The sequence below is a fragment of the Ambystoma mexicanum genome, chromosome 6p (genome assembly GCF_040938575.1).
Source record: "Ambystoma mexicanum isolate Mex_15411 chromosome 6p, UKY_AmexF1_1, whole genome shotgun sequence".
Taxonomy (NCBI): Eukaryota; Metazoa; Chordata; class Amphibia; order Caudata; family Ambystomatidae; genus Ambystoma; species Ambystoma mexicanum.
Window position 1 is genome coordinate 1,480,256,186 of NC_090935.1, and position 72,089 is coordinate 1,480,328,274.

Sequence of the window (72,089 nt, forward strand, 5' to 3'; positions counted from 1 at the left end):
GGTTTGCTTTTTTTCCCTCAAACAGTTTCTTATAGACCACAAAGGGGCCAGCATATTAGCCACAGGTTGCAGAGTGGTTTTAAGGTTAAGGGACATAGAGTCCGGCGAGTCTCATTGAGCAAAGACAGGCATATGCTCAAGAAGAGGCTCGATTTCTTTCTCGAGTCAGCTGTTTCAGATTTTGTGCCAAGAAGTAGTGGGAGCTTTTATGCTTGTTTTAGTTGGGAACAGCACTGTAAACGAGAAATGCACAAAGGCATGGTCTGCCCAGGGGCAAGGGGAGATCGAAATATCGTGACAAGATAGGTTGGGGATTGAGATTGAGATCCAATCCAATGTATAACCCATTGTATGGGTTGGAGCATGAATAATTTGATCCAGCCCCAGGTCTGCAAGCGACAGTTCTAGCTCAGTAGCTACATAGTCGTCGGAGTGGCCTAACCAATATTTAAAATCCCCAAGAATTATGAAGCATGAGTTTGGCTGTAAGCATGGGAGAAAATAGTTAGAGGGGGGTGATATGAAGTTTTCAGATAAGGAGGGTGGGTGATAGATTAACATAATATTAACAGTAGCTTCTGCATTAATGCCGACTTTGATATGCATAAAATCAATACCATCCATTAAGTGTCCTTTCATTTCCCATACAGACAAGGTGTCTGAGTATCATAGCGACTCCCCCGCCCGACCTGTGGTTCAATCTTGTCTCAACATAGTATAGCCTACTGGGATGGAGAGGTTAATAGCTGGACTGGCAGAACTAGAACCCCAAGTTTTCGTTAGGGCACACATGTCTAGATTGTGGTGTTCTATATAGTCTGCGACCTCATGTGCATGTTTTACCAGTGATCTGGTGTTAAGTAGCATGCAATGTAAGGTGTCTTCAGGTACAAATGGATGTGTCCCCAGCTCTGGTGTAACCGTTTCACTTGAAAGTTGTAAATCAGGATGGAGGCCCTCATCCTCAGAAGGTATATCGCTGGGAGCCATTAATACTGCTATGGGGTATGGGACCTCTAGGGCATCAATGGAACTCGCCTCCTGCTCCACTGCCGTTGCTGCACTGAATGCGGAGGAGGATGCTCTGCGCACTATGGTTCCCCAGAACAGGATTGCCCTGGACTACATCCTGACAACCCAGGGGGGGACTGTTAGGGAGAATTCTCCACAATGGCTAATTTCCCTTACCTACTCAGCAGCTTTGCTGGATTTCTAGGATTTATTTTTTTCACCTGGTAAGAGTGTGAGCCTTTTTTCCCATGCTTACATGTGTTTCGCTGTGTGTGTTTAATATTTTTGTGTTCATAGACTGTGGAGCTTCACCTATTCCACAGGCATCATCTTTTTACTGTGTGTTACACAGCACCTTTAGTGCAGTGACACAGGGTTGTCTTTTTTTAGACTTCCCAATTCAGACTCCATTTTCTGGGACTGACTACTGTCTCCCAGAGCATGTAAAGTTGCCATTGACTTTATTAGTCTTTTTAAATCCACAGACCCAATAAAAAACTATCTTACATAGAGTACTGGAAAGGGTTAATAGTTATCCATTTTTGTCTCTTTCTCATGGAACATTATTTCGTTCCCTTTTCATTAAGATTTGGCTGGTGGCAGTGGTAACTACCCTATCTTTTCTACCATAGTTATTTTAAATAGCCTTGGTATTGTTTTAGGCTATCTTAGTAGCCTCGAACTTAAACCCGATGGACCACATTTATTTTAATATGGTTCCAGCTGGGTTTATTTGCCATTTCTTTTAGTAAAAGTATTTCTCGTGTTTTATTCTGCGCGCCAAACCAGGTGTGGTTCCTTTGTTCGCTGTCCTTTGGCGGGCTTCTGCACAGAAGCCCTCCTTAGGCGCCTGAATGTCTGAGGGGTACAGGATGTGAGGGAGTGGTTTGAGACTCCCTGCACAGGGTCTCCTTGGAGACCCATGTCGCACTCTGGTATGATTGGCTGAGGTGACTATCCCACTGGGACAGCCACCCTGCTGTGTGATTGACAGCCAGGCTGTGTGAATGGGGGAAAACTGCATGAAAAGCAGGTCTCTGGACTGAGAAGGCAGAGTCGCCACTGGATCGAGAGAACTGAAGAGAAGCTGACAGAAGAGGACCTCTACCACGACTGAACCGCCCGGTAAAGCCCTGCTGCGGGTCCAAATCTTCAAACTTCGACGACAGGGAAGATCTGCAAGGAATCTTCTACCCCTGAGCTGGTGGGACCAACCAGTTCACCAAACTGCAAGCCAGGCCTTCCTCCTCTGGTCGAATTTGCTGTGCACAGCCACAGTGAACCGGATAGCCAGGAGGATCGGACCCTGCTTGGGTTTTAAGGAGCGCACCTTCTAATTGCTGCTTTGCTCTGCTGCTGGTTTCTTCCCTGGGCAGTGCAGGACCCTTCAGTCTTCCTACTTCGTGTCAGTCCGACAGTCGCTTCAGGAACCGTTAGCGTGCAGGACCTGCCAGGAACGCCCGCCTCAGCTACAGCCTTCTTCTCCATTTAAGGTACTGTTCAAATCCGGTCGCTCGTTCCGTCCAACCGCGGTAAAAATGCTTGAAAGCTTTTGCCAATCCGAGGGCTTGCCCTTCTCTATTCTTTAAAGTAACTTTTCATCCGACCAACTTCGTTCTGAACTCTTGGCAAGGGCCTAACCGCAAACTACTCTGAACTGTGTGATCCTCTGCATAGACTTTGGACCATTGACTTTGGCCCAGGCCTCTTGATTTGATTTCCTCACTGTAGTTACTTTTTCTAGATTGCCCTGCTTACTTACCTGTTGGTGCTGATCAACTTTTGTCTAACTTTATCTTTCCTCCCTTTTTAATTACTGGAGTGCCATTTTGCTCACACTTCATTTTGAGCTTAACTTGTCCAGAATCTATTGGGTGCTGTGTAGTGTATTAAGATTGTGATTTTTCAACTGCTTGATAATAGTGAAATGTTTTATAACTGATGTGTAAATAAATGTATATTCTTTTACTCACACACCTTGAGTTAGTGTTTGTTTGAACTATAGCAATTGCTGTCCTTTGTGTACCTATTGGCCCTGCTCACTTTTCTCTTGAGATTAGTCTTGCTGCTCAGCCATCGCTACCACTTTACTGTGTAGGACAGGCTTGTGCCAAAGGTGAATTTGTACTGTCACTTGTAGTCTTAATTGTGTGTGGTGTTCCCAAAGGGTACTGCATATGATTCTGCCTAACACTGGTGTACAGCGGTGAGGTTCAAGTATAGTGATTACACTTAGAGTGCTGCTATTACCTTGGATCAACTAACCACAAGGCTAAACATCACTAAAAAGCAATATTAATCATGTCTGATATGGAAAGCTACAGTCAGGAGACCCTCCTTAGTTACACTGTGGATTATTTAAATAAATCTGTGCAGAGAAAGGAATCTCTCTGTTAAAGGAAAAAAGTCAGAGTTGATTGAAAGGTTGTTAGAGAAACAAAGTCTGGAGGGTGGGTCTGAAATACCTAACCCCTCAGCAAATGTGAATAATGATGAGGATGATAATGTGTCTGTTATTGATGAGTCAGATGTGTCTCACAATGTAGGCCTCACTGCACCTTTACCTGCCCAGCAACCTCAACTTTTGTCCACTGGGACCCCTACAGGTCCTACACTAAGTCCTGAATTCATTGCTCTAGAAAAGATGAGGCTTGAATTGGAATTTAAACATTTAAATGCTCAAACTGAACAAAAGGATCAAGAACTTAAGCTCAGAGAAATGGAGATGAACCATTCCTTAGAAATGAAAAAGTTGTCTTTGGGAAATGCTTCTCTTCCAGAGTCTTCTAGGTCTTCCAGTCCTAAAGAGACCCTGTATGCCTAAATAAATTGTGGGTATGTATGAGGTTAAGCTTGATATTTTGGATTGGTTGGTAATGTTTGAATATAACCATGCTATTCAAGACATTACAGGGAATCAGTTGCTTCCTTGGCTCTTCTCTAGGCTACCCACTGAAGCATCTGAAGTTGGGATGGAGTTGGGGGAAGTGGGTAGGATGGATTATGAGTGTGTGAAGCTAGCTTTAATTGCCAGATTTGGGAAGGCCTCTTCCCAGTACCTTAAGAGGTTTAGGACCCTCAAAAAGCATGATGGTACCCCTTGGGCTACCTCGGTATGTGAATGTTTGAAAAACTTAGATGGTTGGTTTAAGGGTTACAGAGTGAACACTTATGAAGGTATGAGAAATCTTGTTATGTTGGAGTCAATTTATGATGCCTGCTCTGCTGATTCTAAGGAAATAGATCCAAAGAAGTTAGCTAAGGCTGCTGACTTGGGGGTTGCCAACAGGGCTACTCACAAGGATTCTGGGGCAACTCAGAAGAAGGATGAGGGAAAGCAGCCAAATAAAGATAACAAGGAGAATTCTAATACCTCCCATCCAAAAGAGGGCCACAAACAACAACAAAAGGGTAAACCACAAGGGAAACCGAATAAGACGAGTGCACCATCTGGACCGAAACCAGATGGAGGTCAGAACAAACCCCCATTCATCAAAACATTTGGGAAATGTTATGTTTGTGGGTCAACTGAACCATGTGAAAGGGGATCCCAGATGTAAGGGTAAACCTTCAGGGGTCCACACTGTCTCCTTAGCCTTCTCGCCAGAGGAAGAAGTATCTATGGCAAGTGGAAACTTTCACCTACTGGCTGATGAACCCATGAGAGTCTCAGCTAGTGTTTCTTTAGTGTCCCTGGGCTTGTGGGAACAACAGAATTTGGATGTCTATAATTCCATCCCAGATAATAGTAAAGAGTATTATAAAGATAGTGTTCTTGTGAATGGCCAGGAGACTCCTGCCATCAGAGACCCTGGAGCCAGTATAACTGTGGTTGATGAATCATTTTTCAAGGTGGAGGATGTTGCTAAGGCACCCAAATGCCTAGCCAAGTTAGCTGGAGGCCCTGTGCAAATACTTCCCCAGTTACCATCTCTCATCCAGTGTAAGGATATGACTGTCAAGATACCTCTTAGTGTGCAGAGTGAAGTGCCTGGGAGAGTCCTCTTGGGTAATGACCTGAAAACTCTTGGAGTTGTGTCTAATACACGCAGGCCTCCCAGTAAAAGGAAACAGGAGCTCACTAGGCCTGCAAGGGAGAGGACCTTGAGAGGCTCTCCAGGGGGAGAGATAGAGAAAGCTATGACCCCCACTCCGCATGAGTTGCTCACTGCCATTTCTGGAAAGAAAGAGGCAATGGGGGAAACCCAAGACCTCCAAGAAAAAGTCAGATGGCACCCCTGTGCTACCAACAAGGATATCTGCAAGATTGTCCAAAGTCACACCTGTGACTCTTCCACCTGCTGAGGCAGAGTGTGAGGTACAACCCTGTGTGGTTGATCCAGTCTCTGAAGAGTCAGATCTGGAAGAAGACATTGTTTTAGTTGGAGATCTGGACCCTGTTGACCATCCTGAGCTGCAGTCGTTACTGCCAGAAGGTGGACCCAACAGGGCAGACTTCAGCAGAGGACAAAGAGTGTCCTACTCTTGAGGGTCTTCGACAACAGGCTGCTTCTCACCTTGATGGGCAAGAAGTTGGAAGGCATAGGTTGAGCTGGGAAGATGGCCTCTTTTACAGTGAACCGACTGAGTCTATCCCTGGGGACTGCAAAAGGCTTGTAGTGCCACTAGAAAACAGACTCCAGTTCCTACAGTTGGCCCATGAGATACCTATGGCTGGTCATTTGAGTTTCAAAAAGATCAAGGAGAGGCTCTCCTTATACTTCCACTAGCCTAAAATGGGTTCAGAAGTTGACAAATTCTGTAGGAGCTGTCACGCTTGCCAAACCTCTGGCAAGAGTGGAGCCAATAATGTGGCACGCTTGGTGCCTCTCCCAGTGGTGGGAGTTCCTTTTGAGAAGGTGGGCATCGACATTGTTGGTCCCCTTGACCCTCCCACATCTTCAGGAAACAGGTTTATCCTGGTTGTAGTAGACCATGCTACTAGGTATCCTGAAGCTATACCTATGAGGACTGTTATGGCTCAGGCTGTGGCCGAGACACTACTTGGTATTTTTACCAGAGTAGGGTTTCCTAAGGAAGTGATATCCGACAGGGGATCCAATTGTATGTCCCACTACATGCAAGCCATGTGGGAAAACTGTGGTGTCACTTACAAGTTCTCTACAGCCTACCATCCACAGACAAATGGACTGGTACAGAAGTTTAATCGTACTATGAACAGCGTGATAGCAGCTTTAGAGAAACCCCAAAAGAAAGTGGGACCTTCTACTGCCATGTCTTCTCTTTGCTTATAGGGAAGTCCCTCAGGAGGGATTTGGTTACAGTCCCTTTGAACTTCTCTATGGCCATCTAGTCAGAGGTCCATTGGCCCTGATTAAGAAGGGGTTGGAGACTGCTCCTTGCCCCAAGCCAGTCAGAGTGACTGCTCATCCATCGCTACCACTTTACTGTGTAGTACAGGCTTGTACCAAAGGTGAATTTGTACTGTCACTTGTAGTCTTAATTGTGTGTGGTGTTCCCAAAGGGTACTGCGTATGATTCTGCCTAACAAGGACCTGGAAAATTCTAGGGCGTGAATCTTGCACATGGTTACCTGATAACTCCTCCCAGATCAGTGAGGTCATCATCCACTTGCAGGACATTGGTTCTGCCTTACATTCGGTAAATACAGATAGATCTTGGTATCTAGTTTCATGGATTAACACTGGGTTCTGGCTCCATTTGACTCTTCGATACTGCATGACATTATTATATTCATGGCTCCCATTGTGTCTCTCACCATACCTGGGTATGTAATTCGCTGCCTCCTAAGGAGTTGTGCTAAACAGGCATCTCCATTACCAGCAGACATCAAGCTGATGTCCCTTGATGAGGTTATTGAGCTGGAGCTAGAGCAGTTCCTACATACGCAACAGGACACGATTAATGGGCATTGAGCCACATGTGTACTATAACATCCGATGTCCTAATTAGAAGCACTGTCTTCTCTGCTTTCCACTTTTTCCTCTGCTTTGCTTCTCTGCTCTACAACCTGTCCAGGGTATGACCAAATGGGGGACTGAAGTGGCAGTATATTTATCCTACTTATCCATTTTACAGTAGGCCCATTCTGGCCCCCTATTTGCACACCACCCTAGCACAGACGGTTTGACTCATAATGTCACAATCACAAGTATCATTTACCAGCTGCTATGCCACTTATAGTTTAGGACATTTGTTAACTTGTTTCTACCGAATATATGCTGACAATATAACTGCATGTAACAAATTAGTGTCCAAAACCTTTAGACATTCCCGTCCCCTGCACACCACTAATACCGAATAACAGCCAATTGTTTAAACTGATGATTCACAGTTTAATAAAACATAAAATGAAATGAAACAAAGAATACAACTAAACATATCACAAAAGTATAATCTGCCTATACAATCTTATAGGTTCCTTATGCAGTGATGTAATTCATTCAAATGGAGTCCTTCCACGCGTTTCGGCGTATCAAACCCCTTCTTCAGGAGTGGACTTCTGTAAATGTACACAGAACAAACCAATTCAGGTCCAGATTGCATCTATAGTAACTCGTATAATCCACAATTTACAGAAAATTCTCATGCAATTCCAAAACACCTTCACCACAAATGTGCAATCCCGTCAAAGAGTTCACACCAAAGTGACTGTCATAAATAGCCACAATGCTACAGAGTCCAATAGGTTAAACCATATTCAGTGAGGAAGTGCTCAAATGAGATTTACAATCCACACCTTATCCTTTCTGGGTTAACAACCTGTCATTTAATTCATGCAACTGATGAAATATCCAGTAAGGTGATATGTTTACCATTCAATATAGGGGTATGTAAAGGTTCCTACCTTATCTAATAAATCTGGACAAGTATGAGGTGTACCTACATGTGAAAGCACACAGATAAGGCATTCATTCCTGTGATAGAGAAGGTAGCACTAGTGTATAGGTGTTTCCCAGTGATCAGATTAATACCTGAAAAGTCAGGGAATGACTCATGGGCTGGAACACCCTCGTCGTGCTTCCAGCACTTCAATGGCATCTAGAGTACAAGGCTCCTTACTGTGTCTAGGCGTCCAGTGTGCAGGAACATTTATTGACATCTCCTGTATGTGGAAATTACTTTAAACTCAAAGATGATGTCCGGCTAATTGGCCTGGATATAGAATATCCTTACTTCGCAATGTCCGTAGTGAGGTACAAAAGGGCTGCAACTATGTATTCTATTCAACGTTCCCGTTCAAGTGGATGGCTTCCGCTCGGCTGCGCATCGCTAGAAGAAACGAGGAAGACACAGTGAGCGTGATGTGTCACATGGTGTCACGTGAAAAGTGTGATCTCGCTTCATATAGCATAATGTGTAGATTCCGAAACAACAACTAGCACACTCCCGGCATGTGGGAACGGCAAAAGATACTGCTAACTCCATGTCCCTGCGTTTCTACTGGCAATCCCTGTAAGTGAAATCAAGAGTTGTCCCCATAATGTAAGGATGAGAATAACAATAAAAATAATACAAATAATAATAAAAATAACATAAAAATCATGCCATGTGCCTCATATAACTACATCAAAATAGAAAGAAACAATGGAGTTCTTCCCCTGAAGAAAGTTTGTGCAATTAGTGCAAGAAAGAACTGAAACATGTCCGGATTGTTGTTTATCTGAGTTAATATACTCAGTTTTTGGAAAAGTGTTAAAGCCATTTGTGTATTTTTGTACTGTTTTTTTACTATTGTATGTGGTTATATGTATGTGAATTGGGTGATTTGTATTGCTTTTACATCATGCTGTGTTGTGTTGGGTCATACTCATACAGAACATTTTTATGAGCTTTTTATTATTGTGTAAAACGTTATTAAAACACATTTTTTTGATACAGTGCATAAGTAACACGTACTTGGTCTATTTTTTCAAGACTAGAGGTACTGGGAGGTTTGTTGTTGATCAGACAATCTGCATAAGATCAGTACATTTTATAATGTGTATAACAAACTCTTCATTCATGCCACTAGGTCTAATGGTATCAAAAAGGTGGATCGAAAACATTTCCTTTTGTGCTAAGAGGGTGTTGTAAACACCACCTCTGGTGAGACGTCAAACTGCTTCCAAAATCGTAAATTGAATTTGAGCAATAGAGTGTCTGAAATCTTTAAAATGTCTGGCCACTGGTGATTTCTCATTCATGCAGTGTATGTTGGACTTATGTTCTGTCCATCGCTCACAGGCTGTCCTGGACGTTTGTCCAATGTAAAGAAGGCCACAAGGACACTTTATACTGCATTTCACTCCTGATGATCTGCAGGTGGAAAAGTCTCTTAGGGGTATCGTTCTACCTGTGTGAGGCTGAGTAATGAAATTCCCTTTGGATATATTATTCTTTTTGGTTTTGTAAGTCGATTGATCTTCCCTAGGCAGTCTTTCTGCCCTGACCAACTTAACACGTAGATTCGTTCCACGTTTATAGGCCATGATGGGGGGTTTTGGAAACAATTTCAAAAGAATAGGGTCATGACATAGAACTGTCCAATTTTGTCTGATAATGTTGCCAATCTGTAAACTTTGTCTAGAATATCTGGAGATCTATAGCAGCGATGGAGATGTTCCTTTCTCCTTAGGTTACAACAATTGTTCTTTCGGGATCAGGGTAGCTCTTACTTTAGCCTCTCCAAATACATCCTCAGGATAGCCTCTGTTGGAAAGTCTACTGACTAGTTCCGAACATTCGGTCGAATATATTACCAAATCAGAAATGATTCTTTTGAGCCTTAACATCTGACTATATGGCAAACTTTTAGTCATGGCCTTCGGATGGAAACTGGCAAGGTGTAGCAAGTTATCACGCTTACTGTATCTTCCTCTTTTGTTTTGGTAACGCACAGCCGAGCGGAAGCCATCCACTCGAACGGGAGCGGTGAATAGAATACATAGATGCAACCCTTTTATATCTCACTTCGGACATTGCGAGGTAAGGATATTCTATATCCAGGCCACCTAGTCTCACATCGCCATTGAGTTTAAAGTCATTTACACATACGGGAGATGTCAATACATTTTCCCTCATGCAGGGTGCCTAGAAACAGTGAGGAGACTTGTACTCTACACGCCATTGAAGTGCCGGAAGCATGACAAGGGTGTTCCCACCCATGAGTCATTCCCTGACTTTCAGATACTAATCTGATCACTGGGAGCCACCTATACACTAGTGCTTCCTTTTCTATCACAGGAATGAATGCCTTATCTGTGTGCTTTCACATGTAGGTATGCCTCATACTTGTCCAGATTGGTTTTTATAAATGGTAGGAACCTTTATGTACCCCTATATTGAATGGTAAACACGTCACCTTTGGTCACAGGGGACTTATTGGATATTTCATCAGTTGCATGAATTAAATGACAGGTTGTTAACCCAGAAAGGATAGGGTATGGATTGTCAATCTTGTCTGAGCACTTCCTCACTGAACATCGTTTAACCTATTGGACTCTGTAGCATTGTGAATATTTGTGACAGTCACGTTGGTGTGAAGTCTTTGAAGGGATTGAACATTTGTGGTGAAGGTGTTTTGGAATTGAATGCCAATTTTCTTTAAATTGTGGATTATACGATTCACTATAGATGCAATCTGGACCTGAATTGGTTTGTTCTGTGTACATTTTCAGAAGTCCACTCCTGAAGAAGGGATTTGATACCCCAAAACGCGTTGAGCTTTAAGGACTCCATTTGAATAAATTACATCACTGCATAAGGAATTTATAAGATTGTATAGGCAGATTATAATTTTGTGATATGTTTAGCAGTATTCCTTGTTTCATTTAATGTGATATAAATCATCATTTTAAACATTTGGCTGTTATTAAGTATTAGTGGTGTGCAGGAGATGGGAGTGTCTACAAGTTTTGGACACTCATTTGTTGTATGTTGTTAAGTCTTCATGCCAGGGCCTGTATGCCTCCCCTGTACCCCAAGTTCTTAGTTAAAAAAGTCTAGAGATCCAGCCTCATCACGACTTGGGCGGTATCCTGACTGGGTTACCACCCAACTGTATTTGTGTTACTGCCCAACCCTCCGGCGGTATTACCGCTGGATCACAGGTTGAGTGGTAACTGTAATTTCCCACCCCCCATTGGGTCTACTGGATCAAAAGGAGAATTTTCAGCGCAATTACTGCCGGTACTATTACCGCACGGTAATTGCACTGAAAATCAGCATTTTTGCGTTGCATTTACTCCCAGCTTAGAGCTGGAGGTAAATGCAGCCAGCCCGAGATTGTACGTACTCTTAAATGCGGCGGTAATAGCGTTACCGCTGCATTTAAGGGCTACCACCCAACTCGTGATGAGGCACATTCTGTTTTAAGATTCATCCACTGTTGGTGTGCGCTGATATAATGGTATACTTGTTTAGATACAACTACATGTAACTGCCTAACGTATTACTGTCCAATATTCCAGTAAGACAAGTGGTTTCATTCCTGTTTTGCGTCTAATAACAACATCCTTTACATATCAGCTTCGTTTCTTATTCTGGTCTGGTCTTCAGTGTGGGTCTCCTGCCCTTTGTTGGCTCTCTTTTACTTTTCTAGGCCATGACAGTACTGTGGCAGGGGCAGTATGTTAACATGGCAGTAGTGGTGCCATATTGGATTTTTAGGCCTAATACACAATGAACAGAATAGAACAGAACACAGGCCATGATGTGGAGCTGCGGCGCCATTTAGCTTGGTCCCAAAACAAATCTTTTTTCCACCCACCAGGAAAGAAGCCAAGGTCATAGGCACCTGGGGTGCAAAGATACACACTAATTGCATCCAGCTGCAGGGCCTGAAAGCAGTGGGAATGTAATGTTATCTATGTGGAGATCTAGAAGGGATGCACCCTTTGAAGGACATATTCAATTGATGAGAATAGGGCACAAGGTGTTGTAATGACAATAGGCCAGACAAAGATTTGGAGCACTACCACCCTCACCCAAGGATCGGTCATCCCATTTGAAATACAGGGAGGATAGCTCAGCGGCAGCGTGCGCGTCTTGGAAGCAAGACGACAGGGAGCAACGACAGGTTCGATCCCCGGGTCCGCGCTTAGAAACCTTTGGGTGTTTAAGCGCGTTATAAATACGTAACTAAGTAAAAAAAAACACACAATTACGCAACTAAGAAAAACAAAAAAGACAATTCCTGTAACAGCGCCTCGATGCCTGCGGGCTGTGTGAGCGCTTTATAAATGTGAAATAAATAAATAAAATAAATACAATTAGACAAACAACCAAAAGCACATTTTGAACTTTCTGGCAGCCCTTGTTAACAAGACTGCTGCTCTATCAATAGATGAATGGTGGAGTTTATTCTTACTAGGTGAAAAACCATTAAGAGTCTGCACAGGAGTGAACTTTCTGGACACAATTCTAGATGAAGAATTTTTAAACTCATTCCATGAGAAAGATAATACATAGACCTAGACTGGAAACCATGATCGAATGGTATATGTGACACGTAAAGTTTTATATGAATCAATATTTAAGAAATTCTCTCTGTAGTTAAATGTATGTGTTAAAGGTTTAAGATACACCAAAACACAATAAAAAAAGAAAGCAAATACATCTCGGAAATTCATACTCAAGAGTGGTGCCCTGGTCACATCATTATTGGGCACCTGGGTTTGAAGGAGATAAGGGGGGATTTGTGCCTGGAACGTTCAATGATTTGGGATAGGAGGAGCAGAGGTGATGCCAATACATTTGGTACAGGGTCAGGGGTGCAGCTTTGCGCCATGGCGTCTGGTATAATGAGAAGGCCCATTGTCTTATCAAAGCAGAGTCAGTCTCCCCAGTTTACCTTGACATGTCTGGATTGGAGGGGTGTACATCATGTGACAGGCACGATTTATTCATGTTTCAATATACTCTTGAGCCAAACCCGTACCTGGATTCAATATTGATGATGTAGTGGGCCATCTTAATAGGGGAATGTGTTTAGATAAAGTGTGACTAATCGGTCAAGGAAATATAGTGGGGTATTAGCATGTTCTATAGGTGGTAGTCAATGAGGGTCGTGGGATAACATTGTAACCTGCTGATTTGCAGTTTTCTGCTATATAACCTGTAACTTATTTGTGGTGTGATGAGCTCCATGTCAGTTGGGTTCCATGGGACCTTACAAAACGGTGCAGTAATCATTTGGTCTCTTGGATTATTTGTGTTGCACAGGTTTTGGGTTACTGTCCTCTTTACAAATTGGTTCTGTCTATGTGATCCCAGCCAGACTCTCTGTGAGGTTGGGGGTGTCCCACGCATGCATCTTGGGGTGCAGATCCCATCTGCAGTGACCAGTCCCCCGTGCACGACTTGAAGAGGTTTGCAGGCACTGTGTTTCCAAAAGGTCAGCCTGCTCCTTGGAGCAGGACGCTGCTCCCATTTGTGCAAGTCATTGACAATGCTCCATATCGGAGGAGCTTGGGAGAATGAATAGATGTAAGTGTGCCTTTAGGGAGAAAACAACGAGAGGAGAGTGTGAGTGAAGTGAGTTGATTGGGAGCATGTGGATTGGAAAAGATCATGACAGTGTATACTTCCTTTCATATATATATCCCGTGAAAAAACTTTGTTAAAGGGACGTTATTGTAAGTTCCACTAGTAAAAACCTAACAAAATCAGTGGAAAAACTTTCTTAAAGGGTATGGTTACAAGTAAAAAACCCCCAGAAATTCGCCAGGTAAGGTAAGCAACCATAACTCGCCTACCACTGTGCACTGCTAAGAGTAACATCCACGACATGAAAGATGACATGACAATTTTCATTGATGATGTCACTGATGACCTGATCTCTGCCACTTGGTTTTGGTCACTGACTGTAAAAATGTTTTTTTAAATGAAAACATTGTGATATATGCAGAAGACGTTAACCTTCTTGTATATTGTAGAAGTACTTGGGTTAGGGTTTGGTGTCAGCTAGCTCATGATGCACAAATATAAGCCAATAAGAAGGCCATACACACACAATTCATAGGAGTACTTCATAATAAACTGTAGTGTTATGGACATTTTGTATTGATATTCTTTCTGTCTTCTGTACTGTAGTATGGCGGTATGTGCCTCTAATTTGTATGCATTGTGGTGCTTTGTATATATTGTTTGTATTAACACACATATGTAGTAGATCTTGACTTATTACCTATGTATTCCATGTTAAACATTACTGAAAACTACAAGGTTATCGTTCATGATTTTAGAAAGCAAAATAGCAGAATAAAAATATTCTACTTCTACAGTGTATGCTGCACCCATTTCTTGTGTGTATGGATGGTTAGCTTCCTGTATTCAGAAGAACACTGTAATATAGTGTGTTGTTTGCATAACTTCATTCTTTCATATGTTAAGTAGTTTTGCATAGATCTGAGAATCATGTCACAGCTTGTTACCAACATTATGAACAGAACCCTTTGTAAGGACGTGATAATTGTCATGTTATCTTTGATGTTGTAGGTGTTACTCTTAGCAGTGCACAGTGGTGGCGCAAGTTATGGTTGCTTACCTTATCATGACTGGTGAATTTCTGGGGTTTTTACTTGTACCCATAATAACCCTTTAAGAAAGTTTTTCCACTGGTTTTAAGTTTTTACTAGTGGAACCTAACCATAACATCCCTTTAACAAAGTTTATTTACTGAATTTGATAGGTTTTTATCAGTGCAACTTAAGCATAACGTCCCTTTAACAAAGTTTTTTCACTGAATTTCATGGGTGTTTACCAGGATACCCTTAATGTTTCTACATGTCCCTTACATCCTAGTGAACCCTTGCCTCCAGCATGAGAGCCACAGCGTCTGCGGACTGTGCGACTGTCCGCAGACTTTAGACAGCATTCACGCTGCCCAAAAGCACAGGGGTTGTTGTATCCTGCAACGGGCAAAGACATGTACTTTAAACAAAAATAGATATATCAAGCACATCCAAAAAATAAATATGTACACAAATTCTGTACTTAAGAAACCAGAAGTACATTTTCATTGGTTGCACAACATAACGGAATGCACCAAGCACAAAGGTGAACTGTACCTCTAATAATATTACCTCAGTGCAACCTTGCGTACACTTACAAAAAGTAGTAAGTACACTTTATTTCTTTCTGTTACATTACAATTTATTATATGTACATGACTTGTAAGAAATAGCAGTATCGTTTTCTTTGAACAGAAATGTCAAGCACCCTTGAGTGGTTGGAGCAACATTTCCCCCATGAGGAAATGAGTGAAGGAAACAACACTAATGGTGCAGAATACATTTTTTAACCAGAAAACGTTATGTAAAATGTTTGACATGTCACTAACTACAATAGCAGAAAGAAGCAGGAAAACTCTATACCCTGGACCAGAGTATTATTGTACCATACAAGTCCGGAAGAAATGTCCAGAGAGCAAAACTGAGTGGCTTACAAAAATGTATCCATTTTTATTTACTGTGATACAAAAAATATACAAGATGATCAATTAATGACACAATACTTTAAAGAACATTACATTACATGACACGGCGGCATAGGAAAACATAACACATGGCTAAAAATTGTCCATTTATCAAAACCACTCAAAGTGCAGCATTCAAACCATACATCATTCATAGTGACATTCATCCAAGCAACACTAGCTAAAAATGACACAATTGTATAACAGTCGGGAGTGAGGTACACAATCCATGCATCCCGACTGATTGTTTTAATATTTAGAAATTGAATAACAAACAGCAATAGAAATAATTAAAACTGTCTATCACAAGGGTGGATCTAGAAGAAAAGTATTGTATAGATCACATCCCTGGGGGAAAAACCTCAACCGGTTTCGACGTAGAATGTGCATTGCACAACATCTTCATCAGGAGATATGGGCCGAAAAACTGCAAGAGAAGAGCAATACTGCATAAATATACAGCAGTGCCCCATTTTATAGACAAAACCCAACAATTAAAAATGTATAATGTGACCACCATATGCCGTTTATTACAGACCAGTGAAATAAAATAAAACACTTTGGTGCTGGGGAAGTCAAACAGAATTGAAAGGACGACCCCAGTAGCAGAGATGTATGAGAAACCCCAAGCGCAGAGAAGCCGTCCCCATATAGTGTGCAGAGAAACAAAAAGTTGGAAACACCATGGGAGAGAGCCACAAAAACCAGAAAAATTGTGACTACAAAGGCACTAAATAGGGCCAAAAAGGGAAGACAAGCTAATAAATGGTGTGCCAAACTGACCTCATGTGCAGAGCCAATCGAATGCACGTTGGAAGAGAAGGGTCACTAAGCTGGAAAGTGCCCTTGAATGAGCCTTGGTAATGCACTGATTACCAAGTAAGATCGGGGGCCTGTGGAATTATTGTTGGGCATTTATTTGTTCGCATTATGCAGCCCTGCAGGCTGTACATCCTAGTACTTGGAGGGCTCTCCCACTGCTGATATACTCGCTTTAGCACTCCACCAGCTCACATGCATGCTGTCGTTACGACCCGAGGCTTTTGGCCCTTGTGGTTTGTGTGGCGGTGAGTTCATTTCCGTGACACACTTCCCTTTAAGTAAGTTTATAGATATATGGTTGCTTGTTATGTGTGTCCATAACATGGGCACTTGCTGTCTGCTGCAGAAGTACTCCCGCAACTCTCATGCCTTACTGTCCATGTTTACAGAACTATGGGTTTTGCCTTATCTATGTGTTCATGGCCTGAGTCTATACTATCACTTGTTTTACAGCTTACTTGGCAATTTTCGGCCCTTATGACTTCCTCTGCTGCATCTACTATCTATGAGGCAATTCTATCAAACACACCATTGTAGGGTGTGACTGCGAGCAGCTCTTCTCTCCATTTGCAGGTAATAATCTGCTTTTTCCTATTAGGCTTCTCTTGTTCCATGTAGTACTCTTTTTTGGTTTGACATGTGGTCACACTGTTTTTCAGCTATGCAATAGCTGCTGGCTCATTCAAGGGCACTTTCCAGCTTAGTGACCTTTATCATCCAACGTGCATTCGATTGGCTCTGCACATGAAGTCAGTTTGGCACACCATTTATTAGCTTGTCTTCCCTTTTGGGCCCTATTTAGTGCCTTTGTAGTCACCATTTTGTGGTGTTTGTGGCTCTCTCCCATGGGGTTTCCAATTTTTTGTTTCCCTGCACACTATATGGGGACGGCTTCTCTGCGCTTGGGCTTTCTCAATACATCTCTGCTACTGGGGTCTTTCTTACAATTCTGTTTGACTTCCCCAGCACCAAAGTGTTTTATTTTATTTCACTGGTCTGTAATAGACGGCATATGGTGGTCACATTATACATTTTTAATTGTTGGGTTTTGTCTATAAGATGGGGCACTGCTGTATATTTATGCAGTATTGCTCTTCTCTTGCAGTTTTACGCCCCATATCTCCTGATGAAGATGTTGTGCAATACACATTCTACGTCGAAACCGGTTGAGGTTTTTCCCCCAGGGATGTGATCTTAACAATACTTTTCTTCTAGATCCACCCTTGTGATAGACAGTTTTAATTATTTCTATTGCTGTTTGTTATTCAATTTCTAAATATTAAAACAATCAGTCGGGATGCATGGATTGTGTACCTCACTCCCGACTGTTATACAATTGTGTCATTTTTAGCTAGTGTTGCTTGTATGTATGTCACTATGAATGATGTAAGGTTTGAATGCTGCACTTTGAGTGGTTTTGATAAATTGACTATTTTTAGCCATGTGTTATGTTTACCTATGCTGCCGTGACATGTAATGTAATGTTCTTTAAAGTATTTTGTCATTAATTGATTATCTTGTATATTTTTTGTATCACAGTAAATTTAAATGGATACATTTTTGTAAGCAACTCAGTTTTGCTCTCTGGACATTTTTTCCGGACTTGTATGACATGTCACTAAAACATGGTTTTCATTTTAACAGTACATAGTGCAAATGAAGAAATGGGCCCCAAAGTACTATTAAATGACCAAGAAGAGGGCCAAAGACAGCCCCTAACTCTAAATGCAAACGATGAACTACTCAACCTATCTGCAAAAATGGATGAATTGAACAATAATTTTGTACAGTTGATGACATTTGTTAAAAATAATGTCAAAGAAAATATCTGATAGCACTGCCCCACTTGTACCTGTGCCCATTCACCCTGCCCCAACCAATCATCCCCATCAAATTCCCAAAATCAAAGACGCTAGATTGAAACCTCAATCCCTTCCTCACATCCTGAACAATGCGTTGAAAACTCCAATCCCCCATATCTATTTCCCATTCTGATTCCCAATCTCTTTCCCAATTCATTGTATGTTTTTCTATTCATAAATATGTGTGTGTCAACTGTTGCCCCCTTTGGAATCCACGGACAGTGCGACTGTCTGGGCTGTCCATAACCAAAATGGAGGTGGCCCCGGACACAGCGCCTGTCCGGAGATGTCCGCCAGGTTGTGTCGCACTTTTAATTAGTTCAGGGACTCTGCCCCTGTCCTGCAGACACCTGGACGCATGCGCACCTCATGCCATTGTGCCCTGGACACTGCGCCTGTCTGAACCTGTCCGCTCACACGCTTTGTACTTTTAATTAGTTTGGGGACTCCACCCCTGTCCTACGGACACTGGCACGCATGCGCACCTGATCCCATTGTGCCCCCGGACACCGCGCGTGTCCGGGCCTGTCTACTTGCACATGTCGCACTTTTAATTCGCATGCACATGCTGTCTCCTGCACAACAGATGTTCGCAGGACAGCTGTTCTATCCGCGGTCGCCTGGGGACATTATCATGTGACCGAACCCATGGTCACTGTCTGTGGCCCTGGACAGTTTAACACTGCATTTTTGGCCAATCCAGAGTGTTTGAAGCTGGAACTTAACCCTTGCAGAGGTCCTAGACCATGTCATAGTGACTTTTTGTAACCTTTGGGACCCCATCTGTGGATCGAACTGTCCTCGGACAGTCGCGCCGTGCATGGACAGCCCCTCCAAAGGGACCCACCCACTACTGCTCCTCATGGTGTTTCTGGCTGTCCAGGAGTGTTCACCTGCTGCTGATTGGGATATTACCTATCTCTGCATTGTACTTCTTGAGAATGGCTTCCATGGCTGCTGCAGCTGCTCCGCCACCACCACCACCATCTGGAGTGCCTGGAGAGGGGGACAGGTGTGGTGATATAGATGTGGATCAAGAGGAGGATGAGGTAGTGGAAATCCCTCTCATCAGCTCCCAACATGAATCTTGGGTGTGGAAGATTTTTACGATCGTTGGGGGGGGTACCTAAGGCCCATGCAGACAAGGTTAGATACACTGAGTGCAAGGTTGTACTCAGTCATGGAAAATTGGGACTGTATAGTTACGGGACCACCTCCATGTGGTGCCACCTCAGATCAAATCACAAGGGAAAAGTGCGAAAGGTCGTACCTTTCGAAGGGGTGGGAAGATTGACATCCACTACCACACCTGCATCATCCACTCCTGCCACCACAAGAGACACTCCTGTAGGGCAGATGATCCCTGCAGAAGCCTTGCAGGCTATACATGACTCAGTCAACGCTTACCTTTCGAAGGTGACAGTGCTCAGTATTTACTGTGACACACTGCTCTATAGGGCGAGCAGTTCAAAGTGCTTTCGAGGCTATGGTCAGGGAGCATGAGAAACACTGTCCCCTACTTAATTAGGGCCCACCCAACATCTTGCTCTCTCCTGCTGCCCCTTCGCCCATGTGGTTGGTGCCTCTTCCTTCCCCTCCGTTGCCTCACCTCCGTTCTGTCCGCGGACACCTAAAAAAGGGGGGCGGTGGTGGCATCACAAACATTGCACTGTTTTGTGTGGGAACTTGGTGGCTCTGATAAGAGACTTTTTTGTATTATTTGTTTTTAAAAGTTTTTTTCAAGTTTTAAAGTAAATTAAGCAACATTCTACTGAACTAAACTTTTTCTTTCAGCTTCAAAACAGTAGGCATTCTGTTTTCACCATGCTGCCATACATTTTTTGTTCACCTACTGCAAAATGCTTTCTATATTTACAAAAATTGCTACAAAGCATTTTGAATATATTGCAAAAAAAAGTGATTACCAGCATTAGTAAGATGTACTCCATCTCTGCGGAAAATGTTGCCAGTGTCAAATTTTTATTTTTATTATGGAAAGACGTCATTCCAACATCTCCCCCACAGCCTTGTTGACATTGCGCCTCGCTTTCTCCATTTGTGGACCAAATGAACTAGAGTGCATCCACATCTGTCTCTGGGCAATGTGAGACAAAATTAGTCGAGAGTTCGGGAACATTTCCTTCATTTTGCTAGAAGAAATTAGTCGAGAGTTCGGGAACATTTCCTTCATTTTGTCAAATGTCTCCTTCATTGCAAACTGCAATGACATTCAAGTTACATAACCTAAATTGTTCCCTCCACAATGAACAATGATAATGGCCAGATGTTGGAGCGTGACCAAATTGACACTAAATGGGAACACACGCACGCACCTCATGCTGTCCACTCCATATCATTCCACATGAACATCATGAAATCCAATATTTTTATCCTCTCCAAACTGCTCTGCATACACCTTCAACCAATGGATCCACGAATCCCTCAAAATCCACACACTTTACCTCCTGAAAGACATAGCCATAGCCATCTGCACTGCTCTCAGCAAACACACCTTCTGCCACACTCTCTCCTTGCATACGACATCCTGGAAACCTTATTGGCCAATCCCCTGGGCTGCACAGTCCCTTTCCATGCCTGGCATCCTTGAAAGACCTGGATGTGGCACTTGCAGTCCCCTGACTACCGAGGTGTCCGTGGGCAGGTTATCCAAATGAAGTGGGTGGTGACTGAAATGAAAGTTATTTACTCTTTAGTGGTGGCTCTGAAAAGAACATTTATTTTTTGATTTTGGATTTTTTGTGGCTTTTCAGTTTTAATTTGCTATGCCTACTCACATGCACTCTACATGTTTTTACAAGAACTTTCTAAGTGCATTCTGAATATTGGCAAGAAAGATTGCATTGCCACAATCTATACAATCTATAAAAGTGATGCCATCACTAAAAAAAGGATATCCAGCATCCTCCATAACATTCGTATTTGAGAATGTAGACATCCAAACACTGTACAAAAATGAAGATACCCCTTTGTTGACAAGGTATCAAGTTCTGACACCTCGGAACCCGATTCCCAGTCACTCCACTCCCCTTCCTTCTCACCTGTAGTTTCTACAGCCAAACCTCTTCTTCCACAGCGCCTTTTTTTTTGTATGTAGGTAGGGTCTGCCCTGGAAGAAAGCGACACTGACCCTTGGGTGAGTGGTCCGGGGGCCCCTCTTCTGGAACAAACAAGTCCAGGGGAAAAAGCCTTTAGGCATAAAAAAAACCTATCCGGGCTGTGTCTGGTGGTATCTCCACAGGGTGGTAAGTAGTGGGTGGAATTGGCGAACGAAGGGCCAGATGAGCCAGTAAAATCAACAGAGATTAGTCCAGGAAGTCCAATATGCAGGTGGGCAGACAGGGAAGGCTAATGGAGGGCATATGGACAACAAGGAAACCGGGTAAGAATAAAAAAGGAACAAAGGAAGTTGGCGAGGATATGACAATAGCAGAGGCAAAAGCAAAACAGGAAGGAAGAACGAAGGAGGGATGGAAGCAGTGTATGGGAAAAGCTCAAAAACATAGAAAAATAAGCAGGAGCAAAGAGGCGGGGGTGCGCAGCAATAACACCAGAGAGAAAACACGAACGGTCCAACCTGAAAGCCTAACGCGAGTAGGTCGCAACGCGCAGGCTTCCGGGTTGGAGCGACGGAAAAGGCTTCTGACAGCGTTTGGCCTCGGAAGACTAGACCGTCACTGAGAGCTGCGTGGGAACGAGGCGGGTAGGGCTAATGGCCGCCTCAACGCCATCGGTTCCACACATGCCAGCCCCTACGGCATGACACAAGGTGCCTTCCTGCATCTTGTTGAAGACATTGGGGCAGGTCCATAGTGCCCTGGGTGGTATGTGTGAAATTATCACATTTTCACATGGAAAGAGCTGCATTAGTACCTTCAGCAATTCTTTCACATCACTCTGCAAACTTGTTGCACTAATGTACCCCAAACTCTCTCCTCCACAATGCACCACAATGACATCTGGAGTTTGGAAAACAGCATATTTTTGCAAAGTGCAAATAAACACTTTGTGCCTCATTAAGAGTATGGATGTAGCCATGCCCTTAATGAGGGCATGGCTGCCTCCATACCGGGTCCCAGTACGGGGTTCCTTCAATGAGGAATAACCGGGTCATTCCGACTTTGGAGGACCCGGTAATTCCTCCTTGAAGGAACCCATCCCCATTCCCATTTGATCCCCCATAGGGCTCAATGGGAATGGGGAGGGAGCTAATTAAGGGCCTGTAAATAACGGGCCTGTTATTAGCTCCTTGGTCCCCTCGCGGGACCCGCAAATGGCGTCTGGCCTGACCAGGCGTCCTTACCGGGTCCCGTAAGGGGACCTCGTAATACGGCATCCCGTTATGAAGGGTGCCGGTCCCGTACCGGCACCCTTCATTACGGGAGCACCTATGTTATAATGAGGCCGTTCAAGTTTCACCAAGGCACACCACACCAAAAAATCCTCCACTACCTCCAATACATGGTTACCAGAAATGCCACATATGTCTGTGTAACCATAAAAACAATCTCACACCATCCACACAGTAAGGCTTTTCATCTCTGCAACCACATCCATCTTCACTACACACAGCAATGAAAAGAACTATTACCCTCTCTTCCTATAAAGCACAACCAGAAGACCGGATTGGCTAATCCCCACAGTCTCCTTTCCATGCCAGGCATCCTGAAAAGACCCAAATGTGAAACGCCCTGACCATGGACTATCGCGGTGTCAACAGACACCCTAACCCAGGGCAGCCCTTCTTCCCTTTCCACTTCAATCTTTGCATCACTCCCTCAGTAGCTACTGTCAAGCAGTCACACACCCATCCACCAATAACATCCAAAGCTCTACATCTAACTCTGTCATCTCAGTTAAACTCTTCAGATGTACTGTTGTGCACTCAGAGTACATGTTTCCTGTTACTCCCAAGCAGCTGCATCAAAAGCTACTATAACAATATCGAAGATTTCTATTTGCAGATTCACCAACATCTGCATAAATCAACACAAAGTACAGGTATGCATATATTTCAGTAAATTTTCAACTCTTTTAAAAATGCATTTAAACATGGTTCCTGCCACTTACCCTACATAAACCAACTCAATAATAATACACTTGTTTGTCCCACCACCTGACATCAAGTGGCAGTTACTTACAATGCTGTGTGCTTGGAAGGTTTTCTTTTAATGTGCATTTCCATGACAGTTTCAAAACGCATATTTCCGATTGCACTGTTTATGTCTTTTGTGAAAGAAAAGAAAACCACATTTGAAACATTTCCACAGCATGTTTAAGTACCAGATCCTGTTTAAAAGTTCAATATATTACCAAGACATGCATACTTTCCCATATAACCCATTGTAATGTACAAAGTGTTAATTTCTTCTTTCATTCTGTCACTTTTAAAACTACTTCTCCCACTAACAAATTTGCACTAAAACTCCCACAATGAAAACTGAAAACGAAAACCATATGTATGTTACTAAAGCATGGCATGTACATAGAACGAAAAATGGCAAAATGCAATGGGGGTCATTACGACCCAGGCGGTAAGTACGCCAACTTTACCACCATGGTGTAAACTACGTTTACACTATGGTGGATGGCGGATTTACCGCCCCATTCCAAGGTGAACGGGGCGGTAAATCCCCATTTCCCATTTTACCCTTCCCCATTCCCATTTTTGCCCCATAGGGCATAATGGGAGTGGGGAAGGCGCTAATTACGCCACCGTAAATTACGGTGGCGTAATTAGCACTAAGGCGGTTTAGCGCCATGGATTTTAACGGCTGCTAGAAGCAGCCGTTAAAATCGGAATCAGGCGTTAAGGGTTAACAACAGCGTTAATCCTTAACGCCTGAGTTGTAATGAGGACCAATGAGTTTAAAACTGTTCATTTTAGCATCATTTCAAGTAAAACAAATAAATGCATGTATACATTTACATCAGTGCTTTGTGTAATTTTTAATAAAGAAATGAAACGAAATGGAAAGATTTCTCCAACATATTGCAATAACACTCAATGGGGGTCATTCCAAGTATGGTGGTAGCCATGGAGCAATTAGCTCCATGGCTGCCTCCCGTACCGGTACCAACTCCGGTTTGGTTCAATGGGGACTTATCGTGTAGTCCGACCTTTGCGGGACCGGTAAGTACCCATTGAAAAAGCCATTCCCCATTCCCATTTGAGTCCCCATAGGGCTCAATGGGAATGGGGAAGGCGCTAATAATGGTACTGCAAATTGCGGTACCGTTATTAGCTCTGAAGTCCCTTAATGGGTCCCGTCCATAACGCCTGGTCAGACCAGGCGTTAAAGGAGGGACTTGCTAAGGGACCTCGTAGTAGGGTGGTAAGGGATTACCGGCACCAGTCTCATTACCGGTGCCCGGTATCCCTTACCGCCCTACTCGGAATTAGGGCCAGTGTGTGCAATTTCATAAACTATCCCACACATGCATACTTGCTAGCTAACTTTCTCCTTTCTAATCTGTACATGTTTCTTGGCTTCTCAATTTTTCTCTGCATTCTGGGACTTGCAGTGCACCATTTCTAATGCAAATAGTGCAACCACAACTCCCACAATACAAGCAAAAGAACCATCATTTAATAAGCAAGTACACATAACAATACATCCCATCCAGAAGTATGCATGTACTGCCAGCATAACAACCTTTACACAAGTGCCACTTAAAAATGTTCAACAAATATTTTCCATATTCATTGTTTTCTTTAAGAAAAAAGCTACACACAGAACTGCTATAAATCAACAAAACCATTCTTTACCTTTCATGTTCAGCCTCCCAGAAAGGACAGCTTTTTAAATACTCAGAATTTTCCATTTTCAATTGTATAAAAATGTCACACTTTTTTGCTCCCACCCTGTGGGGCAGACTTATCACAGGACCACCGACCCCATTAGCAACGCTGCCGGTGCTCCTGTGTCCCCATTCCCAAACAGTGCTACGCAACTCCACAGAAATATGGACTAACATTTTCCACCACCTGACTTTCCAGGCCAGGATGACCAGTATTGTCCTAGTGCCACTGGGAAGATAGCTGCTGAACAATTATTAGGAATCTGGTGATAACCCATCTGCAGCAACGACAGGATTACCACCATACTCGTAATCATGTCCAATGTTACTAATTCTTCTTCCCAACAACTCATCCTATATTGCAAAATAATGTCTCTTTGTACTTAAATTACTTCACCATTACCATATATAACCAATAACTTTCTTCTGTCCCAATCGCGGTGAAGACAATGTTACTAACTAGTCTTCCCAACAACTCCTCCTACATTGCAAAATAATGTCTTTTTCTACTAAAATTACTTCACCATTACCATACATACCTACTAATTTTCTTCTTTCCCAATTGCAGTGAAGAACAACCTCCTGTAAAACAACAGACTTCCTCTTAGAAGACAACAACCTGAAGAAAACTACTCTTCACATCCTAAGTAAGTGTATTTGTGTAGTAGTATTCTTGCTGTTACTCATACAGTACGGTGTAGCTGCATACTAGCCAACAAAACTCCTTTCAAACCAACATTTACTTCACTCTTATTCATTGCACCTCAGCAGGTACACTCTTTGTATTCTCATCTGAACACCATTATCATAATACCCACTATTATCGTGAAAACATTGTATTGTCCTTACTTATTCATGCACACTACACTTCTCTTATTCTTACGCACTAACCCAAGCCCTTCACACATCTACACACACATCAACTCTTACAACCTTGCCAACCAGAACTAGCAACCCATTGCACAATCAAACAGCTCTCTATTTATGTCTGCCCACATAATCACACACTCATACACAATGCACGCAAATATATTCCACATCTTTCAAAGCCACACTTTCCTTTTTTCCTTCAACACAGACAGAACAGAATGCCTATTAAAAAGCAACTCTGTGGTTGGCCATCAGGGGGCGCGCAGATGAGTTCCTCTCCAGCGTGAGCTCCTGTCCCGAGGTCCCGAAAAGTGGAATGAACCCCCACTTTTGGACTCCCCGGGGTTAAAATTCGAGACAAAGGTTTATGAAGGTTACGACCATACATGGGAGAAAACCCGGGCGAAAACGACCCACGTTTGCAGTAAATATCGCCAAGGAACTGTGGCGGTGAAAACGAAACTGGATTTGGCCTTGGTGTGGCCTGGAACTTCTACCCGCCTGAGAGCGACTGCCGCGCAGACACCAAGAGGAGTTTGCGCCGGAGGCTGAGCCCCTACATCTGCACGACGCCGCTCCCGGATGTGAGGACCCGGTGAAACAATCGATGCCCCGCAATAGCGAAGAAAGGATCTGAGACGTACCAGGCGGTGCGAAGCCGGACGCCCCGTGGGTCAACGGATGCTGGACCTTGTGCTCACTCTTCCGCTGCGACGTATTCCAGCGGAGGGATTACTTTGCCCCCCTCTGCAAGGAGCACGAACCAGGAGAAGTAAGTGATTCCCGTTGGTCCCCCGCTCGCTTGGCCATAGGGCACAGAGCCCCTGGCCCGAATCTGTGACACAGTTGATTGCGGCCTTGCCTGCGCCCCACGCCCTGGGGGACCCGCGAAATCGAACGTAGGCAACCCATTACCTTCCAGACGCGGGTTGTCCACGGGGCTTCTTGATAGTTGCCCCAATCTACACTATTGTGCCCCCCAAGGGTACCTGAAGACCCTGACTCTCCCTAAAAGTGACAACGAAAGGATGGGCACACAAGAGGTCCACTTCGCGTCTGACCTGCCACAGGTGATAAGGTCCTTGCTCAGACTGTAACAAAAAACGCATCCCCCCCCACAGAGGGAAAGGCCCCCGGAGACATTCTAAGTTGAAAATAAGAAGGAAAAATTGGATTAGGGGCATGTGCCTCCTCTGTGGTACCGGGTACTCGAGCACCTGCACTCAAGATACGTTGAAACTGCAAACATCAGGCGCATGAACGCCCGCCAAAAGCTTGCCATATACGCATACGGATTAGCACCCCGAATTGACGCCGGCCCCCACCATGGCCACATCATCAACTGCTGGCGCAGAGACCGCCGCAACAAAAGGAGACATTGCAGACTTATTGGGTGAAATAAGGAATATGGGAGCCAGCATCGGAGGAAAAATCGATAAACTCACACAGCGTCTGGACAGCATAGAGGACAGGGTTGAAGGTGTTGAGAACAATCATGCCTCAATTGATGTCTTGGAAATGCAACTCTCCCACAGAATAACTGAATTAGAAAGAAGAGAGCAAGAATTCAAACTTAAAATGGACGATTTGGAGAATCGCGAAAGACGAAACAATCTACGCTCTTTGGGATTCCTGAGAAGGAAGGGGAAACAGAGGAGGACCTAAAAACGACCATTCATGACATCATCAAGCTCCTTGTTGCAGATGACAACATTGATGAACCCAAAACAGAACAGATCCACAGAGCGGGAGGCCCGCCTGGAGGCCTGAGATCGGTGCTGGCAAGATTTCATCGGTATCAGGATAGGATGAGAGTGTTGGAAAAGGCGACGAGTGGAGGCACCATAACCCTAAGTGGTGCCCAAATATCGATATATCAGGACCTCTCTGCCCTGACATTAGCCCTGAGGAAAATGTGCAAGCCACTCACGACGTGGCTTAAATCTCGGGACACGCGCTACAGATGGGGATATCCCTTTTCTCTCTCTTTCGAACATGACGGCACGAAGATCAGGTTGAGCTCTGAACAGCAGATTAAGGATTGTATCGCTGATTTACTAGGCCCGCAAGATTGTGATGAATCCCGTGACTGTCCTCCAAGGGATGGGACGGAATGGCAGACACAGGGCCCGAAGTGGAGAAAGGTGAAAGGTTCAAGGAAATATCGGAGAGGAAACGGCTCTCCGGAGGGGGGCAGTTGAGCCTCGATAAGTATGGCACTCTTTGCTTGAATTGAACTTTGATAAATGGACAACATGGTTGTCTCTTGGTGCAATATGATTGAAACCTCCACTCAACTTGCAGAATTGGGCTCCCTCTAGGGGGAGGTTCCTGGGCTCATTAGTTATGTTGATGTTTATTCTACGAGGGGACCGTGAGGTAACGGTCTCCACTGGTGGTTCGGTCTAGGGCTAGTGAATCTAACTTAGCCTGATCGGATGCCACCGAACTCAGGTAGAGGGAAGGGGGGGTGGTGGGATGGGGGGACTAAGGCACGTGTTGAATCAAGTGTAAATTTAAGAACTATGAACGGTGCATCGGTCGTGTGGTTGCTTCGATATCAAGGAACTGATTTACAACGGTCAGAGTATATGTATGGTCTAGGATTCCGTTGTTACGATGACCACCGAATCACATTGCAGGGTTGCCATAAGGGTGGGAACGTTGAATGTCAAAGGTCTCAATTCACCAACGAAAAGATCACTTGTCTTTATAGAATTTCGCAGATCCAAAATTGATATCCTTCTATTGCAGGAAACTAAATACATGAAGGGAGAGGAGAGGATGATCCTGGGGAGGCGTTCTGGGATGGAGTTCTGTGGTTCGGGGCCGTTGAGGAGGGGAGGAGTGGGAATTCTCATTAGGAAGGGGTTAGACTTGAAGACCACAAAGGTATGGTCAAATGTTGAGGGCCGTGCCCTACTGGTTTCGGGCACCATTGGGAATGTTTCCACCACAATTGCCACGATTTACTCCTCCAATGTAGGGCAAGTTAGACTTCTCTCCAAAACAATTCCTAAGATTATGTTAGAGTCAACAGGTCATGTCATCCTTGGGGGAGATTTGAATACATGGACCGATCCCAAGTTGGATTGGAAACCTGGTAATCCAGAAACGCGGGATAAACTCGGTGGAGATCACGCTCAATTCAGGTCAATGATGGAACTGTATGGTCTGACTGATGAGCGGAGACAAATGCACCCCACAGAGAGAGCTTACACCTTTTTTTCTGCCCCACACAATACACTCAGTCGCATTGACCACCTCTACTTCTCAAGAGAGCTATGTGGTACGACCTCACACACAGAAATCACACCAATCACATGGTCTAATCACGACATGGTGATCGCCGACATGGTATAGGAATCCTTGCCAGTCAGACGGGGGAAATGGAGATGCAATGAAACCCTATGGAAAGACCCTGTCTTTAAGTCGGAAATGGAAACTGAGATCGCCGAATACTTCCGATTGAATGACACTGGGGAGGTCACTAAACAGGGGGTCTGGGATGCGGGCATGGCGACCTGGAGGGGAATCCTTATGAGGGAGCCAACAAGAAAAGAGAAAGGGCTCTGATCGAAAACAGACTCTGCAGGGAAATCACTCAACTAGACAATGAGGTGAGGGATGGGGATGTGCTAAACCGTGAAAAAGCCAGCCAAGCACGGAAAAAGGGAGGAACTCCGCCTCCTGGAACATGACCAAATAACACGCAAACTCCTTTTCCTCAAAGAAAAGTTTTATGAGAAAGGAGACAAGGTGGATGCGTTGCTGCCAGCCAGGCTGCGAGCACAAAAAGCAGAACGCAGAGTACAGGAAATAGTTGACGGAGGACCAGCACAGCGATAAGTAGGTCCACCATTCCTGAAGCCTTTGCAGACTTTTATGAAGTCCTGTATACCCCAGAGACGGAACCGGACCCGTCCGGCATTCACTCCTACTTATCTGACATTGATATGCCCAAACTGTCATGCAATGAATCTGAGGCCCTGGACGCCCCCGTAACCGAGGAGGAGATTCAGGAGGCCATAAAACGACTAACGTTAGGTAAATCCCCGGGAGAGGATGGGTACACTGCAGGTTTTTACAAGACATTTGCCACACAGTTTACGCCCTTCCTAGTTGACTTATTTAATTAAATCCTAGAGACCGGGAATCCTCCAGACTCATTTGGTAAAGCACTCATAACTGTCATCCCGAAAGAAGGGAGAGATCCCAAAAAATGTGGATCATATCGCCCCATTTCACTGATCAACGTAGACGCGAAGATATATACAAGGGTCCTGGCCGCTAGGATTGAGTCATTCATGCCCCGCCTCATCCACCCTGACCAGGTTGGCTTTATACTGGGTCGCCTGGGTGCAGACACCATGCGTAAGACCCTGCACCTGATACATGCTTCCTACAACCTGGACACTGACCCCTCATTATTTTCCATCGTCGCAGAAAAAGCGTTCGATAGGGTGACTGGGACTTCCTAATGGTAGTCCTTTGCAAGATTGGAATGGGCCCTAGACTTAGGAAGGGAATCCAGGTGTTAGGCAGAAACCTGTGCAGTTCCCTTGGGGAACACTGCAAAAGATTTAAGACTACAGGTAGAGCAGTAAACCCCTTTGGTAGCAGTCTGTACCACCCAGATTTACCTGGTAGCTGTGGCTGAGCAGTCAGACTTCCCTCAAGAAGAGTTAGGCAGTATGCAAAGTATACACAATATGTACCAAAACACAATAGCACAAGCAAACACTGACCAGAGCTTGGTTTCAAAAGTATATAGTTATTTATTTAAAATACACATAAGTTAAAAACACTCTAGCAAAAATATAGTAAAAGCACTTCAACACAGTTATAATGAAAGTAGATTCAATCCTTTCTCCTATCTAGACAACTCTAGGTAAACACCACTTAATTAAAACAGAGGTGAGTGCTTAACGTTAGATGACACTCTAGTAGTTTCCAAGAAAGGGAGAGAAAAAGCAGAAATAGGTTAGACACACCACTCTAAGGTCCAGAACACTTGCAATAGGCTTAAAGAAGAATAAAGTCACAGGTGAGCAAAAGTCACTAGGCAGGGCCCACTCTTAGAGTAGCCGGAGCGAAAATGTGCCCAAGATCACACTGTTAGTTAGAGATTCAAAGTCTTGCAAAGAGTCAAAAAGAGTTTAGAGTGGCTCAGAAAGTTTAGCCAAAGTGTCCCAGGCACTCCCAGGTTCGAAAGCCGGGGACTAAATCTACCCCGTACAGTCGGTAGCAAGGGAAGCCAGGCGGAACACAGTACCTTAAGCGGAAAGGATCCTCCAGCGGTGGCAGTTGTTCCAGGCAGTGGCAGCAGGGCTCGACGTCGGTCAGGGGAGAAGAAGTTCTCGCTGAAGAGCAGAAGAAGAGGGTCGTTGCACTGCCCGGGAAGAAACCAGCCGCGGAGTCCTCCGGTTAAAGGGTTGGTACCGACTTTCGCGGTATGGGGGTAAAGTGTGGTATTCCGGTTGCCGGGGTGCTTGGCACAGGCAAGGCGACCACGAGATACCTCAAAGAACGGAAAGAAGGCGAAAACTGGTTGTCCCCACCAGTCAAGGGAAGGAGCCACTCCGTTAAGAGTTCTCCTCGGTCGTCGGGAAAAAGTGGTGAGACGGTTCAGCAGGGCTCCACCGGGTGGTGTCGTCGAAGCAGGTCGGCTCAGCTCTTCCCTCGTCGGATTCTTGGTCCTGTGGCGACTTCTGAAGTCCCAGTCCCCAAAGCCCTGCTTTTATGCAGCAAACCCCCATTCACCCAGCCTAGCTGTCACTCAAACATGCTAAGTGGTGAGCCGGGCGGCTCACCACTTGGGCCAATCAGGACGGAGTGCGACTTGAGTTACCAAGGTAACTCAGTCCAGGGTGCCTAAATCCCCCTCCACCCCTCCTAAGTACCCCAGACAGAGTGGCACCACTTTGGAGGGCTTCTGTGGAGAAGCCCGCCAAAAGTGGAACAAAGGGCTCCACTTTGGGTCAGAGTTACAGAGGCGAACACCAACGCCATTTTAGAATCAAGTTTTGGCAAAAAGTCCCAACCGGAGTTATAAAAATAAATATATAAACCGGCGGTATGTTTAAGGCTACCGTAAATAAATAATTAAATGTGTTAGCCTAAAACAATGGGAAATCCCATAGGGAAATATTCGCGGTCGAATATAAAAAGTAGTTTCCACTGCCACCAGCCAAAACTCGATCAGGGGGGACGGAGACGTGCCCCCTCGACTAACAGACCCTGGGGCAATCGAATTGCCCCAGCCAGTACGTCCACAATATGATGGTTTGTACTGGTTCTGTTCAGGATTCAAGACTAGCAAAGTCTTTGGTGACTTTACATGCCCTGGGAGACAGTAGTCAGTCCCAGGGTATGGAGTCTATGTTGGGGAGTCCCTAGGACACCCCTGGGTCACGGCACAGAGGGTGCTGTGTGACCCACATCACAAAAATACATGAGGCCCTATGGAGTAAAAGACCCCATAGCCCATTCAACACAAGGTTTAACCAAGAAAACACACTTCAACATGTCCAAGAGTGAGGGTAAAAGAGTCTCACTCTTGGCAGGAGAAAAAAATTAAACCCCAGAAATCCAGCAAAGCTGCTGGGGGACTCACTAGGTAGGGAAATTCAGCCTAAACAGAGAATTCTCCCTAACACTCGCCCCCCCCAGACTAAGGGACAGGAGGATTTAATCCACTCCTGGATGAACCTCATACCTCTAGTCGATGATATACATCCTAGAGAGTCCATCAGCATTTTGATGGTGACACCTTGACCTATGTTCAATGGAGAACTCAAAGGTTTTCTTCTGCAAGCTAACGGACCTACAGACCCTTTGAGGAACATCAGTCTTTTTGTTATAGGGGATCCGGTTGACCAGTCCCTCAGAAGTTGGTACAACTTCTGAACCTAGGTTAGGCTTTTTGAAGGGGTCCTTATAAAGGATTCCCTTAGATCTAGAGGGGCCTCCAAGGTTCCTCACCACCTCTCTTGTGGGAGCAGGTTGGGTCTTAGGCCTCTTGGTTGGAGGGGTTGGGGTTAGGCAATGTACCTGCTTCCCCTTCCTCTTAGATCTACCCTTACCTATTTTAGGAGTTTCCCCCCTAATATTAGGATTTGAGTTGGGGTCTTCAGTAGAAGGTCCAACAGTCTGAAGGTTTTTGGCCTTAGACTTTTCTTTTCTGGTTTTCCACCAGCACTGAGAATTACCAGTTCTCTCAGGTCCAGATAGGGGCCTAGTTGGTCTATCCACCTCTTCCTCAGAAGCAGGGGGAGTCAGAGACTCTGAGACTAGGGGAACAATGATGGAGCTTGGTTGGGGCGCCCATGTTCCTAGCATACTATCCTGAAATGTGCCTGGGTTAGAGGTCAACTTACTAACACCAGGGCTTGTAGTGGGGTTCTCAGTAGAGGGTCCCACAGGCTTAGAAGGGTCCTTCAAGGTAGCCTGTCTAGCCAATTTGGTTAAGTTCTGCTTCTCCATACTGGGAGGCCTGGGGGTATGTGACACTACTCCTAGAGTTCTTAGGTCATTCCCCAACAGGACCTTCCCAGGTACCTCAGTCTGAACACTGACAGGGATCCTCACTGTCATGTTGTTACACTGAATGAGGGCTGGTAGAATAGGAACCATTTGGACAGGGCCTCCAGACATCTTAGTGGGACCTTTGGGTGCTTTGGCCACATCCTCAGGTTGAAAGAAGCTTTCATCCACTACTGTTCTGCTGGCCCCAGTGTCTCTCCTGGCAGGAGTATCCTGGCCATTGACAAGAACACTGTCCACATAATACACCTTAGAGTTAACAGGTAGGGAGTTATACACAACCCTATTCTGGGGACTAACCAGACCCATAGGCTCTAAGTTTACAGTTGCTTGAAGACCCAAGGGTTCTTCAGCAAAGAGTTCAAAGTGGGCACTAGCCATCTGTACTTCATCCTCAGGAGTGAAGGCTAAGGAGACTGTGCTGATCCCTGCAGGTTTACCCTTGCACTTGGGATCTCCTTTGATATGGTCAGTACCCTGACAGACATAGCATTGTCCAAATGCTCTCTGGAAGGGTGGCTTGCTCTGACCTCCTTCTGGCTTGTGGCCAGAAGGTACAGTAGTCTGACTCGGTTTCCCATGTGGCTTACCCTGGTTATTTTGTGGTTTGGGGCCCTCTTTGGGATAGGAATTATTAGAATTCTCTTTGGAGTCTGTTTTTGGCTGTTTCTCCCCATCCTTCTTCTGAGTTACCCCAGAATCCTTGTGAGTGGCCCTGTTGGCAACCCACAAGTCAGCAGCCCTAGCCAGTTTCCGGGAATCTAATTCCTTGGAATCAGCCAAGTGTTGTCTGAGCTCAGGAGAGCAGGCATCATAAATAGTCTCCAACATAAACAAATTCTTCATACCTTCATAAGTGTTCACCTTGTAACCCTTAATCCATCCCTCTAAGTTTTTCAACCCTTCACTCACCCAGGTAGCCCAAGGGGTACCATCATGCTTTTTGAGGCTCCTAAACCTCTTAAGATACTGGGAAGGGGTCTTCCCAAACCTAGCTATCAAAGCTAGTTTCACACATTCATACTCTTTCCTATCCTCCTCCCCCATCTCCATTACCACATCAGTTGCAACAGGGGGAAGCCTAGAGAACAACCAGGTGAGTAAGTCATTTCCTGTGATGTTCTGGAGCCCATGATTATATTCAAACAGAGACAACCAATCCAACACATCCAACTTAGGCTCATACATACCAACCAATTCTTTAGGCATCCGGGGTCTTTTAGGACTGGAACTTCTAGAGGAGCCAGAGAGAGAAGCATTCTCAACAGATAATTTCTTCATTTCTAGCTCATACTTGAGCTCCATTTCCCTTAGCCTTAGTTCTTTGTCAGTTTGAGCATTAAGTTTCTTATACTCCAATTCTAGCTTCATTTTCTCCAGTTCAAAGTACTGAGGACTAAATGTGGGACCTGGTAAAGGTCCAGTAGGCACAGCAGGTAGAGCAGGCAGAGGCCTAGGGGGGACAGTTACAACAGCCTCACCCTCCTCTTCTGACTCTTCCTCAGAAACATCAACATTTTGCTCCATGTTAACTTCAACACTGTCATCTACAGTTGCTGGAGTGGTAGGTTCCTCTGAACCATCACCCAGACTTTGGTTAGCTAACAATCTTTCAATCAGCTCCATTTTCTTGCCCTTAGTCAGGAGATCCTTATGTTTACAGAGTACTCTTAAACAATCAGCAGTTTTGGCTGCAAGGGACTCTTGACTATAGCTTTCTATAACTGACATGTTAGAGGTTTTACTTTTTCAGTGCTAAGCTTTGTGGTTAGTTGCACTAAGGTATCTAAAGCACAATAAAATGTATACTCAATACAAATCCCACCGCTGTACACCAGTGTTAGGCAGAAACCTGTGCAGTTCCCTTGGGGAACACTGCAAAAGATTTAAGACTACAGGTAGAGCAGTAAACCCCTTTGGTAGCAGTCTGTACCACCCAGATTTACCTGGTAGCTGTGGCTGAGCAGTCAGACTTCCCTCAAGAAGAGTTAGGCAGTATGCAAAGTATACACAATATGTACCAAAACACAATAGCACAAGCAAACACTGACCAGAGCTTGGTTTCAAAAGTATATAGTTATTTATTTAAAATACACATAAGTTAAAAACACTCTAGCAAAAATATAGTAAAAGCACTTCAACACAGTTATAATGAAAGTAGATTCAATCCTTTCTCCTATCTAGACAACTCTAGGTAAACACCACTTAATTAAAACAGAGGTGAGTGCTTAACGTTAGATGACACTCTAGTAGTTTCCAAGAAAGGGAGAGAAAAAGCAGAAATAGGTTAGACACACCACTCTAAGGTCCAGAACACTTGCAATAGGCTTAAAGAAGAATAAAGTCACAGGTGAGCAAAAGTCACTAGGCAGGGCCCACTCTTAGAGTAGCCGGAGCGAAAATGTGCCCAAGATCACACTGTTAGTTAGAGATTCAAAGTCTTGCAAAGAGTCAAAAAGAGTTTAGAGTGGCTCAGAAAGTTTAGCCAAAGTGTCCCAGGCACTCCCAGGTTCGAAAGCCGGGGACTAAATCTACCCCGTACAGTCGGTAGCAAGGGAAGCCAGGCGGAACACAGTACCTTAAGCGGAAAGGATCCTCCAGCGGTGGCAGTTGTTCCAGGCAGTGGCAGCAGGGCTCGACGTCGGTCAGGGGAGAAGAAGTTCTCGCTGAAGAGCAGAAGAAGAGGGTCGTTGCACTGCCCGGGAAGAAACCAGCCGCGGAGTCCTCCGGTTAAAGGGTTGGTACCGACTTTCGCGGTATGGGGGTAAAGTGTGGTATTCCGGTTGCCGGGGTGCTTGGCACAGGCAAGGCGACCACGAGATACCTCAAAGAACGGAAAGAAGGCGAAAACTGGTTGTCCCCACCAGTCAAGGGAAGGAGCCACTCCGTTAAGAGTTCTCCTCGGTCGTCGGGAAAAAGTGGTGAGACGGTTCAGCAGGGCTCCACCGGGTGGTGTCGTCGAAGCAGGTCGGCTCAGCTCTTCCCTCGTCGGATTCTTGGTCCTGTGGCGACTTCTGAAGTCCCAGTCCCCAAAGCCCTGCTTTTATGCAGCAAACCCCCATTCACCCAGCCTAGCTGTCACTCAAACATGCTAAGTGGTGAGCCGGGCGGCTCACCACTTGGGCCAATCAGGACGGAGTGCGACTTGAGTTACCAAGGTAACTCAGTCCAGGGTGCCTAAATCCCCCTCCACCCCTCCTAAGTACCCCAGACAGAGTGGCACCACTTTGGAGGGCTTCTGTGGAGAAGCCCGCCAAAAGTGGAACAAAGGGCTCCACTTTGGGTCAGAGTTACAGAGGCGAACACCAACGCCATTTTAGAATCAAGTTTTGGCAAAAAGTCCCAACCGGAGTTATAAAAATAAATATATAAACCGGCGGTATGTTTAAGGCTACCGTAAATAAATAATTAAATGTGTTAGCCTAAAACAATGGGAAATCCCATAGGGAAATATTCGCGGTCGAATATAAAAAGTAGTTTCCACTGCCACCAGCCAAAACTCGATCAGGGGGGACGGAGACGTGCCCCCTCGACTAACAGACCCTGGGGCAATCGAATTGCCCCAGCCAGTACGTCCACAATATGATGGTTTGTACTGGTTCTGTTCAGGATTCAAGACTAGCAAAGTCTTTGGTGACTTTACATGCCCTGGGAGACAGTAGTCAGTCCCAGGGTATGGAGTCTATGTTGGGGAGTCCCTAGGACACCCCTGGGTCACGGCACAGAGGGTGCTGTGTGACCCACATCACAAAAATACATGAGGCCCTATGGAGTAAAAGACCCCATAGCCCATTCAACACAAGGTTTAACCAAGAAAACACACTTCAACATGTCCAAGAGTGAGGGTAAAAGAGTCTCACTCTTGGCAGGAGAAAAAAATTAAACCCCAGAAATCCAGCAAAGCTGCTGGGGGACTCACTAGGTAGGGAAATTCAGCCTAAACAGAGAATTCTCCCTAACACCAGGCAGTCTACTCGGGGGACCACAGCTTCGGTGTTTGTGAATGGGACATATTCCAGGTGGTTTCGGCTGAAGCGAGGAACCCGACAGGGATGCCCACTATCGGCCATCTTGTTTGCCTTATCGCTCGAACCACTTGCACATAAAATACGATCAGACACCAACATAGAAGGAATGCACCTGGGTCACACAGAGCACAAGCTGGCATTATATGCTGACAACATACTCCTTCATGTGGTCAACCCCGCTAGATCCGTTCCGCGAGATATATCCCTCCTTGAAGAATATGGCCAGTTATCAGGGTTTAGGGTCAATCGGTCCAAATCCATATTGTTCCCCCTCCAGGGGACGCCAGAGATAAATGAAACAAAATATTCCTCCCGTGGACTGACACTACAACATGACGCAATGCAATATTTGGGGATTCAAATCACGAAACGAATAGACGCTCTATATGAGGCCAATTTCCCAAAACTCCTTGCCAGATTCCAAGCGGACCTAGCCAGGTGGGACCATCTCGTGGCTTGGCAGACTTAACGCCATAAAAATGACATGTCTCCCGAGGTTCCTCTATCCCTTTCAGATGCTCCCCATTAAAATTCCGGAGCGATATTTCACAGAGGTTCGAAAAGCGACTCTTAAGTTTTTGTGGCGGGGGAAAAAAGCCAGAATCGCCTATCACACATTAACGCTGCCCAAAGACAAAGGAGGGGTAGGCCTTCCAGACCTCAAGAAGTACTATGTTGCGGCTCAACTGCGAGTGCTCATCCCTCATTTACGCAACCATAAAGAACCACAGTGGATAGAGATGGACAACCACTATTTAGACCCAGCGACACTCTCAGAGTGGCTATGGACCCCACGAAAGAGAGTGTTGAGGAAAACGAAGGAGCATCCGCTCTTTGCCACCATATGGGAAATATAGAGGGAGGATCCGGAGATGAGAGGAATCACAACATGGCCGTCCCGCTTGAGTCACCTATGGTCCCCGGGCATTAATAATCACATCCCCAATGTAGAGAGATTCCAGGTGTGGTATGAGGCAGGGCTAGAGAGGGTAGGCCAGCTGCTCCGATGTGATTCCTTCATCACTCTCCCCGAATTAACAGAGGCCCTAAATATAGGCGTACTGTCCACTTTCCATTACCTACAGATCAAAGGGGTCTTAACGAAGGCGGCATGGAAGACAAAACTAAGTAGAGAATTTACCCCCTTCGAAAAACTCTTGGACACCAAGACTGACAGGAAAGGCCTGATTTCCGCCATGTATAAACTATTCGTAGAAACGGGGGGAGGGAACACACATAATCTCAGAACGCATTGGGAGAAAGACATGGGGTTGGAAATCGATGATGACATGTGGGACAATATATGCCGCATGGCTACGCGCACATCCATATCGTGCCAATACAAACTCCATTCTATCAAACTCTTGCATCGCTGGCAGTATGCCCCTTATAAACTATCCAAAATGTACCAGTCATCCTCCCCCCTCTGTTGGTGTGAATGTGGACAAGTTGCCTACTATTGGCACATGTGGGGATGTCCCAAGATTAGGATCTATTGGGATGAGGTCTTGGGGTGGATTAGACACCTGGACGGGATTCAAAGGAAGGCAGACCCTCAGCTTGTCCTATTTGTACTACAGAAAGTGGAGGATGAGTGGAAGAGAGTTCAAGGCCTAGCCCCCCATCTACTGCTTGCGGCTCGGGCCTTATTAGCCACCAAGTGGAAATCAGCTATGATCCCAACTGAGAATGAATGGATTAACACTGTAATGAACATATGTACCATGGAAAAAATCACTGCCTCACTCCACGGCAGGACAACACAGTGTGAGGTCCTGTGGTCAGACTTCCTATGCAAACACACATCAGAAGACACCCACCCTGATGGAGATGGGGTCCACTGTCCGTAGAGCTTGGTCGGGTCCCATTCTTCTTGGTACTGTTCCCCTCCTCCCCTCGGCTTTGATCCCGTTCCCATACCGTTCACCAGATACCATCCAAATCAAGACAAGACACCCTCCCAATGGAGAGCCCCTGAACACACTACACCAAAACAGTTCCAATTTGTGACAAAGGCCACAAGACCACACAAGCATGACTCCTTGGTAACATGATTTCTTAGTCCTTGGGTGTTGGGGGGGGGAAGGTGTAGGAGAATGAAGAAAAACAAGAAAATCTAGGTAGAACGTTCTCACTGTTACTCATTTTGGTCTATGGTTACGAAGTTGTACATTGTATCTTGGTTTTATTTCCACCTGTGTAATGTCTATGAACCCATATGTAAACTTTTCTTTTATTCCTTTTCTCATTGAGAGAACTGTTATGTGTAAAAACCTAATAAAAACCAAATTAAAAAAAAGCAACTCTGTAGAAAACAATGAAAAAATTGCGCAGATATAAATGAAAGCATGCAAAATACTCATCCTCCTCTAGCAGAATTTAGAGCAAATGTTCAAACAAACTAGCACTAAAAGAACTAGGGATCCTCTTCCAAAAAGTAAAAATAAAAACAAATGTATAAAGAGGAATACAACTGCTAATAACGCTACCACTATATCTACCAATGTAAACATAGGAGTTAATCATTCCAAAAAAATTATTTTACAAAAAATGTTCCACCGTAGAGTACTTCAAAATCTTATAAAAACAGCAGAAAAGTCACTCTCGACCCTTAGAAATGACTGCAGAAGAGTAATCCTAGAATCTCATTAACAGCGCAATGCTTCTCAAAAGTCAAATGTTTATATTAATTTTAACAAGAATGAAATCACTAACAAAATTAATCAGTTAACTACAAAAAGTACTTCTAAACATGCGCAATGTCAACATGGATACCTTTTGGAACTTCTGTGCAGGTGATTGGATTCACACAAGCAGCACAGAACCATATTTCAATGAAGAGGCTTGTAAACAAGAACAGAAAACCCAATTGCTATACATAGTAGTGGCCGAGGCTATGAAATGCTAAAAAACACCATTATGGCACAAGAAACCCTTATTGAAAAAACGTCCCCAACAAACTTACAATCTACTCTTCCTTCCACGAAACCAATTTGTCCAGTCTACAAATGGCCATGCACCTCAATATGTAACGTATGGAAACAATCCTTCAAATCTTTACGCCAATTCCTCAATCAGTATGCGAAAGTAAAAGGCAAAAGTAGAATAAAAGCTTTACAGAGCATAGACTCCTGTCCAGTGCGCAATTACATTGAACTGCGAGTACATCGGGACATGCTTGCAAAAGCACCTTCCACCACATCAAAATGTTAGCAACACACTGTTCCACTATAAAGAGTATTCTCCAGAGACTGTACTATGCACAAAGTCCTTTGTTTGCAACTGCAACATTTTAATAACATTCTCCTACATGGGACAGCCAAAGAACTCCTTCAGCAACTAGACCACATCCAAAGTAAATATTTTGGAAGTGAAGATCACTTCGAAAATTCAGTAACTTTAGAGAACATTAGCGAAAACCTTACAAATGCCAATCTCCTAATAAACACATACAGAAAAGAAATAGCAGTTTAAAAGCACATCTCCTGAAGTACCAAACCAATTATGTGTGTGTTGTCGCAGAACTTTTTGTAAAAAGAGCACACACACTTTACACAATGAGGAATCCCAATGGTTCCAATTAGCTCCATGTCTTATAACAGAAAACAAAATAACTGACCCCTCAATACTTTGCACATATTGCAATACAAAGCTTGATAATAACCAAATGCCTTCACAGGCTAACATGAATAACTTGGAAATATTCCCATTTCCCAAAGCTCTCCAGCAGCTTAATGTGTATGAGAGCATTACAATCCATACAGTACACCCATTTCAAGCTATAATACGCCTTCAACCCAAAACAGCCAAAATGCCTCCTTCTGAATTACTGAAAGGCATTTGTGGCAAAGTAGTTTATTTGCCATTAGATTTTAACAAAAATGTAGAACCTCTAGGAGTGCAATGGCCAATAGATCAATCTTTGATTATCCTAGTTAATGGTGTACCAATGGAAGACAACTAAATTTGGCAACAACTAGTAGACTTAAACAAAGTTAGAAACGCCCTACAATATCTGAAAGAACTACTAAAAAGATATAAACATTGAACAGAACTTAAGGGAAACCACCCAAATAATTCAGGATTCATCACCAACTGGCCACTTTGAACTTGTAGATCTATTACGGCATCCAATATTTTAGACCAGTATACAATTCACCCACTACACCCCAAAAACACCATTGAGGATGCACTAGAAACATATCAAATGCTTCAAGCCAAAGGATCTTCAAGCAGCATATGGGAGAAAAGTGTAGAAGCACAAGCCTTTCCTCTTTTCAACAGGCAAAGGGGGAAGATATGATGAAAGATGCACACAAATAACAGCATCAGAATACCTCTCTTTACAAATGTATTCTGAAGACCCCAGATTCAGACAAAATATTGAATACATGTTCCACCTCCTGTTTGAAAGTGAACTAGCAAATCTATGTTACGTAGTTGCGCACACATTGAAAATAGGCTCCTATTTCTTAAACATGTCTGCTACCCAACTACTTCAAAAGATAAAAGACAGAGATGAAGTTTTGCAGTCAAGTATCACAAATCTCATGGCAAAAATGCATTGTACAAAAGAATACTGCTTCTGATGTCACGCTGATGTACGTGTATGCTAAGGAACCTTGGCCCAACCACATGGTGTGTGACTTTAAGTTGTGCAGAATATGCATGGGTTGACTTGCTAGACTTCCTACGCATAGCAAACCAAAACAAAGAAGGGGTAGACAAAAACACCAAGAGAACTCTTCTCTCCTGACCCTGCAAAGGCATCAAGATACTTTAACCACCGCGCTATTGCTATGCTGCACTTCATCTGTAATAAAAATATTCCTCCTCTCGGCGAAGTGGAACACTTCTTTTGGAGAAAACAATATCAATCCAGAGGAGCACCACACATCCACATGCTTTTGTGGATAAAAACTGCTTGGTCATGACTGTGATGCCACTCTTTTACAGTTTATTCTCATAACCTGCAACATCCCTTCAGAAAATACACATAGTGAGCTATGTACACAAATGTTACGCTTCCAAAAACATAAGTGTGGCAAATACTGCAGATGCAGATATGAAAACAAAGGTAAATACTACACCAAATGCTGCTTTGGTTTCCCAAGACCAGTTTCAGTAAAAGAACAAGTAAACAGCTTCATGTCTTCTGTTAGACCCAGTGTGAAAGGCAAATCACCTAAAAACACATCCTGCATTAAAGGAAACAAAGCTTCAAAGTACATCAATGATTACAATGCAACCATTGCCCTCTTGTGGAATGCAAACATTATACAATATATTGCAGATATATTGCATAATGTATACATTATATATTGTATACATTATACAATATATTGCATTGTACAATATATTGCAGACAATTCCACTGCTGTTGCAATATATATGCAGAATACAAAAGCACAAAGTAGGGAAAAAGTAATCAGCAGCAAACTACATATTATCACAAAATACAACTTTTATTAGTAATTATTAAAAAACATCATAAAAAACATACACATGTTAAACCCTAGTAAAAATAAAGTGCAAGTGACACCAAGCTAAATGCTCACAATTAAATTGTAACAATTCATCTCTAGTCGTTCAATAGGCTAGATACACAGCTCCTGTTAACACATGAATGTAGTATATTCAGGAGAGGAGAAATATCGGTCAATGATGACCCCAATTCATCGACCAGTAGATCTAATCAATGGTAGTATGCCTCGACATGTTTCAGTTCTTGTAATTTCTTGAGAACTTTCTTCAGGAGGAAGTATTTTGATTGGTCACTTTCTTTTTAGCATTCACTGTAGCACTTCATTATTCTAAAGTGCTTAACCCAAAAGAGTGCTGCTAGCCTTTGGGGTAGAAGTAGGATAGGGGAAATCTGGACAATGTTCCGTCTTCAAGCACAAAATGCACCCTTTGCAGATTCAAATTCGTAGGTAAGGCATATGACGCCAAGAAAAAATAGGTATAATCTAGGCAGGATATGCAGTCAGAACGCTGTATTTTTCACTCCTCTCAAGTTAGAGAGGAATAGACAGAGCCAGAGTGAGGGATAGAATCTGCTGCACTCGCGTAAATTAAACGTGTGTCTGGCACAGCATACCAAACCAAAGCTGAGAAAACAGAGCTAAAAGACCTCTGGGATGACATATCATCTGACAAAACATGATCAGAACAATGGTACAGCTTTGGCATAAAAATGCTCTCTCATAGCAAATGTGGATGCTATGAAGCTGCACACCGTTTAACAGGCACAGCCTTATATGGCAAATCTGAACATATAGTTTGGCTAAGCCTTGGTCCAGCTGCATCCAGAAAAAGAGTGCTGAAATTGTACCAAGACATAGAAACAATAGCCAAATATGATCCCAACAGCCAGGACATTTTTTAAAACAATGTATTAGGCACATACTATCCAAACAGAAGTACTGCTTTGGAAAACATGTGCCTGTACCACAAAGCCCAACATTTCTCCTACAAGAATAATGTTAAACCAGATGAAAAATGTGGTAAAAGTAGTCTCTAATTGTGAATGGAGCCTTCGTGAAACTTACCAAACCCATCCTAATTAATCATATAAAGTTATCATTTAAAACTCCTCAACATAGATAACTTTACTACATGGCCCTACTGCAGCTTTTTAAACCATGAAGAAAAGAAGATTTATTAGGCACCCATGGCCCATTTGAAGCTGCATTCAATGCAAATAAAAGCAGTATAACAAATGTCAATTTAAAGCAATACAACAACATGTTGGATAATGAATGCCAACAAGAGGAAGACGTTCAAGCACAACTAAATGAAGACACTCCTGAGGCTAGTCAACCTTCGGTTACAGGAAGCCAGGAACCACTTGGAGAGCTACTCATAGTGAATGAAGCAGAAAACACCATGACTGAAGCAGAAAACACCATGTATTAATATGAGGAATCAGAAGAAAACTTGGCACTGCTGAAATTGCAACTAAATGATGAGCAACAAGCAACTTAGCATTTTCCTAGAAGTGACTAAAGAAATTGAACATGGTTTGAAGCATGAAAGTAAAACTTGTAGCTGTCAATATGATAAACCTGTTCTCCTCTATGTAAGTCGTGAAGCTGGTTCTTGAAAAACATTCTTAATAAACGTCATCAGCAAATTCCTTCAATAGATAACAAACAACCTTTCTGCAATCGTAACAGCTCCCACAGGCTTAGCTGTCTACAACATAGGAGGTGTTACTTTACACCGACTACTGCTCCTTCCAGTTTAACACCAAAATAAATTAGAGTACTACAAATTATCAACAGAAGCTGCTACTGAAGTACACATAATTCTGAAACAAATGAAACTGCTCCTAATAGATGAGGTAAGCATGGTCTCCAACCTAATGTTGGCTTTAATTCAACTCAGAATATAAGAAGTCCTTAGAACGGACTACAAAGAGCCCTTTGGAGGAAAACACGTTATTGTTTTTGGAGATCTCCTACAATTAACACCAGCAAAAGCTGAACCTATTTTTAAAACCTTAGGACACAAACAGTGCCGCAACACACTTGGCAGCAAAGGAAATGTAAATCTCTAGCAACATTTTCAATACAGATAACTAACTCAAAACATGTGTCAGTCTGCAGACCTCACCTATGTTAACATTTTAAAAAGCATTAGTACTGGTCTTCATTCTAAAGATGCACTATTTATCTTAAAAAGCAGACTCACACATGAGCTATATGGGCATCACACATCTGCTCTTGATGTCATGGAACAATTAGCACAACAAAATGTAAAATGTATGCCCTTAATGCCAACCTTAGAAAGCTGTACGCAATTCAATGAGACTACATCAACAAAAGGAAATGCAACCAATAGTGCATATCAGCTCCACAGACAAACTAGAAGTGCATGGCATGACACTCCCTATGTGTCAACAAGCAACGGCATGACTAAATAGCTTAGAAAAATGTATCTCCAACATTGTAAGAGAAAACTAATGCTTTCAGAACTTGTAAATCATCTCCCAACAGAACCACCAAAGCCAGTGGAATCAGCTCATACTCCATCAACTTCCAAAAACACAGAATAATGCACTAAAAAGGACAATACATACCCAACTGCACACACAAAGAAATCTACCTCTTCAAACAAACCACGTGCACTTCCATCAAAGTACTCAGACACAGAACTATCTGGTCCATTGAATTTTTCCAATACAACTTGTGTAAATTGCTATGCAAAATTAGCAGTCAATGTTTTATTCCAATTGCCAGCAATTATTGAAAACATGTATTTAAACGGCTCAGAGCAGTTGTGTTTACAAATGTTAGTCCTTTACAGAAATGCAGCAAACAATCCTGAAAACACTTACAGTGTCTCAGGAATAAGGCAGCAATTGGACTACTGTGCTGGAATGGTGAGATTCACTAAAAACACACAAGAAGATCCACAGGAATTTCTAATGTACTTACTACAAGTACTGGAAAACAAAAATATACCCATAAATGAAATCTTCCAGATTTCCTACATGTGGAAACATACATGCACTCTCTGCAACCATGTCATTCAGGAACAAGTCCCTAAAAAGCACTTTGTCTATGTATCTATACCAAACTGTGATTCCATTCCATTTCAGCAACTCGTACAAAATGCAAACCATAGCATATTGTGTAGTACTTGCAATTCCGATAATCGTTCCACATTACATATACAATCACATAGCCAATACATAATATGAATGCTTTTAAGGTACAATGCAGATGGAACCACACACCACTGCAAACGTACTACCTTTACACACGGACAGGTATCACTTGGCAAGAAAACCTTCACAACAGCAGCCATAATCTACCACACAGGAGACACAACCACTGCATACATTCAAAAGCAATGTGCATGGTTTGAGTGCAATGATACTTCCATTACTCTAAAGCAGAGATTATCAGTAAATCTTGCAAAGGCCTACTTAATATTCTTTAAACCAAAATGTGCTCACTGATTTACAGAAGTAGAATAACCTAACCCCAACACCAACCAGTACATACAGAATTGCACACAAAAAATCACCTTCTACTCTGTGGAACTGGAACAACTTTGCATACAGCAACTAGCCAACAAATATATCACTGTGCACACTGTACAATTCTTTCCCCAATACTTACAGGCATAAAAACAATAAGTGTACAGAAAGCACACTAATATTGTTTCCTACATGGTGCTTAAAACAAACTACTAAATATTAGAATTTAAAACTTTTGTCAGTATCCTCTGAAACCACCAACCACTCAAATAAGGCAGAAACTATCTAACAATGCTAATAACAATCCATGAAATATGCAAATATCATTAAGTAAACCCATAGTGGTGCACCAGCATTTCAGAATGTTCAAACATGTGAAAGTACAAACGAGAATTCAGGAGCTTAAAAACATACCCTATAACATAGGAAACTGTAAAAAGTTAGAATACGCCAATATTGCTTGCAACATTCAAACTGCCAAACTGAACCTTCAACAACCACAGTGCTACAAACATATCCTCAAAAACATCCAAACTATCAACAGTTACAATACGCCAACAGGTATGTAGCTGCCCCCACAATTCTGCAATATCACAGTGCAATGCCACAATACTTTGGAAACATCAGAAACAGCCAAACACATAAAGATATACTGCTAAAGAAAGGAAACAAGTGAACAGTTAGAATAAGCCAACTGGTATATAACTGCAACCATACTACCAGCACATACAAAAGAGAAATCATACACCATTGTAATTCCTCCTACTGCAACAGTGCACGTTTAAACATTGCTGTAACCAGTGCAAATGTTACTGAAATGGACTGTACAGCACAACAGCAAATTAATTCTGAAGTTTTATTTTAATCCAGCATGGATGTTATTTCACCACAGACCCAATGATTATGCAAAGAAACACAGGAACCGGACACATTGCCCAGTACACTTGTTTAAAACATAGTACTGACGCAGTACCAATTATGAGGGTCCACAAAGTATAGAAATACCTGCAATGCAGTGAACTACAAAATAATGAAGTACCTGCTGTAACATGTTATGTTTTCATTTTACCACAGAGAATGAAAAAACAGATACTCCTACATTGGACATACCATACACAGAAACTGCATAGGCACGTAACAATAGAAACAGTAAGTATAACATTATTGGTGTCATACTTCTTTATAATCTCCAAATTGTAATCTGTGCACATATTTCAGCAATCCACATAGCAATATCACAATGTGCAATGCATAGCTATATTATGCTGTGCTGCTTGTACCGACGGCTTACACTCTTGACTGCATACCCTACAGTCTACGGCCTCCAGCCATGCACTCAACACTGTACACCCTGGCCACGACCATCACAACATACTACAAGCATGCATGCAAACATATACCCACTTACCACAAACCAGAAACATAACACAGCCACCTACCCCTAGCCACTTCAGTTCACATACTATTCCAGTATTTCCACTCAATGGACACATTCTTTGCTGAATGCCCTCTTCATCCAATCTTCTAATAACTGGCCACAATTAATACATTATAGTACAGTAACCTGCTGAATAATCTGCACAGTCACCACAACCCAAAAACAATATGCATCCATATCTCACACATAACTGTCCTATGTTCTGTAAGATTTGGCTCCTCGCATGCCATTGGCATCATTTACCCCATTACTTCATATTTGTGCTTATGTACACCATTTGACTGGAATGGGTGGAACACATAATAGAGTGGACCACATGGTGCAGAAAAAGTCTGCTGTAGGCCTTAAAATTGCAAACTTCTCTTTACTCTTTTAATATGTAATGCAAACACAACTTGAAAACCATACCCTACTTACAATCTTTTGAAGGATTGTAAAGTAATTTCTTTTGATTAGTGGTCAAGGGTGCCAAATGTGTCCATGCCCAGAGATTTTAAAACTGCTTAAGATGGCTCTGCCACCCACATATGCTCAGCTTTCTCACACACTCTTCCAACATACACCGTTGATTCGTAAGACACTGCACATATAAATATTACATAGGGGCCGTAACTGTGGAATTGTATTTGTTATCATCCGTCCAATCATTGCACCATGTATAAGGTACCATCATCTCTCCATGAACCTCATACTAACTTCTATGTAACTTCTATGTAACCACACTGCTCACATTTCAAAATGCATGACAAAATTCAAACACTTTCCAGCCTCAATGCTTTTTTTTCCCCGCATTGTGCCGGGAAATCGAAACCGAACATGCCTCTCTTTCAACAGGACGAACGCGTATTGTTAAATAGCCTTGACCGCTACGCATGAATTACTGCAAGGACAGAAATTGTACAAAATTAAGGAAAAAAAGCAGAGATAACTTACACTACAGTCACTGCAGACACTGCAGGGGCTCCAATTCTTTTTAATGTTGGCGTAAGTGAGGTCTGCAGACTGACGCATGTTTTCAGTTAGTTCTCTGTATTGGAAATGTTGCCAGAGATTTACAGTCCCTATGCTTCCAAGAGTTTTACGGCATAGTTTGTGTCCTAAGGTTTTAAAGATAGGTTCACCTTTAGCTGGTGTTAATTGTAGGAGATCCCCGAAAACAATCACATGTTTCCCTCCAAAGAGTTGTTTGTAGTCTGTTTTGAGGACCTCTTGCAATCTGAGGTGAATCAAAGCTAACATTAGGTTGGACACCAAGCTCACCTCATCTATTAGGAGTATTTTCATTTGTTTCAAAACTCTACGTAGCTCGATAGCGGCTTTTGTTGAAAGTTTGTAGTAGTCTAATTTGTTTTGGTGTTCTACTGGAAGGAGTAGCAATCGGTGTAAAGTGACACCACCAATGGTGTAGGCTGCTAAACCTGTGGGGGCGGTTACAACAGCTGAAAGCTTGTTGTTTGTTAATTGTTGGAGGAATTTACTGATCATTTTTATTAAGAATGTTTTGCCTGAACCAACTTGACCACCTACATATAGCAGAACAAGTTTGTAGTGTTCACAGGTACAAGTTTTAGTTTCGTGCTGTATACCATGTTCAAGTTCTTTACTTACTATTAGGAAAATGGTACACTGCTCATTGTTTAGTTGTGATTTGAGTAGAGCAAAGTCTTCTGTAGATTGCTCATACTGACACATGGTGTTCTCTACTTCTGTCATGGCTAATTCTGCCTCATTTGCTATGAGTGGCTGTCCAAGTGGTTCTTGGTTTCCTTTCAGAGAAGGTTGACTGCTCTCAGGAGTGTCTATATTTAGTTGTGCTTGAAGTTCTTCTTCTTGTTGGTGTTCATTGTCCAACATGTTTTTGTACTGTGTAAAGTTTATATCTGTTATGGTGCTTTCACTTGATTGATTGATTGTTTCAGAGCGCGACAAGGCAAGGGAGGGGAACAGGGGAGAATAAAACAGCGATCTTACTAGGCCCAGTGACATTGAGAACACGCAAGTGCATGGGAGAGGGGGAGGGGAAAGTGCATGGAAGGAGGGAGAAGTGGAAAGTGTGAAGCAGAGGATAAACAGATAAATAACAATAAATAAATAATAAAGGCAACAAACAGTGGTAATGCAGCCAGCAATTTGCAAGTGCTAGGTTTAAGGCAGCAGACACGGTAGGTCTGATAAGTGCAGGAATTAAAAGGGGGGCTGTATGGGTACAGATACAGACCCCAGTACAAGGGGTGGCCTGGAGGCAGTGCGGGAGGGTGGCAGGGTGAGCAGGTACCTGGGCCCGAAGAACAGAGGGTGGCCAGGTGCACAGTGCCAAGAGAGAACAGATCAGCAGGGGAGAGGGGGAGCGAAGGCAGAAGAAAAGAGGAAGGTCTTGAGGTGCTTCCGGAACTGGAGATTTAGAGTGGCAGGGAGGCTGTTCCAGAGGGAGGCCCCAGCCGAAGACAGAGATCTACCCCCAGCTCGTTTCTTTGAAAAACGACTGACCCTGAGGGAGTTGGAGGTAGAGGAGCGAAGAGCTCGAGATGGGAGGTATTTGCAGAGGGATAGCTGAAGGTATTTTGGACCCAGGGCCCCTAGAGCCTTGTGGACAATGCAGAGGGTTTTGAATGTAATCCTTGCATCCACTGGGAGCCAGTGAGATTTCAGAGTTGGAGAGATACGATTCCAGGGCTTGAGGCCAAGGACAAGTCTCGCAGTCCTGTTCTGGATTAGTTGCAGAGGGCGGAGAGTAGATGCAGGTAGATTTAGAAAGAGGCTGTTACAATAGTCCAAGCTAAGGAGAACCAGAGCTTGGGATACCATGAGCTTCTGGGGAAGGAGCGGAAAGGCAGAGTACCTCTGAGGAGGTGCAGTCAGAAATTTGACTTTTTAGAGACCTCAGAGATGTTGGCGGAGAAGGAAAGGGTGGAGTCAAAGATGACCCAGAGGTTCTTAGCCTTGCATTGAAAGCATCTTCATAGGAGGCATGGGTGTCTGATAAATCTTCTTTTCTCCATGGTTTAAAGAGTTGCAGTACAGCCATGTAGTACAGTTCTTTGTGTTGAGGAGTATTTAATGACAGCTTCATATGATTAATCAGGCTGCGTTTGGTAAGTTTCAACAGGCTGCCTTCACAACACTCAACTCTGTATTTACCTTTTTTCTCATCTGGTTTAATATTATTTTTGTATGAGAAGTTTTGGCCAATGTGGTATAGGCACATGGTTTCTAAAGTAGTACTCCTGTTTGGGCAGTATCTGTCCAATAATTTGTTTTTCAAAATGTCCTGGCTGTTGGCGATTGTTTCTATATCTTTGTATGATTTCAGAGCTTTTTTTCTGGATGTAGAAGGACCAAGGCTTAGCCACACTATGTTTTCATAAAGCAGTGCCGGTTAAACGGTCTGCGGCTTCGTAGAAGCCACATTCTCTATAGGAGAGAGAATTATTATGCCAAAGCTATCCAATTTCTGTGACAGTGTTCTGTCAGATGATATGTCATCGCAGAGGACTTTGAGCTCTGTTTTCTCTGCTTTGGTTAAGTAGGCTGTGAAATATCGTGCAACTCCAATGGAATTGTCTGCAATGTACTGCACATCTAATTTTGCATTCCATAGGAGGGTAATGATTGCATTGTAATCATTGATGTACTTTGATGCTTCGGGTCATTTTATGCAGTATGTGCTCTTAGGAGATTTGCCTTTCACACTGTGTCTAACCGAAGACATGAAGCTGTTTACTTGCCCTTTTGCTGAAACTGGTCTAGGGAAACCAAATAAGCATTTGGTGTAGAATGTGCCTTTGTTTCTATATTTGCAATGACAGTACTTGCCACACTTGTGTCTTTGAAACTGCTAAATATATGCATGTAGGTCACTATGTGTACGTTCTGCAGGGATTTCGCAAGTTACATATTTGTGAATGAACTGTAAAACAGTTGCATCACTGTCCTGACCAAATTTAGGAACATTTCTAATCCACAAAAGCATGTGGATGTGTGGTGCTCCTCTGGCTTGATACTCTTTTCTCCAAAAGAAGTGTTCCACTTCTCCGAGGGGAGGAAGTGTTTTATTACAAATGAAGTGCAGCATGGCAATAAAGTGATGATGGAAGTACCTTGATACATTTACAAGATCAATAGAGCAGAGTTCTCCTGGTGTTTTCATGTCTATACCCGTTTTGTTTTTGTTTGCTATGCATAGGAAAGTGTGCCAGTGTTCCCATGCATACTCTGCACAATTTAAAGTGACAAACCATGTAGGTGGGCCAAGGTTGTGTAGCATACATCGTACATCTACGTGCAGTCAAAACCAGTATTATTTCGTACCATGCATGTTTGCCAAGAGATTTGTAATACTTGACTCTAAAACTTCGTCTTTGTCTTGTACCTTTTGAAATAGCTGTGTAGCAAACATGTTTAGAAAATGGGAACCTGTTTTCAATGTGTGTGCAAGCCTATAACATAGAGTTGCTAGTTCACTTTCAAAGAGGAAGTGGATTATGTATTACACGTTTTGTCTGAATCTAGGGTCTTCAGAATACATTCATAAAGAGCAGTATTATGATACAGTTATTTGTGTGCATCTTTCATCATATCTTCTACCTTTTCCAGTTGGAAAGAGTAGAGGAAAGGCACACGCTTCTACACTTGTTTCCCATATACTGATTTGCGATCCTTTCGCTTGCCGCATTTGATATGTTTCTAGTGCATCGTCTATGGTGTCTTTGGAGTGCAGTGGGTGAATTGTATAGTGATCTGAAATATTGGAGGCTGCAGTAGGATGTAGAAGTTCAAATTGGCCAGTTATTGAGGAGTCTTGAAGTATTTTGGTAAATTCTCTCAGGTTTTCTTCAACATTTATTTCTTTGTAGTATTCGTTGTTGTCTTTAAGATATTGCAAGGCTTTCCTAATTTTGCTTAAGTCTACTAGTTGCTGCCAAATTCTTTTGTCTTTTGTAGGTACACCATTCACCTGGATAATCAAAGATTGTTCTATTGGCCATTGCACTCATAGAGTGTCTACATTTTCTTTGAGATCTAAGGGTAAATAAACTACTTTGCCACAAATGCCTCTTAGTAATTCAGTGGGAGGCAATTTAGCAATTTTTGGTTGCAGTCGTATTATTGCTTGAAATGGGTGTACTGTTTGAATTATAATGCGCTCAATCAAATTAAGCTGTTGTAGTGTGTTTGGCAGTGGCAATATTTCCAAGTTATTACTCACGCGCAGGCATTTGGTTATTGCCAAGTTTTGAAGTGCAGCATGTGCACGGTATGGAGGCGTTCGTAATTTCGTATTTGGTTTCTGCTATAAGATAGAGAGCTAATTGGAACCATTGCGATTCTTCATTGTCTTCTATTTTGTACATTATATCTATAGTTTTCGTGCTCTTTGCATAAAAAGTTTTGCGACAACACACACATACTTGGTTTGGTACTTCAGAAGATGTGCTTTTGAACTTGTGCATTTCTTTTTTGTATGTGGGAAATAGAAAGTTACTATCTGCAAGGTTGTCGCTACAGTTTTCTGAAGGTACTGCAGTTTGTAAGTGCTCTTCAGTTCTAAAATATTTGCTTTGGATGTGGTCTATTTGTTCCAGCAGCTGTTTGGCTGTACCGTCTAGGAGAATATCATTTAAATGCTCCAGTGCTAAAGACAGACTTTTTGCATAGTAGCGTTTGTGAATGAGATTTAGTACAGTAGAATGGTGTGTTGGTAACATTTTGATATGGTGAAAGTGCATTTGCAAGCAGTAACAGAAATGCAGGCTAATGAATGTCCTTGTAGGCCTGTGTATTTGCACACTGGACAGGAGTCCATAGTTTGTAGTGTTTTTATTTTCCTTTTGTTGCTGGCTTTCACATAGTGATTGAGGAACTGCTGCAAAGATTTGATAGAGTTTTGGCAAATGTTACACATTGATATGCATGGCCATTTGTAGATGGGGCGTATTGGTTCAGTGGAATGGAGAGTTGATTCGAAGTTTGATGGGGATATTTGTGAACCTACTGCTCCTTCTTCCTTTATGGTATTGTCTACCTTTTCATACCCTTGGCCACTGCTACCTATGGCAATTTGGTTTGTTTGCTCTTGTTTTATGATTCTTCATTGAAGTATGGCTCTGTGCTGGTGGTGTGACTCCACTCACCAGTGCAGATGTTGCCAAAGGTATCTATGCTGATATTGTTTTTTTGCGAAGTACATAGTTGCAGTTTACTAATACATTTTGTTAGTGGTTTCATTCTGTTTAAAATTAATCTAAAGAATGTCCTTTTGAGGACCATTGCACTGTCTACAAGAGCTTCCAGGATTACTTTTCTGTGGTAAGTTTTAAGGGTTGAACACAATTTCACCACTGTATTTATAAGGTTCTGAAGGACTCTGTGGTGGAACATTTTTTGTACAATATTTTTTTTGCAATGCTTCCTTGTGGCTACGTTACCATTTGTACATGCTCTGTTAGTAGTAGTGATAGTTGCAATCTTTTCCGTACGTTTTTTTTTATTTCTACATCTTGAAACAGGAGTTAAAGTTTGCTTACTAGTAGGTGCTTTCGTTTTCGTTAGCGACTGTATTAGCTGCTGTGTTTGAAATTTCTGTACAAATTCTGCTAGAGGTGGATGGCCACATTGTATGCTTTTAGGTTGATCTGCTCTATTTCTGCGTTGTTTTCTACAGAGTTGATATTTGGCAGGCATTCTGTAGTAGCTGTTGGAGAAAAAAGGAAAGTGTGTGTGTGCTGATTTTGAAATGTATATGTGTGTACTGTGCATGAATGGATGAATATGAGGGTATGAATATAGGTAGAGGTGTGTGATTGTGTAATGGTATGTTACTTTAGGTTGGGAACGCTATACTGCTATCTGGGGGTTACTATAATGGCGGTGAGATGATAATATAAAGTGAGCAACTGTTGAGGTGTAATGAGTAAGAATTAAGCAAATACCGGTGAGCTTGATGGAATTCTGTATCTTACAATACAAGAACACTGCACTGTCTCAGTAAGAGGTAAAACACTATGATAGTATTACACTTACTTTGTTGGCTGTTGAGAGTAGGCTTATTCTAGGTTTTATGTTCAATTCGACACGCCACTGGCTTTCAGGATAGAGGTGGTTACTACAACTGTGAAAGATAGTAAGAAAATATGTTTGTTAATGGCATAGTGATTGCCTTTGGGGAATACATTATTTAAAAGTGTAGGGGGATGTCTTGGCAGGAAAACTTAGTGTGTGTGTAATTGGATGGCTTTGTATATGAATGGGGACTTGGGAGCATCAGCATTGTTGGTAAGGGGGTAAGTGGTTTATTTGAAAGTGTACCGTATGACGTGCACTTTAGCAAGTGTGTGTATTGGTGTAGCACTATTTAGTTTGAAACTGGATTACTCCTAGTTGTGGAAGGGTGAGAAAATGGTTCGGAAAGATGTACAGATTGGAAACGAGAATGTTTTCATGTGTGCAATGCATGAACTTTTCTGCAGATATATGCTTGCTATATGAGTGGGGCAATCATTTCAGTTCAGTTGTTCGATTCATTTATTCACATTTATAAATGGTACTGTTCTTAATGCACAAATACATTTTTTTGGTTTTTAAGTAAAGGCGCATTCTGTGAAGTGTGCAAGGTAAGTGGCAGGCACCCTGTTAGTATACATGCAATGTATATACTTGGTTTACTATGGTAGGATACATTCAGTGATCCTTTTCTGTGAGAATTTTTGCAAATTTCATAGGGGATGTGTTAGTGGGAGAAAAGGTCATAAAATTGACAGAAGAAAAGAAGAGAGTAACCGTTTGGACATTATGATATGGGTAAATGAAAACTTTGAAAGCACATACCATTGTAGGCGGCATTTGATGGTAGGTGATGGAAGATATGGCAGTATGCTTTTTGAGTACGTTATGGAGGTTCAGTGGCAGGTAATCCGTCATACATGCCAACCCTCCCGATTTAGGCGGCAGACTTCTGATTTTTCTTAGAAAAATATTGTTATTTTTCACACTCTCCCAACATGATAATTCTTTGCCAAATGCATCCTATGGCAGCCATTTTGTCTCCCGAATTTTCCAAAGAAATCTCCCTCCCACATGGGTCGGAATGTTGGAATGTATGCCCTGTTGAGAGGCATATATTACAGAGTTGCAAATGTACTGTATAAATAATATTGATACTTCTAGTTTGTGGTGATGGGTGGCGATGTGGATGAATCTGGAAGCAGAAATATTGGATACTTTTACTGTACTTTTTACTGGAGGTTCTTTTGAATCAGAGGAGACTTGTGTGAGTGTTTAACAGTAAAAATGGAGTGTTGAAAAGAGATGATAGAGTTAGATGCAGAGGTCTTGGATGTGATTGGTGGATGCGTGTGTGACTGCTTAACAGTACCCAATGATGGAGTGCTGCAGAGAGAGTAGTGGGGAGAGTAGTGGAAAGGGAAGAAGGACTGCTCCTACTTTATCGGGGCCGCAGAATCGCACGTGCCACATCCTGCCCTTCTCAGTATGCTTGCCATGGAAATGGGACTATGGGGATTATCTAATCAGGTATTGAGGGTGTGCTTAACAGGAAGGGGCGTTAATACTTTTTTTCATTGCTGTGTATCATGATGATGGCAGAGATGCAGAGAGTCAGAGTGTTGATCGTGGGTGATTCCTTTGTGAGTGATCTGCAGAGATATGCCCAGGGTAGAAGTGTTGCTGACAATTTTGATCTTGAGGGAGTGGACGCTTTGTGGCGCAGTGTGCCTATGCCCACTATGGAAGCTGTGATTGCAGTGTGCAGAGATGTGGCCACTTGGAGTAGTGTTGACATCCTAGTAGTGCATTGTGGAGTACTGCATTTGGGTCATATCACTGCTGCAAGTTTGCTCTGTGAACTGAAGGAGTTGGTGAAAGCACTGATGTAGCTTTTTCCCTCTGCAGGGGTGGTTTTCGCATGCATACCACCAAGCAGAGTGTGGAACAATCCCGCGGGACTTTTTTCCCAGCTAGAGGTGGAAAGGTGTCTTGTTAATGGAGGCATGTCTGCATTTTTGTTCAATGCTGGGATGTTCTTCTGTGACGATGAGAACATTACTGATTGTAATGCAAGCTTTTTCAGTGCAGGTGCCTCTTTTTTTTTGTCCCCCATTGAAAATCTTATTTTGTTCCACAATATAAGAGCTATTTTGGAGAGGCTCGTGTAATAATGTAAAGAGAAGAAGAGAAAAATCCCCCAAAAATACAAAAGAAAAGGTGTTTGTTTACAAGCACCTTAAAAAAAACCTCTTTTCAAAGCCACCAATAAAGAGGAGATCCCCTATCCTAGTAGAAATGTGTCCCCCCACCCATGCTCAAGGGACAATATACCCGCGGACACTGCTGCGGTTCGAGGATCGCACGTATCAAATGCAGCACGTTTGAGGGTGGCAGGAATGGAAATGGGACTGTGGAGGCCTGGGGATTGGCCAATAAGGTTTCCTGGGTGTGGTCTGTAAGGAGAGACTGTGGCAGAAGGTGTGTTTGCAGAGAGGAGTGCAAATGGCTGTGTCGTTCATATAGCTCCCAACCTTTTGTTTCACCAAGGCGGGTGAAAACACCCTATTTTCTTATGGGCGGGTGAGAGCCCATAGAAGTGAATGGGCGTATGAGGGACTTGGCGGGTGATTCAGCTGCTTGCAAGGCGGGTGACACCCACCAAAAGCGGGTGAGTTGAGAGCTATGCGTTCAGGAGGGAGAGTGTATGGATTTTGGCCTACTCCTGGATACATTGATTTGAAGTGCATACAGAACGATGAGTAGTGGCTGCACATCTTTGATTCCATCTTGTGGATGTACACTGGTATGGAGTATGTTGAATGAAGTGGCTGAATGTGGCTCCTCTTTGTGCCACTTTGGTGATGCTCCATCATCCAGACATTATTATTCATTGTGGAGGGAACAGTCAGGACATGTTACTGGAATTTCTCTGCAGTTTGCGATGAAGGAGATACTTGGGCAAGTCATGGACACGTTTCCAAAGTAATTTTTATCGCATTGCCCAGAGACAGCTGGGGCTTCGTTCTTCTCCATTTGGTCCACAAATGGAGAAAGCGAGGCGCAATGTGAACAAGGCTCTTTGAGCCTTTTTGAGAAATGTTGGCATGTTCTCCTTCCACAATGAAAACATTATGGGCCTCATTATAAGTATGGCGGTAAGGCAACAAGGGCGCCGTTGCTACCGTACCGCCATACTATGAGCTGTGCTCGCGGGTCTCGCTCTGCCCGCCAGGTCCGACTTGGCGGGCAGTGCGGTAACCGCGAGCACAACTCGTGGATGCACCAGCACTGTTATGAACGGTGCCAGTGCATCCGAGCTCCCCATTCCCATTCACCCTATGGTGGCGAATGGGGATGGGGAGTCCCTTATTGCCGGCACCCGCGAATGGGAAATTACCGGGTCCGCCGACCTGTTTTACAGGCACGGCTACCGCCAGACCCGTAATGAGGCCCTACGTTTCGTAGCACCAACATTTTTCGTAGAGATGGAGTCTATGTTACTGATGCTGGCAATCAGCTGTTTCTGCTAAATATCCAAATGCACTGCAGCCCTTCTTGCAAGTATAGCAAGCATTTTCCCAGTAGGTGTTGGTCATTTCAACCCTTCCAAAAACAAACACCACATAAAGGTTCTTTTCAGAGCCACGACTTCCTCCCGGAAACAAGTGCAATGTTTATGACAGAGGCACCCTTCATATTATTTACCACACTGTCCCCGGAGCTTATAGGCTGCGCGGCGGCCTGCATCCTTTCATTGGCAATTCTATTTTTGAACTGTGAAAGGTGGCTCTGAAAAGAGCCTTTTTTTGTTGTTCTATTTTTCTTGTTCTTTTAACACACGACACAGAAGGGAAGGAAGGGAAGGGAAGGGAGGGTAGGGAGGGGCACCAACCACAGGGATAAGAAAGGGCAAGTGGAGAGAGGAAGATGTTGGGTGGCCCTTACTTAGGTAGGGGGCAATCCTTCTCATGCTCCCGGACCGAAGCCTCAAAAGCACTTCGAATTTGCTCCCCCCTGCATAGTACTTCATCGCAGTACATGCACAATTCAGTGACCTTTGAAAGGTAAGGGTCTGCTGCAGTGTGTATGGCCTGGAAGGCCGGTTTAGGGATCCGCTGCCCCACAGGAGTGTCCCTAGTGGTGGCAGGAGCCGATGCGGAAGATGCTGCAGAGGAAATTAACCTACTGCCTTGTTCGAAGGGGACAACCCTCCGAACTGCTGCCTTGTGTTTCGATTTCAGGTGTTGCCGCATGGAGGTGGTGCCATAGCTGTACAAGCCTGGTTTGCCGTGACTGAGTACTATGTTGCACTCAGGGCATCTCACATGGTTAGCACGAGATTTGGGCACGTCTCCTACAGTGGTAAATTGTTTCCACACCCAGGACTCACGCTTGCTGCAGGCAATGGGGAATTCCTTTACTTTATCCTCGTTCTCCTCATGATCTCTATCTACATTACAACACCTATTCCCTTGTCCAGGCCCTTCAGAAGGTGGTAGTTTTGGTGAGGGTGTGGGTGCTGCAGAGGCAGTAGCAGCAGTCATGGTTGCCATTAGCTCCAAAGGTAATATAGCACAGCAGAATTGATCAGAAAGCAATTCCAGCACGAAGCAATTTAGACCGCTGCTGTGTTCTGAAAAGCCAAAAACAGAATGAGGAGCAGCTCTGGGGTGTAGCCCTTTATAGGGCTGCTGGGGAGCACTTGGAACCGGAAAGCGGGCCTAAAACATTCCCAAAAATGGTTAGATGTACAGGGGCACAGAGTGGAACTTCTGGAAGGGTGTAGTTTCACAGTAACACTCCTTACATTGCCAAAAAGAGTACTTTTGCGATGTCCGGGCAGCCCAGATTGTGTCCGGCAAATAAGGGCCCACGCTCAGCATGGGTGTAGTCACATGGTGACGTCGTGAATTTTCTTGAATGGGACGGCTGTCCGCGGGATGCGTATTGCACGGAATACTTTATGCGCATGTGCACAGGTGTCCTACGGACAGGGTTGGGATCCCCGGACTAATTAAAAGTGTGACACGCGTGTGGCAAACATTTTTTAACAAGCTGGGTGTTTGTAGGCTACAGCAGGTGGGATGTGCATGTGCACAGCTGTCCGTAGGATGTGGGTGGGCGCTTCAAACTAATGAAAGTACATCACAAGTTTTTTCGGACATGCTGGACAGGGACGGTGTTACCAGGACACAGAGGATGAGGTACGCATGCGCGTACGTGTGCGACAGACAGATGTGCTCTCCCACATCTAATTAAAGGTGCCTCACAAGATGCCAACATGCGGACAGAAGTGGCGTCCTATGGACGCCTCTATTTTGATTGCGGATAGGCCGGGCAGGTGCGGTGTCAGTAGGACGCCTCCATTTTGCTTAATTGCAGCTATGCTGGACAGTACCATGTGCCGGAGGGTCATAACGGGATTTTAAAAAAAAGGGAAGCCCACACACACACACACACAGCAACAGTTTACATATAAACCTTTATTTTCACACTTACATAGATACATTTAGAAAAGGGAAGAGGTGCCAGAAATGGATACATATACAATACGGATTGTAGAATTGTACTGTAAATCATTGCGTCATCAGTGACGTTGTTTGTGCTTATAATGTGCCACACATGCCTACGGAGCTCAGAACGTTGGTGGCAGCAGAATTCTTTGCTGATGCATTTCTATTTTGTAGAAATAAATACTTATTATTCTTGCAAGTGTTTCTTGGGCCTTTTCCCTAGTGGGCTGCATTTTGTCTGGTGTGAGGGTTCAGGGGTGTGCCTTCATTTGGTGACCCTGATGTGATCCCAGTGACCCCTGTACTGACGGAGTCATCCAGGCCACTTCTCCCAAGGGCGACACCCACCTGCAGCGACCAGGCCCAGACACATCTATCCCGGAGGTGTGCAGGAGCATTCCTGTCTGCTCTTTAAAGTGGGGCGCATTTCCAGAGAGAATACAGGCCGTTGTTCGAACCCTGTGATGGAGGAGTTCGGGTGAACACACATATTTGAGTATACCCTTGCAAGTGATAACAAGAAGGGCATATGTGAAAGAGTGTGGGTTGTGATCACTTGGAGAACGAGGTTGTTTGTGTGGTGTGGATGTGATTTTTTGCTTTTATTATTATTTACCTTTTAAGGAGTATATTACAGAAAGGGAAACAGGAGTGTAGGTAGCCTCCCCGAGTGAGCGGAGGAGATGGGACCACTTATATTGTGTAACGGAGCAAAAGGAAATACAGAATAGCCCCGAATAATTAGTGGGCTTGCGTACAGTAGTGGTTGTCATTTTAGCTTATTATTTTAGCTTATTGTTTTCATGTTTTTGCTTTGTAGGGTGGAGGCCCAAGGAGGTGCGTTGTGTAAATGGCAGCTTGTTTTGAGTGCATGGAGTGCGAGAATGGGTGTGTGTGAGGGGTAAGGGGAAGGAAAGTAGCATGGGCTGACGGGGAGGAGGGAAAGACAAAAGTGATTTTTTGGTTGTGACATCCACAGCGTGCGCTGCGCAGAATTAGAAGCATAGGGACGCTTTACAGCGCATACATTGATACAATGGGAGGAGTGACCCATTTAGAGGACATGTACAAGGCCTTGCCCTTGTACCGGGAGAAGACTGAGAAGTACCACAACCAGTGGGTGATGGAAACACGTGAGGGATGCCTCAATCATGGCCAGAGCAGGGCACCCATAATATGGGAATTCTGGAGCATATGACTACATTCCTAGCAGCGAAGTACAAGAGTAAACAGTTACAGAAAAGAAAGGACATTTTAGCCTTATGGAAAATGATTGAGGACGTGGAAGACTCCAATGAGAGAGGGGCACAGAACACCCATGAAAGCAAGCAGAAACAGATGGGACACAGAGAGAATACAAAGGGATATATTCATTGGCAGGGCTTCCAGCGCCAGGGTACACAACCCAAACCTATGTGTCCATCCGGGCCATGGTCCTGCCACCACTAAACATACCCACTCAGGAAACCGCTCAACCTCATGAGTGCACAGGACAAAGAGAATCAGAAGGGGCACTAGAGTCGGCTCAAGCAGATCTAGAGTGATTGCGAACAGCAAAGAGCAAGGCAAAGGGGAGCAGACTAGATGAGTGGTGAGCGGGGGGCATTTTGTTCAGATTGGACAGTACGGCAAGGAAGGATGTGCATATAGAGAAGAAAAAGGATGAATGAGCACACAGTACAGGGTATGGAACTGTAAGGTCCAACAGAGGTTTGGATGGAGATCCAGGAGAGTATGTGGAGTACAGAAGATACATTTGAGGATGATGGTGAGGAGAAAGCACAATAAATTCAATAAAATACAAATACAAATATTTACGCCTCAAGTGGAAAGTTTGTGGGATGAGAGGGTAAGGAGGTTTGGCTGGATGGCAGTAGCAAGGTAAAAGGGAAGTGCTGGAAGGAAAGAAGGGAAGAGAGTAGGCCTACAAATGCCTCGAATACTCAAAGGCATGGGAAGAGCACAGTGTGTGCCCTGGGCGCATATGAACAAGAACAATATGATCAAAGCACTTACACCGTTAACAGCGGGGCTGGGGAAATGGATATACGCGTTTGAAAAACAGACTGCAGGTGTACTCCTTGCTGTAGGCGACATGAACATTTTAACAGTGGTGACATAGGGAGAAAAGACTGGGGATGTTTGGATTAAAGCAGGATACCCCAGAGTAAGGTTGGACGACAATGCACATAACAGTGCACCGTTCAACAACATCAGAGAGCAGGTTTGGGGTGTGCATCGGCACACATACCCTGACACCCCAGACCTATAGTCAATCATGCAAAACACTATGGGTGATGACAAAGATGCCTCACAGTAGTTTATTAAGGTTCGGGAGATGTGGAGGATGGAGAAGGGGGACCAGTGGGACATATCAGTTCCTTTTTTCTATTTTGTTATCAAAAGGGGCTTACCAAAAGTGGTGCAAAAGGCACTAGATAAAATTGCGGGCATTGAAGCAAAAGGGTGGGTGGATATTCAGAGTATAATAATACACCACTGCACACAAATAAAAGAATGTGAGAGAGAATCGGCACAGCAGTTGCAGGCAAATGAGGGAAAATTGGCACAGAGGAAGCTCGCTAAGATAGCTGTAGAGGAGGCAATGTCCACACCTGCACGGACGGAGGCAACAGGAATCACGCTGGGGTCTGCGGATGTCCTAATAATGGCGTTTTGGCCAGAAGGAGGACAAGGACAATGGGGAGGTGGAAAACAGTTTCCCACCCGGAGTGGGAGCAAGGAGGTCAGTAGCACTGGAGGGGTGGATTTAGGGACGGGAGGAGGGGGATTTAGAGGAATCGGACTGAGCGGGGTTGGTACGGGTTCCTCACAGTGTTGGAACTGCGGAAAATAGGGATATTTTTCAAGAGAATGTAGACACAGGTCAAGGTTTGGTTACAACATGTACAATAATTATCACCCACCACTGCAGAATACACAACAAATGCTGAGCCTAAGAATGACATCCATACCATATGAAATACACCAAGCATACATGCAGCTCCCGGCCCCCAGGGGCACAAGTACAACAACAGCAACACACACAGCAGCAACACCCGCAAAAGCAGTACATGCAGCAAAATATGCCCCAGCATGGAAATGGTAACATGCACACACCCAACAATGTACTAAATGGCACCATAGTACCTTACGGAGGGGTGACCGTATTGGCAAACAATCCTTTCACATTCCCCGGAACAAATACATACCCTGACTAGGACAGCCCACAGAGAGCACTTGCGTGCCCAGCTCTATCTATGACTGTTCGCCCCATGAGGAACCTTTGGTGGGTGCAGAGATAGGAAACAAACACTTCATTTCGTTGGTCTTCACGGATGGCACAAAATCATGCATTAGTGAGGGAGATTCCCACTATCGGGACACAATCTTGACACAAATGGCTTCCTAGGGCTGTCTCCATGGTCCCATACACTAAGGAGGTTGACATAAAAATAGGGGGAAGGTAGTTTGGGTCCCCTTACTGTACTCTGAAAGTTCCCCAGTGAACTTGTTGGGCAGGGATCTGCTCAGCAAGTTCAATATGATAATATCGTTCTCAGACAGTGGCATAGTTTGCGTCATGCTAGGGATATTTGCCATCAGAGAAATGTTGATAATTCATGCTATTGGGAGGAGAGGTGGTGGTTTGTGGAATTCCTATGGATCCAGACATGTTTGTGTATGGAATCACGGTGCTTGTGGAGGCGGTGCCTCACATTGGCAAAGGGTGTTGGCGAGTGACCACAGATTTCATTGTTCAACCTGTTGTGTCCCCTGAATTGGCGACAGGTACAATACTGTCCCTAGAATTACAAGTATTAGTGATGTCAGCAAAAAGGATTGTTGTGATAGGGATGGGCTGGACGGGTGCGAGTGGCGCACAGTACTTTGCATTGACCCCACAATACCTCTAAAAGAGGCGAGTGACGCAGAATTGTTTGAGGACAGGCCAGATGCCTGAGAAATTGTGCTGGCAATATGCATCCCCTGTGAAATAATGGTGCACTACTGGAAGGTTCAGTGTCCCATGAAGGTCCTTGCAGCCCCACCCCATTTTGTTGAGTAAGATTTGGACCAGGTGCCTGAGTGACTGTGGACAACTAACCCCCATGATGTACGGCTCCTACAGGCGGTGACCCCAGTACACATAACACTAAAACCAGGAGCAGTACTATGACAAATGAAACAATACCCACCCTCTGGAGAGGCAGAGGAGCTAATTAAGGATACCATCAGTGCCCTACTTAACCAAGGGATAATTTTACCATCTATCTCCCCATGGAACATGGCTATATATCCTGTAAAAAAGGCAACAAGGGGCAACTGGAAAATTATTCAGGATCTGCGCCCTCTAAATTATATTGTGCCTCCTTGGGGATGTTACACAAGATCAAGTTACGCAACCCAATAATAATTTCAGCTATTAAAGCGCAAGCAATAAAAGACAGGCAACCGGTATTTGTCGCGTTTGTGGATTTTAAACAAGCCTTTGATTCAGTACAGAGAAACATTTTATGGAATAAGCTTTTATCTGCTAACTGTCCTTCGTATATTATATTTTTAACTCATCAATTTTATTCTAATACATCGATTAAAATGAAACTCTCAACTAAAGGCCTTTTATCAGACTCTATTGAGACAAATGTAGGTCTGAAACACGGGTGTCTTTTTGCTGCTATTTTATTTAATTTTTATAATAGTGATTTTTATAATGCTCTTAAGAATATCCCAACCTTTTCTCCTAAACTGGGATCCTACCAATATTCAGTACTTACTTTATGCAGATGATTTGGTTCTTTTTGATTAATTAGTTGTGGGAGAGCACATCTGTCCGTCACACAGGTACGCGCATGCGTACCTCATCCTCTGTGTCCTGGTAACACCGTCCCTGTCCAGCATGTCCGAAAAAACTAGTGACGTACTTTCATTAGTTCGAGGTGCCTACCCACGTCCTACGGACAGCTGTGCACATGCACATCCCACCTGCTGTAGCCTACAAACACCCAACTTGTTCAAAAATGTTGAATTTCCTGTGGCTCCTAACCCTGCCTCGATCTTGTGTAACATCCCCAAGGAGGCAACCCACTTCATGGTGGATGACCTCAAAAACACATTTCTCTCTATACCGTTGCACCCAGACTCACAGTACCTCACCACTTTTACACATGGGGGAATGAGGTTCAAACAGACAAGATTACCTCAAGAGTACTGTGAAAGCCCCAGTACTTTCAACAGAATACTCCACACAGATGAATGTAACATCTAAGTGTCTAGCACGATCATCCAGTATGTGGACGACCTGCTGGTATCCAGCGATACTGAATAACATTGCAGACAAGACTCAATTACACTCTTACAGCTTCTGGCTCGCAAGGGGTAGAAGGTTGACAAAGCACAACTGCACTACTGTCTACAAGAGGTTTTATATCTAGGACACTTGGTATCAGCACATGGCAAAAAATAAAACAGACCATGCTGTCTCCGTGCACGCTTGCCCACAGCCCACAACAGTAAAAGAAATGCAAAATTTGCTAGGGTTGTGCAATTACTGCGGTCATGGATACTTGATTACACAGCATAAACGGCCGCTCTTACAGAGCCTCAGGGAAGCACAAAAAACTGACAACAAAATACTATGGAATGAAGAAATGTGACAGAATTTTAATGAACTCAAAAAAATGATTTGAACTGCCCCTGTGTTAGCAAACCCTGATTATACACAGGAATTTTACTTATTCTCACACACTTAACAGCCAGCTCATGACTGCTGTGCTGACACAGAAATGCACAATGGGCCACAAGCCATTGGCCTATTACAGTACCACGAGCAAGTACAGACGAGTACTGTCAGCTGTTCTGCTGCAGTCTCTGCCCGTCGCCCATCGTTGGATCCTTGTACCTGCTTATGGAGCCTGGACTAATATATGCCTAATATATACTTCATTTTTGACTGGACTTTGGAACTTGGCCCCACCCCCTCATGTCATCAGGAAGTAGCATGAATTGTACTGGTTGCGCGCACCAGCGTGCGTGCACCATGAGCGAGTACAGACGAGTACTGTCAGCTGTTCTGCTGCAGTCTCTACCCGTCGCCCGTCGTTGGATCCTTGTTCCTGCTTGTGGATCCTGGACTAATATATACCTTGTTTTTGAATGGACTTTGGAGCTTGGGTATACTTAAAGTTTATACTGCTTCTAGAACATTTAGGAATTGTGTTACACACAAGTTTATAATACATTTTCTTTATTTTTTAGCCCAGCCCCCTCAAGTAGAATAAATTGTATTGGCCACGCGCACCAGCACACGCGCACCACGAGCGAGTACAGACGAGTACTGTCAGCTGTCCGCTGACCGTTGTACCGCTGTCTTGCCGTGATGCTGTTTATTTTTTAACATTCTCATTACCCCCTGAAGTTAGCAGCTCTGTGTTTAAATGCCTGCCACATTACCTCTGGAATTCGGCAACTGTGCGCTCGGGTCCCCGCCCTGTTATGTGAGAATCGCCCGGGCTCTGCTATCTGCTGTGCTTGCTATCCGCACCTTCATACAGTGAGTAGTGCGCTGTATAACTCTCACCCATATTGTGCATCTGCAGTTCAACTTCTAACTTTTTCATTTCGCCAAGAAATTAGCAGTCCGGTGCTCTGATCGCCGCTATATTACCTCCTGATCCCTGTACTCTGTGCTCGAGTCCCCACCCTGTTTCGTGAGAACAGCCCCACTCCTGTTTTCAGCCGCGCTTGTCTGCTGCACCTTTACACATTGACGAGTGCGTGGAATAACATACAGCCGTATTGTGTATCCGCTGTTCATTCTCCAACTTTTTTCATTACCCCCTGAAGTTAGAAGTCTTGTGCTCGAACCCCCGCCATATTTCTTCCTGAACCTTACAACTTTGTGCTTGAGTCCTCGCCCTGTTATGTGAGAACAGCCTGGTATTTGTTATCAGCTGCTCTTGCCGGCTGCACCTTCATACAGCGAGTAGTGCGCTGAATATCACTCTGTAGCACTGTGCATCTGTAGTTTATGCTCAGTATTTTGACAGCTTCTTCTGTTCATAGTTACCTTGTTAAGTTTTCAATGACCTTAAGATATACAAAGATTTAACATTTCGGATACACATACATTCTAATCTATTTATAAAAAATAAAAAAAGCAACTAGTGCCTAGAGCTCTACTCTAGTACTATCTGAGCTTTTTTTGTACTTCTGTACTTTCTAAAAATGATGAGACTTACTGCTGGTATGCCCTCATGTCACCCTCATAGCTTGCCTGTAACTTTAAGACCGGGCCTCCACATCACTGGCGTCATGGAATCTTCATCTCGAGGGCTGGCGCCGGACCTGCCTTTTATGTGGAATCAACGGTTACGTAATGCTCTTCTTTCAGCTACCTCTATTGAAGTCTCGCAAGCTAAATTTCTCTCTGATCATACTATGCACGAATATGCCTCACGCATAAATCCAGGTCTTGCAGAGTCTGGAGTCTGTGAACCTGAGGTCGCTCCTTTACATCCTTCTGAAATTGAGCTTGGTCCTTCCCAAATGATGATTCCACCGACTCCTGATCCACTATACTCTCATGTTTTGTCTGGTCAGGGGCCGGTGAACAATCATGGGTTTTTGTCTGCTGTTCCCTTATCTCAACAACAGAGGAAACCTCTAAATTCTAATTTTCCGTTAGCCCATTCTACTCAAAAGACGGGCCCCTCCCCTGTTCTTATGGTTGAGGAGTCCCGTCCGTCTGCCTCTTAAAGACTCTAGACTCTCAACTTCACCGGAGCTTTACCCTACTGATGCCCCTGATGATATAATATCTCCCCCTGCCTCAAATGACTCTTCTATGTCCTCATTCGCCAAGCCACTGGCTCGCCCTTCTTTTGGCTTTCCCTCAGTGAACAATCATGCGCTGGAGTCTGCGCTAACGGCAATTAATACCTCTATATTCACACTCACAAAACTATTTGAAATAATTGAAGGAAGAGCTTCTTCTCAGGAAAATGCAACTGCTTTACTGAGGAACAAACTGGATTGGCTGGCACTAAATCTTCTGCATATGTTAGGCAATGTAAATTGTTGCTCATGCCATGCTGTTGCATTAAATTTGTCTCCAGTGCCCTCTCCATAAGCTGAGCAAATTACTGTGATTACCCCATCTACAATGTCTAAAGAGACAGATGTAGCTGGGGATAATGTCCTTGAACACATTGAGGTGCCTTCTAACAATCACCATACTGAAGACATCTCCCCTGATCTATCTGGCCCTGAGATTCAATTATGTGATGTCTTCTGCCGCCCCTCACAAAATAATCGGCGAAGAAGAAAAAGAAATAGAAAAAGAACACCTGACAGAGGAATGGATTTTAATTCTTCCCCTAAGCACCTAAAACGGAAAAAAAAAAAAAACCTTCCGATCCCTAAAAAAATAAAAAAACAAAATCAAAAACTAAAGCCTTTGTGGCAAATCTCTCTGATCTAAATTCCCCGCTCGATCTGAGCCAAAATTTGGTACCGGATAAGAATTTGCCTACTTGTCATGAGGAGAGTTCCTTGTTCCCCAAACCACCACAGCTGAAAGAGAGGACACTGGAAGGGGTAAGCTGTATACCGGGCAATGTAAACCTCCCAATCGCTGTGCTAGACTCAGTAGATGATTCTGTCTCTAAAGATGTGTGATGAACCTTTCAGTTTACTCTCACAATAACTCAAATTTGCAGGAAGCTATTCATCAAAGTTTACATGAAAATAATTGTAACCCCCCAACCTTCAAGTCCTAAGTTCTGTATCAATTTAAATTAGGATGGCTTGGCCTTTAGAACGCTTGAGCAAAAACGAAATGGCCTAATCAGTAGATTACCGTTTTGCAGGACGAAATAGTAAGAATTACTATGGTAGAAAGAGTCTACTCAGACCCATTTCCAAGTAGATCTACCCTTCTGGCAGTTTTTCATCTTATTCCAGCCCTACGACACATTAACTCTAAAGATGTATGCAGGGTATCCTATCCTAAAGCCTGCTTATCAAGACATCGTCGACATAACAATACCATCGGTAATAATTAAGAACTATGTATGGCAGCAGAGACATCTTCTTCTAGAGAAAGGCCTAGCTTTGGATAGTGTTGCTCCTCCACTAATACCCACCACTTCAAATTCTCAGCCGTTGCTGTCGGGCTGTAATAAACCCTTTGATAGTGGTAGGGGTGATTCAAACAAGTGCTGCAACTGTAATACTGTGCCCTCTATACCTACTCAATTGGTCCCCTCAAAATGGGCGTGGCTAGCTAAGAGCGAGGGGGCGCTGTTACCAATCACTAGCTCTCTGCCTCAGCATATTCCCGTGAATGCTCCATGGTGTCTTGAAATACTCGTGGGTTCTCCCATCTATTATCATCCAAATCAAAGCTTCTCAATAAGTATGACTTAGTACTGCTACAAGAAACCTGGATGCTGCAGACCCCTGTATGGTCTGACCATTTGGTTACCTTTGTCCTGGCCTCGAAGGCAACCAGGGGCAGACCGGCGGTGGCCTCTTAATTGCAGTCCATACAGATTCTCAGTTATCCATTGACCAATTGGCGTCTCCTGATCATGGGATTCAACTAGTCATCATTCGAACTTCAAATAGAAATCATCCTTTTTTTCCAATGGTGATGGTTTTGAATATCTATTGGAATCCTTTGTCACCAACGGAATCTCTGGTTATAAGTGAAATTGAGACTCTCTTGGACCAAACATTGCTAGATCCTAACAATGCATTTACCATTATTGCTGCAGACTTTAATATGAATTTGTTAAACACCTCTTTCAGATCAGGTTCTAGAGCTGACAAGTGGACTCTTCTAATGAAAATGAGAGAATTCTCCTACTTGAATGGCACACAAATAAAAGATCTTCATATCTTCCACCCCATCCAACTTGGTCTAGAGCCAACTCCCATTCAGTCTTGGACTATGTGTACATCTCAAATCACGCTAATAACCTTGTTTCTGCCTTTGAAGTTATCCCTACACAAGTTAGTGATCACAATTTGCTTGAAGTGTTATGGTTTCCCCATTTGGTCCATCCGGTTTCAAACTTTATTGGTGACTTTGAAATAAACAACGGTCAGAATCGAATTAGATGGAATACGAAAAAAATGTCTTGCTTACAACAAAAAGTTGTGCATCTGGCTGGAGATAAAGTAATGAATTCTCGGACTTTCTACAATTACTGCATTCAGATTATTGCCCAATCACTCAAAGTTGGTAACAAACCAACTTTCATTCACAAATATAAATGGAATCCAACCATTAAAAAAGAATTACGTAAAGGTATCTGAAGGCTACCTAAAAATGCAGCCATGACACAAAAAACGTCTTTGAAAACGGGATATAGAAATAAAATTAAACAGATTGCTCATACTTTGAGACAAAGAGAAGCTGAAACAATGGTTAAAGCTTTACTATTAAAATCTGCTTCTGAGATTTGGAGAATTATTAACTCTGCATCTGGGAATGTCTATAAATCAACTCAACTAAATGGCATCGATGAAATGGCTTGGGAAGCCCACTCTCAAAAACTTTTGTTTAAACAAGATCTAAATCCCTTAACTATTGTTTGCGAGCTTTCAGAACTAGCTCAATTCAAGTTTTATTCCATTGATAGTCTATTAATAATTAAAAAGCTCAGCTCGTCAAGGGCCCTGCATCGGACATGCTTACTAATTATATCTTTAAAGCTCATCCGGAGGCCTGGGAGGAGGTTCTAAATCACATTTTTCAAATTATAATTAAGACCAAGGTAATTCCGCCCTCCTGGCAGACTGCCATAGTAATCACAATTTTTAAACAGGTTGATAGAACCAATCCTTGTAACTACCGCCCTATTGCGCTTTTAGATGCTCCTGGCAAAATCTTAGAAAGACTTTTAATAATTGATTTTACTAAATGGCATATTAAGGAAGACCTAATGAACCCACACCAATCGGGGTTTGTTTCGGGTATTGGTAGAGCATTACATTTAATAATAATTTCAGCTATTAAAGCGCAAGCAATAAAAGACAGACAACTGGCATATTTCGCGTTTGTGGATTTTAAAGCCTTTGATTCCGTACAGAGAAACATTTTATGTAATAAGCTTTTATCTGCTAACTGTCCTTCGTATATTATATTTTTAATTCATCAATTTTATTCTAATACATCGATTAAAATTAAACTCTAAACTAAAGGCCTTTTATCAGAATCTATTGAGACAAATGTAGGTCTGAAACAAGGGTGTCCTTTTGCTGCTATTTTATTTAATTTTTATATTAGTGATTTTTATAATGCTCATAAGAATATCGGGACCTTTTCTCCTAAACTGGGATCCTACCATATTCAGCACTTACTTTATGCAGATGATTTGGTTCTTTTTGAGTTGGCACTGATTGGGCTGCAAAGAAAGTTAACAGCCCTGTCTACATTTGCTGAACATAACAATCTAGAAATAAATGCAAAAAAGTTGAATGTCTTAATATTTAACCATGTTAATAAAAGATCCAAAAATAAATTTACTTGGATTCTTGCTAATCATCCTCTGGTACATATACGTTTGTATAAATATCTTGGAGTGAATGTTAACTCCCATCCTTTTGAGAAACCATACAAAGAGGAATAGTTACTGAGAATGAGAATGTTGGCAATCGAAGCCAAGGCTCTTCAGAGAAAATATGGAAAATTCTCTTTGCTGCATGCTCGAACATATTACTTACAAAAAGCCGTCCCTATT